At 48.1% G+C, this 72,089-nt stretch overlaps 1 protein-coding gene across 1 annotated transcript; it reads right to left on the bottom strand.

Moving 5' to 3' along the window:
- Nucleotides 1–18,216: 18,216 nt before the first annotated feature.
- DAND5 (DAN domain BMP antagonist family member 5) lies at nucleotides 18,217–23,536 on the bottom strand. Its single transcript, XM_069231960.1, has 2 exons — nucleotides 22,880–23,536; nucleotides 18,217–20,309 (listed from the first exon to the last, which is right to left on the bottom strand). Exons 1-2 carry the CDS (start codon nucleotides 23,402–23,404, stop codon nucleotides 20,031–20,033), a joined length of 804 nt encoding a protein of 267 aa, XP_069088061.1. The 5' UTR covers nucleotides 23,405–23,536; the 3' UTR covers nucleotides 18,217–20,030.
- Between the last annotated feature and the right edge of the window lie 48,553 nt (nucleotides 23,537–72,089).

The following is a 72,089-nucleotide window of genomic DNA, read 5'->3' on the forward strand; positions in this document are numbered from 1 at the left end:
GCATCTCCTTCGCCCCAGGCACCTCAGGCCCTGCCCCAGTTACCCCTGCTGCCCTCAATGAGGAGATCATTGACCTCCTCCAGACGCTCATTGTTGGGCAGTCTACCGTTTTGAATGCCATCCAGGGTGTAGAAAGGGAGGTGCACCGGAGCAATGCATACCTGGAGGGTATTCATTCGGGTCAGGCTGCCCATCAGCGATCGTTCAACGCTCTGGCCTCAGCACTGACGGCAGCCATTGTCCCTGTCTCCTGCCTCCCCCCTCCAATGTCCTCATCCCAGTCCCACTCCCCTGTTCCTCTGCCTATCCCAGCCACACCTACAGACCAGCCTGCACACACATCAACACCCAAGGGCAGCTCATCCAGACATAAGCACCACAGATCACACAAGCATTCACACATGCAACATCCACATGCAGACATGCCAACAGCCACTGCCTCCTCTGTGTCCCCCTCCTCCTCGTCTCCCTCCTCCCTCCCTGTGACGTCTCCACTCACACCTGCATGCACACCACCATCAAGCAGTACGTCCATCACCAGCACACCCACCAGAACACTCCGCACACGTGCAGTCACCACCCCCACTGCCATTTACACGTCCCCTGTGTCCTCTCCCAGTGTGTCTGTCACCCCCTCTTCCAAACCACACAAACGCAGGCAGCCACCCACCCAACAGCCATCCACCTCACGACAGCCTCCGTCACAAGCACCTGCATCCAAAGACACCACACTTGACTCTCCTACAACCACATCCTCTTCCTCCACTCCCATACCCACTGCACCTACCCTTCCCACTGCTCCTAAAAAGTTTTTCCTCTCCAAAATTAACCTCTTTGCATCACCTGACCCACCCCCTCCATCTCGTAAAAGTCCAAACAGCACCTCAGCCACCACAAGCCCTGCACCTACAAGGACCATAGTCCAGGGCTATTGGAGTCCACCAGCTTCTAGGGCAGCAACATCAGCCAGCAGCAAGGGGACAGCCAGCCCACCCCCTGGGAAAAAAACTAAAAAAGGGAAGGGCCGGCGCGAGAGGCCAGAGACATCAGCCCCCAAAGGCACTACCCTGGCACCGTCACCTGGCACATCCACAAAGGGAGGCAAGGGCCCCAGAGAATCGGCAAAGGAGGGCAAGGGCAGCAGGGCGGACAAGTCCGGCAGCAGGCGAGCTGCCCAGGAGGGCCCCACCAGCCCCATTTCGGGTGTGAAGGAGGACACCCACGGGCCCAGGACTCCAGCACCGGAGGGCCCCGCAAGCGAAAGGTCGTATGGCGACTGAGCGGAAAATATTGGCCCGATCTGGTTCCCTGGGAACACATGTCAAGCACCGCTGAACAGGGCCCCGCCGTGACAAGCACCGCTGAACAGGGCCCCGCCGTGACAAGCACCGCTGAACAGGGCCCCGCCGTGACAAGCACCGCTGAACCGGCCCCGCCGAGACAAGCACCGCCGAACTGGGCCCCGCCGTGACAAGCACCGCTGAACAGGGCCCCGCCGTGACAAGCACCGCCAAACTGGGCCCTTCAAGACAAGCACCGCTGAACAGGGCCCCACCGTGACAAGCATCGCTGAATAGGGCCCCGCCGTGACAAGCACCGCTGAACAGGGCCCCGCCGTGACAAGCACCGCTGAACAGGGCCCCGCCGTGACAAGCACCGCCAAACTGGGCCCCGCCGTGACAAGCACCGCCGAACAGGGCCCGCCGTGACAAGCACCGCCGAACTGGGCCCCGCCGTGACAAGCACCGCTGAACAGGGCCCGCCGTGACAAGCACCGCTCCGCTGGGCCCTTCCTATCAAGCACCGCTCTGCTGGGCCCTTCCTGTCAAGCACCGCTCCGCTGGGCCCTTCCTGTCAAGCACCGCTCCGCTGGGCCCTTCATCTCAAGCACCGCTCCGCTGGGCCCTTCCTGTCAAGCACCGCTCCGCTGGGCCCTTCATCTCAAGCACCGCTCCGCTGGGCCCTTCCTGTCAAGCACCGCTCCGCTGGGCCCTTCCTGTCAAGCACCGCTCTGCTGGGCCCTTCCTGTCAAGCACCGCTCCGCTGGGCCCTTCCTGTCAAGTACCGCTCCGCTGGGCCCTTCATCTCAAGCACCGCTCCGCTGGGCCCTTCCTGTCAAGCACCGCTCCGCTGGGCACCGCCGTCTCTGAACTGCTCCGCTGGGCCCTTCCTGTCAAGCACCGCTCCGCTGGGCCCTTCATCTCAAGCACCGCTGGCCCATTGGCAGGGCCGGATCTGTGTCGGCCAGGGCTTCACGAAGCACTCTGGGCACCATGCCTCCTCCAGAACCAGTGGAGTCTGTAATCCACTTGATGGACTGTGGCTTTGCACTCCCCAGGATGGTACAGTGGGCATGGAGGCCCCTCGTGGATCTGGCGTGTGGACTCAACAGGCTGAGGTGCCCCCCCTTCCCTTCCCCCTGAGGTGCCTGTAGTTTTACTATCTGATGCCCCTGCAGTGTTCTCTCCAATGGAATCGGGTCTCGTGTGTGGGCTTTGCCCATGTGTTTAGGCCCATTGGCCCACGAACAATGGATGATAGCTAATATGGGCCGGACTTTTGACCTATGTATATATTGTTCATGATGTAATATATTTTATTTATATATTTCATATTTCACTTAACTTCAATTATGCTATAATATACTTCATTTTTAATGATGATTTTATTTTGTCTTTGCATTCTTCAGGGGGGCTTGAGGGGTGTCACTCTGAGTTGTTGCTCTGCATTGATGTGTGTGTTGTAGTGGGTGAGGGTGGGGGTGGGTGTGTGGCGTATGTGTGTCCCCGTAATTTTTTGCCTCCCCCCTCCCCTGTGTCGTAGGTGCAGTACTCACCGTTGTCATCTGCGCCGGCGTTCGTGCTCCTGGTAGAGGAGCAGGAAGACAATGGCTGGGAGGATGTGTAGTTCTGGTTCCATGCTGTCCAGATTCCTCATGGAGTGTGTAGAGGTGAGCATTTTCCAGTTCGTAGTCTGTTTCCGCCGTGTTTTTATCGGCGGGGCTCCCGCCCCGGAAAAGGTGGCGGATTGGTGAGTTGTGATAGGGTGGGCGGTACATTGTCTGCCGCCTGTCTGTTGGCGGTGACCGCCGCGCTGCTTGTCTGTACCGCCGTGGCGGTCGGAGTGTAAAACTGGCGGGCTGTGTTGGCGGTTCCCGCCAGGGTCGGAATTCCATTTTTTTGGCCGCCTGCCTGTTTGCGGGTTGGCCGCCGCTTTTACACCGTCCGCCAGGGTTCAAATGACCCCCTATGTCCCCGAACCAAGCAACACAGATCATGGATGTAAAAGGACTTTTCATGGTGTGTACAACCCTCATATCCTTTTACTTAATTGCAGGTCACTCCCCAGACATAGTTCAGAAATGTTTATCCTCTTACATAATGAAAAAATGGATGCCATGTTTTTGACTGAAACTTGGCTAAGTGAGGATTTGTCTCCAGATATCGTCTTGTCCCTCCCTCAAGGGTATTCCATAACTAGGCTCAACAGTAAAGGCTAAAGGGGTGTCGAGAGAGGCTGGATTTCGCTAATGGAAGTAGATACATAAGAAATCTGGTCTGGTGATGATGTGAAAGGATGAATTTTGGAGTCCATGGACCAGAGGCAAAAAAAATTCCACTTAAGTTTGTATGTCTTGTTAGTGGTCTGTGCGCCAGGCATTCACAAAAATTTCTCTTCAGTTGGATGGAATATCTAGAATGACAAACTCAATGAATTAATGAGCCAGGCTGACAAATGAAGTGATGTGGGGTTGGGATGACAGACCTGGCCCAGGTTCATCTTCAGCAGTGTTAGTATTGGTTTCAGTTGAATGTTAGGTTGTTCAGAGAAAAGCAGGGGTTCTGTAAATCAAACCTGCCTGGGCCACTGGGGAGCAATGAAGAGAATGTAGCAAAGTTCTCTTTTCAGTTTCTTGAGAGACCTTGGGATCAACGGGAGCAGGGGTAAAGCGTAAGCATAGAACCCTGTCCATCTGATTGAAAACGCATTCCCCCATGATCCCTCCTGTGGATGTCAGCTTGCGACGAATTGGCATTTCCAGTTCTTGCTTGTTGCAAACAGGTCTTAGTTTGATTTGTCCCAACAATGAAAAAGGGTGTCCAGAGTTTGTTGGTTGATCTCCCATTCGTGGCAGGTGGTGTCAATCCTGCTCAATGAATCTGCGAGGACACTGGATATCCCTGGCACATGTTCCTTCTGAGCGTTATTCAGTGTCAGGGGTCCCAGTTCCATGCTTTTTGAGATAGCACTGGTGGGCTTGTTCCACTCTGCTTGTTAACGTAGTGCATGCTTGTGGTGTTGCTGGTACAGATGAGCACCAATGACTGTGCTATCCAGGCAGGAAAGGTTTCAGCGCCAAGGCGGTGGCCTTCAGCTACAGCAAGTTCATGTGCTCTGTTGGTTGCTGGACATTCCATTTACCTCTGATTGTCAGGATTGTCTTGGAGATGAGTGCCCCATTCTTCAAGAGACACATCAGTTGTTATTACATATTCAAGAATTTGTGCAAAAAAACAAAGACCATTTGACAGGTTGAATTTGTGCGCCCACAATAGCATGGCTTGAGTCATAGCTGTGGTAATTTGAAAGCTGTTGTAGAATGATCCTAGAGTCTGTTGTCATTGCTTGTCTAGCACCTTTTGAAGTGGTCTCATGTGAAGGTGGCAATTTGGTATGAGGGGAATGCAAAAGGACAGCATCCAGAGGAATGATTTGTAGAGTCTGACAGAAACTGACTTTTTTGTCGTTTGCCTCGGCGCTAGTTGTTGAATTTTTGTTTGCCTCTCCTGTGAGGTGAAGACTTTGGTTTGGATTTGTAGGAAAGTGCCTCTTTTGACATGGTCACTCCCGCCCCACACCCAGACACTTATTGCCTGGTTTCTGGTTGATTTGACTGCATTGGGTCGCTGCTAAACAGGTCCCCAGTGCCAGATCTTCAGTATTTAGGTGGCACCTGTGAACCCTAGAACTCAGATTCCTGTCAACTTCAAAAGAGCCCGAGAACACACAGAGAAGACTAAAGACATCAACTGATTTGGCCCCAGCCGTATTGGCCTGCCTGCAGCCCTCAAAGAACCTGCACCCAAATGATGACTTGTCCTGCGGCCCATTGACCTCCAAAGTCTTGGGAGGACTGCCTACCTTCGATAAAGACCAAGAACTCCTGTGGACAGCGGACCTGTCCAAAAGAAACCAACTTCAAAGAAGAAGGCGCGCCAAAGGCAAGCCCGTCTGCGCTCGTCCGTGCCAGAACAGGCCGGAGGGCCAGGGCCCTAACACCTTGCTCCAGAAGGAACAGGTATACCATCTCTGAACTTAAAAACTTCTCTGGCCCCCGGTGCACGCACACACTTATCCCTGGCATTTCCTATGCTTGTAGGTGTCCGCAGTGCAACTGGACGGCGCCTACACCACTTATGGTGGGAAAACAGAGAATCCGGATAGCCCGAGAGAAAGGGGGTAATAATTTAGAACATGCGTCTGGTGGAGACATAAGGGACTTTAGAGTTGAAGGCTCATTTGCCCTCATTAATGCCAGATCCCTCCCCAAACATAAATTTGAAATTTGGAATCATTTCCACCTTTAACATAGACTGTCTCTTCTTAACAGAAACTTGGGCAAGGCCAGACTCGGATCCTGACTTCATTGAGGCAGCTCCCATCGGCGTCTCCTTTTACAGGGTAGACAGGAACACGGGAAGAGGAGGAGGCCTGGCTAATTATCTGCAGGTCTGATCTCACCTGCACTTGGAATAGCGCAAGTTACTTGTCAGAGGTCTGTGAAACCATGTCTTTCAAGCTTCTTTATGGCAACTCCTTGGTCTCTGAGGGCTTGCTAATTTATCGCCCCCCTGGCCCACTCACTAAGTTCCTCTCTAAATGGACCTTCCAATTGGAACCCCTTATCATGGCCCCTAAAGCAATTATTTTAGGAGATTTTAATATTCATTTTGATGATACGAGCCGTTGGTCATTGAATTTCTCAACCTTATGGGGGCTTTGGATTGGGTCCTAAAGAATGGGTTGGCCACTCACAGAGCTGGCCATACCCGTCCCGAGGAGGAACTTAGGGCCAGATGTATCAAAGGGTTGTACCCATTCTGTGACTATGGGAAAATGCTTTAGTACTTATGGCCCTTAATCTCTCAACGACCCCCTTAGAGTGGACTGACCACTCGCTCCTGAAGTTCAAATTTTCAGTTAGGCAGCCACCTCCGACACCCATTCCCCCGAAAAAACTACTAAGACCCTGGAAAAGTATTAAGGCAGAACCCTTGGAAACGGCACTAATACAGAGCTGGAACGATCCGAAGGCATTTACTCTGCCTTTGCTTGCCAGGTTCAATCAGGGCATCGCGCTGGCAATGGACTCATTAGTGCCGGCGAGGGTTTCTGCTCCACGCACTAGGTAAAAACCCAGTCAACAGTGGTTCTCTCGGGACCTCAAAATTTTACAGAGGATTTACCAACAGAAGGAGCGCTGTTGGAAATTGAACCCTAGGGATAATGAGAGAGCGGATTTAAAACTAGCCCTAAACACTTACAAAGAAGCCTGTTTGGCAGCCAAATCGGATTATTTCACACTTAAAATTAGGGAGGCAGCTAACTCCTCTAGAGAGCTATTTAGGACCATTAATGCTCTCACTACTCCCTTAGGCACTTCTAAAGTAGAGAACTCCCAAGATTTCTGTAATAAAATCGCCAATTGTTTTGAATGTAAAATTCTTAACATTTACTCTAGTTTCATCTCGGATAAGGAACAGGTGAACTCTCCTCCCTGGACAGCTATGCCTCTGCTCCCTGAGGTGGCACCTAATGGGGCTTTAGATAAGCCTCATCTACTTTCTAGGTTTAAAATGCCATCTCAAGCGACCATTTGCAAGCTGCTTTTGGAGTGCAAATCAGGCTCTCCTTTGGATCCCTGTCCCCCCGCCATCCTTCATTTAGTACCGGAGCTGGTGGCATCCATGCTGGTCCCCATTTTTCAGGAGGTTCTTACGACTGGTTTATATCCTAAGGCATGCAAAGAAACCATTATTATTCCCTTAAAAAAGAAGGAAACGGGTAAACCTGATGATCTGACTAATTTACGCCCAATAGCCCTGCTCCCCTATGTGGCCAAAATTCTGGAAAAATGTATCAATAAAAAACTAGTTGATTTCCTGTTAGTCTCAGGAGGCCTAGACAGCTCGCAACATGGCTTTCGTAAATCCCATAGCACTGAATCAGCTCTCATCAGCTCAGATCCAATACTATATGCAGGCTGGTTGATGAAGGGCAGGGGGTCTTCTTGGTTCTATTAGATCTATCAGCAGCATTCGACACTATTGCCCCACACATCCTGCTAGAACGTTTACATCAGGCAGGCATTAGAGATCAAGCTCTCAAGCTGATTGAATCCTTTCTATCAGATAGATGAGCCTCGGTCAGCAGTGGTAATTTCAGATCCCCTGCCTACCTCCTGCCGTGCGGGGTCCCTCAGGGCTCCTCTCTCAGCCCAACACTATTTAACGTGTACGTGGCACCGTTGGCAGAACTAATCCGCTCCTTCGGCTTTATCCCAACTTCCTATGCAGATGATACTCAGATTATCATCCCGATAAACAAAGACATGGAGGAAGTGGCGACTCGCTTTAATGCTTGCATGACAGCAGTGAACAGCTGGATGAAGGCCAATTGGCTAAAATTGAATTGTGAAAAAACGGAGATCCTGTGCTTTGGGATCAAGAGGGAACACTGGTCCTCCATTTGGTGGCCCAAAGAGTGCGGCACTCTTCCTGTGCCAGGGTCCACCTCTAGGAACCTAGGTCTACTGGTCGACAATCAACTATCCTTTAAACCTCAGGTTAATCAGACAATCAAAACCTGCATGTGAACTTTGAAGAAATTAAAAAAAGTATTTCCTTTTATTCCACAGCCTTGTAGAATTACTGCCACTTTAGCTCTGGTCATTTCCAGACTGGACTACGGGAATGCGCTCCTGCTCAACCTGGATAAAGTATCACTGAATAAGCTGCAGTTGATGCAGAACACGGCTGCTAGGCTTCTACTGAAACTACCCCGTGCCGCCTCAGCTAAGAAGTGCCTTAAAAATCTACATTGGCTTCCGGTGGCCCAATGGATTTCTTTCAAGTCCCTCTGCATTACTCATAAGGCCGTCCATGAGATTGGACCTAAGGCACTAACCACTAAGCTGCAATGGTACAGACCTAAAAGGTTGTTGCGCTCTGTCACCGCCTATCAAATTCAAACTCCTCGTACCAAAAAGGCGAAGTGGGGCGATAGAGCGTTTACTATTGCAGCTGCCAAAATCTGGAACTCACTTCCACTGGATCTAAGGCAGGAACATAATTATCTGACATTTAGGAGACTGGTTAAGACCTGGCTCTTCCCGCGATAAGATTTGGAATCTCCCCTCTAGCGGACATAGCCTCACCCAGTTAGTGCTTCGATGCCCTCGGGCCGGAACGCGCTTTATTAATACTCAATACATACATACATACAAGTCTGCCTGAGGAACTGCGCAACTGCCGCTGGCACCACCTCTGCACCCGACGCCCATGGCCTGAGTCCAAGTAGCCCACCAGTCCTGTGAAGGTTCCCCAGCGCTTCTAAACAAGAGTCCACTGTGGGCTGACCCCTGTTGGACTTCACAGTGACGCCTGCAGCCTAAATCCGAGGACTCCTCCTGCCTGCGACCTGCCCGATAAGCTGTTTCTGATATCAAAAGACACTCCTGCTCTGGAGCCCCTGGGCCTTGGGGAGCTAGACCATTGGTGTTCCTATGACCCCCAGCATCTCTACTTACCTGGGCAGCTGTGGCTTTTCCCCACCCGAACTCCTGGTCAGAGCCTGTTTCTGAAACTGATCTCCTCCATTGGATAACATTGGGCCCCCGACGTTGTGTAGGTACTCTGCACTTGGCTGCCCCATGTGCCGCTGAGGGTGTAAGTTTGTTGCTACCTTGTGGCCCTCGAAGTGCTTACCACAAACCCAGGAGACCAACCTATGACATCTCTTTTACTTACCTGTGAGCAGTGCATCTTCATTCAACCCCCAGTCTCCTTTGGTTAACATTGGGTGCCGCTGTGGGTGCACTCTTGGTACTGATTTGAACCTTGCCTGGTGTTGACCTAAAACCCCAAGGACTGGATTAGTAAATTGTGTACTTACCTGCAAAACTACACTCTTGTTTTCTTCCCATAGGTTAACATTGAAGACTCTGAAAATTGCACTGTCGATTTTTTTAAACTGAAAAGTATTTTTAACTGAAAATCTACTTACTTTGTAACAAAGTTCTTTGGTTCAAAGAATAAATAAAAGTGACTGTTCTTTTTCTAAGTTGGTCTTGGATTTGTTCTTTGAGTGTGTGTCTCATTTACTCCCTCTGTGAGTACAACAAATGCCTAACGACTCCTTGGTAAGCCTAACTGCTCGCCTCCACTACCACAGTAGTGCATTAGACCTATCTATTTCTGCCTCTGCAACCCTTTGGGGATCCACTGGAATCTCTGCAAGGTGTACTTCATTTTAGTGCACCATATAAAGAGCCAGCTTCCTACAGGATTGTATCCAGCAGCGCTCCAAAAAAGGTTATGGTGGTTGTGGGTTTTAGATGCAATTGTAGGTTGTTCACTGTGAGACCTAGGCTGCGGAATAGAGATAGACAGGTTGCTGTATCCTTCACTGCCTGTTGATATTTGCATGCCTTTATCAGCCAGTCGCCCAGGTAAGGGAATACCTAAACTCCTGCCTGTCTGAGATAGGCTGCCACTGGAGCTAGCATCTTGGTGAAAATTTGCGGTGCTTACTTCAGACCGAACTGCAGAACCTTGAATTGGCAGTGGGTGCCAGCTACCCCGAATCATAGAAATTTATGTGGCTTCGGGTGGATGGGAACATGGAATTATGCATCCTGGAGATATAGGGGCATCATATGATCTGCTTGGATTGAGAAGATTCTCGACATCCTGAAGGGTCACCATGCAAAAGGACTGTTTCTTTAAGACTTTGTTGAGCTGTCAAAGATCTAAAATGGGGCACCAATCTCCTGTCTTTTTCTGGAGAAGGAAGAAGCAAGAGTAGAAACAGATTCCCCTCTGAGTCTTTGGAGCTATCTCTATTGCTCCTTTCTGCAGCATGGTTGAGACCTGCATTAACAGTTCTTTTAGGTGGGGGTGGTGTTCCTCTCGGTGGAACAATTGGTGGAGTTTTGGGAAATTACAGAGTATGTCCCTGGGCAATAACATTGAGCACCCAACTGTCAAATATTACTCTGGAGGTAATTGAAAATTCAGCCCCCAAATTGATTTGACGGTGTGTTGGGATAGTCAGCACCGCACAGAATTCACTGTTTCCTGGAAGCATCTCTGCCTCTGGAAGATAGTTTTCCCCAGGTTGAATGTTTATGTGCTGCTGACAGAGGTTGCCTATATGGTGATGGTGTTGTTGCGAGTATTGTTGTCGATACTGGCACTGGTAAAGCTGACATTGCTGCCTGTAATACTGTTATCCTCCTCTAAAAGAAGGAACCCCTCAGACTGTTTCTGGAACTTCAGAGTTCCAAGGGATTTGGCCGCCTCCGTGTCAGTCTTCATGGATTGAAGTGCATCATCCACCTGCCTTCTGAATAATGACTCACCTGTGTAGTATATATCCTGTATCTTTGTTTGAATCTCCAGGCGGAAGAAAGTGGCCTTCAGCCATCCCTGCCTTCTGAGGACAGCTGGGCGATGACACATCTATGGCACAATCTATTATTTCTGCCAAAATCCTTTCCCCTTCCTGGAAAATCTTCCGGGCCTCAAGTTTTGCTCCTTTGGAAAGAGGTCAATATAAGTGGTGATGTCCGACCTCATTTTACTGTTGTAACGACCAAGAATAGCTAGGGAGTTTGCCACTCTGATGGTCGTGGCTGCCATGGAAGAAAATCACTTCCCTATGCTGTCCAGCTGGCGGCCATCGCTGCCGGGTGGAGAGGAAAGAGGAGTAGACAGATTCTTTGAGCAACATTGGGATTCTTGTGAAATAACGGAATCTGGCTTAGGCTGTCCTATCAAACATGCCGGGGGATCGTCAGGCGCCTTATATTTTCCGTCCAACCTAGGGAGTACTGCTGAGACCGTTGATGGATTTTTTATCACTTTGTTGCCTTCCTCCCATATCAAGTCTACAATAGAGATTGCCTGGATAGACTTTTTGGTGGGTTCCTTAAAGTCACAAAGAAAACAGTCTGACTGTTTAGTGACTGTCAGTAGTTGAAACCTCTTGGCAGCTCGTTCCATAAGGTTATGAAAGCGATCAATGTCCTTTGGTGGTGAACCAACTGGCGGTCGCATGGCTGGGGATGGCATTTGGATGAGATAGTCATCCCATTTGTTGGAAACTGAAGAAGCACCTCTCATCTTACCTTCCTCCTTGTCTTCATCACTAGAAGGTACGTCTTCCACTGAAGTATTAGTTAGGGTAGCAGCCAGTGTTGGCAGTGGAGTTGCACGTTCAGTAAAGACTGGTGAAGAAAGCGCTACAGATGAGCGGGCTGGAGGAGATGATCTTCGCTTGGGTGTGTGTGGCAAAGATGCTGCAGTTCTTGGTTGAGGAAATCGTGGTAATAGTCTTGTAACATGTGTTTCAAGTTGTTTACAAGCGACACTGGCATCAGAATAGTAGGTTCATGTTGTTCCTGTTTGCCATAAGTGGAGTATCGGTCCTGGTGGCGACTAGAGTGCTCTGTAGGGTAATGCTTCTCAAAGTATGGTTGCTCTTTCTTGACCTCATCTTGGCACGGCATTGCAGCTCGAATGGGCTATGAGCCACACCAAATGGCCCTTCCTCCTCAGAATCTTTGTGATCATCTAAGAGATGAACGGGGAACAGGCGAAACATTACTTGGAGAAGTGTGAGACCGCAGAAGGGTCTCTTGGTGATTTCTGTTTGACTGTTATCAATGATAACAGTATAAATGAAGTTTTTGCTGAAGAGATGTGTTCTGGTGATGGTGTTGTAGAAAGTTTCCTCGTTGACTTCTCACTTCTCAACAGTTCCATTTGTCTACCTTGTGTGCGGTTCTCTCGTTGACGGTTCTCTCATCACCAGTTTCATCAACAGTGTCGTCGTCAACAAGTCTGTCGACAGATGGCGTTGCAGCAACGGGATGTCTTTCATCAACGGGTGCCTCGTGGACCTCTCTGTCGATGACTTTGTTGTTTTCATTGTTGCTGACAGGGCCGCTGTGGAGGGTGATGACACCATCTATGAGGCCTTCTATTTTGGAAGTATCCTAGTTGTTATGACTGTCGTTGACGAGAGAGACGATGACAAGAGAATCATGGGCGAGGCCACAGTGATAAACATCACTGTAGTCATCATTAAAGTAGAAGCTGCTGTCGACGAGGCGCTTCTCAACACTGATGTCGTTAATAAGAAAATTAATTGTGAAGTTGAGACTGCCAAACTTGATTTCGTCTAGGATGCCAATGATTTTGAAGGTTTTTTTACGTGAGCTTCTTTGGTGGAAGAAGAGGCTCAGAATGAACCTTTCTTGATGAAACTTTCTCTTTTTTATAGAGGTAGAAGGATGTTCCTCTTTCTTAGAATGCTCATGATTGTGTTCCTTCATTGCCTTATGTGGCGAACTTGGAGACCTTTTTTCAGCAGACCTTTCCCGTTTTCCGGATTTTCTAGTCTTTAAAGACCCATTACTGTCCTCTTCAGAGAGAGGGCAATCCTTAGATTTCAGCTTCTGGAGCCATGGCAAAATGTCCAGCCTCTCTATCCCTTAAAGTCTTTTGGGAAAAGGTACAGCAAATCTTGCAGTCTCTCACCTGGAGCTCAGGGTGAAGGCAGTAGATGCAGTCCTTATGTGGGTCATCTGAGTGGAGTTTCATTTTCCCACAGGTGCTGCAGGGTCTAAATAATCCTTTTTACTTGGTGCTGACGTGTTGATTTAGTCAGGATAATTGGAAATATATAGAATAAGATTGTTCTAAAGAGAAATCCTTTCAAATATTGAGGGGGAAAAAGCAGAAAATTGAGCAGAGTTAGACTTTGCATCATTTTTAATAACACTGATAAGCTATTAAAGTGAATGTTCTTTGCATTAACTTCAATGTAGTGTTTTCTGTACTTCTTTTCTATGGTACCGTGGGACTCCCTCTTCAACGACAGGAAAAGTTTCAAGCATTTGAATCTATGAAAGATCCAATATTGGAGATCCAGGTACTACTGCCAGATCACAGAAATGAAAAGGGCCTCATTTTTAGACTTTGGCTTTTAGGGTGTAGTGGGCTGTACAGTTAAGACTAACTCTTGGAGAATGGGGTGGGTTTAGTTAGCTTAAGTGTCATTCAAATAATTAGATCATCAAAGCACAGTATTTTGTTTATAACAAATGAATAATTTAGTAAGTATTAAATATCTATGCAATACTGCTCATTTTGGGTTCTTGCAGTAAATATGGTTCTACCACCCACCATATTCAGCCGGGGGAGAGGGAGTTCATAAACACAGGAAATCAAGGTTACAACTGCACATGAACTTAAGGTAGTATCAAGCCAAGCAGACAACCTGTTTTTATTTATTTCAATGATCTGTGTGTATCTTACTGTTCATTTTATCATTTCAAGTGTTCAGAACAACTGCCGGAGTTCTGATGCCTTTGCATTTTTGAGAAATTCAGGGTTTGTGGAGGCAGAGGGACAGCAATCAGCAGCGGGCAGTCCTTCAGTGATGCAGAGTAGGATGTGAGTGATGTCAGTTGAACTGCAGAGCTGTGGGTGTTCAGGCTTGTGCTGTGTGGCCGTCGCAGTGAATCACAAGTTACAGGGTGCAGAAGGAGGACAGTCATGCTGGTCTCAAAGACGGTTGTGGGAGTGAAGGGCACACAATGTCTTCTGTGCAACCTGCGGCCACTGCATTGGGGATGTGGGCTCTCACATACAACCTGGGGTTGAATCGTAAGGGCTCATGGTAGTAACAGGCTACCTCAAAGGGTCTCTCTTGGAGGGCCTTAACAAACTCCCTTTGCTGGTTTCAAAGGTTCGCAATGGTAATGGTAATGGGGAACTTATAAATTGCCTCTCACGGAGCCAACCCCGAGGCTCACACCTACTAGGTTTTGGGGCTGACAATAGTGATAGACAACCTCATCAGGTGCCTGGCATCAGGTCACATGCTGCCCTCACATTTCAACGTCTAGTGGTGCACAGTGGGGACAGGCCACTGTGCAGGCAAACCTTAAGTAGTGTCAGGAACCTGCACGAACGTTTAACTTCAGTTCGGGCTGGGCCATAGAGCTTGGCCTCTAGTGTAAGTTGGATTAAGGAGTGTAAAGAACTTCACAGCAGCACATGCACACTGGTTCTCCAGTCCTACCAGTCCAAAGCAGGGAGGTTTTAAGTACACAAAACAGCCTATTTTCTTTTCTGCAAAGTTCAAAAGCATGGATGTCATCCGAGTTTAAAGAATTAGTTGTAACCCATAAAAGATAGACAACACTGGATTCTGTCTTTGGTCTGTTTTTTCTTCTCTGCATGGGTGTGCAGAGGTTCAGCAAGTCAAAAGGAGAACAATTGCCAGGTACGAAAGCTAGCTTATATGGACCCTGGAGACAGCTGGCATACCCAGTGCCCAATCAAATTCTAAGTTTGCCCTGGACTTTTGGGGGGAACCAATCCTTGCAAAGTGCCTTCCTTCTTACAGATGGTCAGATCTTCTTAGACACAATCTGAGGTACAAATGTCACTTGGCTACATGTGGATTGCAGATAGATGGCCCCTGGCCCCAGCAAAAATCATAAGACCTCAATGTTGTGTGCTATGCAGATGACACTAAGCTGATATATGCCTTCAATCACCTAGACAACACTGTTACAGCCATTTTCCAGGGTTCCCTTTTGGCAGTAGCTGAGTGGATGCACAACAGCTACTTTTGCCTTAATTCTGACAAATCTGAGATTTTAATATTTGGTACATATTGCTCAATATACATGGCTAGAATCAGGCCTACTGAGTTTGGAAATCCTCTAGCCCCCAAAGCGTTGCAAAAAATCTGGGAGTAAAAATAGGCATGGCCCTTTCATACAAGCCCCTAGTCAAGTTTGCTGTTCTGTTTCTCTGTACTGAGATCACTGAGAAAGACTCTAAAATTTCTGCTAGAGAACACGCAGAAGGACATTGTCCATGCCCTTATTACATCAAGGCTGGACTATGCAAATGTCCTTCTTCTTGGCTCTTCTCAAGAGCTGATCAACAGATTATTACGGATACAGAATGCAGCAGCCCGATTGATTTTGAATATTCTAAAATGAAACCTGATTTGGGAGGGCTTGAAAGTCCTCCATTTGCTACTTACTAGCCAACAGATACAGTTTAAAGCCCTTATGTTCACTCATAGAGCAGTACTACAGACGGGCCCTGCCTATAATCAAGATAAGATCAAAAGGTACTGACACCTCAGAACACCACAACTGGCAATCCAAAATCTGCTGTGCATCCCTAGGGTTCACAGATCAAGAGCTGGTGGCCACTCCTCCTCCTTTCTAGCCTCCAAAGTGTGGAATTCTCTTCTGGAACAACTCACTCCGGAGTATCTCCTGAGAATCTGTCTTTAAGGTTGTCTTGAAGACATACCTCTTCAAAGAAATAAGACTCTGGTCTACCTTTCTCTCCTGAGGCCCCACTGTCCTTTCAGGGATTTTCAGTCTTCTTGTTTCTCTTTTATTGAACTTAGAGCAGGGACGCTATGGTTAGATTGCATCCATAGGGTTAGAGCAGCTGTCGCACTTTATAAAACCATATCATTCATTCATTCATTCACTTGGCATTGGGGCAGCAATCCAGTGTTTTCTATGAGGTGTGTTCCATTTGGCCAAGCCACCAGGCCAAAGTCTGTGTACTGGTATTGCTTTCTGACAGGTCTCATCTTGACCTGTTGTAAATAATTGTTACTTAAGTCACAGCATAAAATCTCCTTCCAGGGAATGCGTCCTGAAGCTAAGCAATGCACTTGACTTTATAAAGAATCCCATGGGGGTAGAATCTACAGTGTCCACACAAAGAACACACAGGAAAGGGGACTATCTCTGACTATCTCTTATCTTAAGGGATACCCTAAATCTTCAGGGGCACAATACCTACCGAAGACATTATGATGTGGGTATTACACCACACATGTGCCTCAGCAGTCACATGCAACATACACCACAGGGAAATTAGAGGATCCAGTTATAACCTACTACATACATTTGGGTAAGCAGAGCCTTTTAGAAATCCCCACAGTGAAATTCACATAAAAAAATAACTGCTAACAGTCAGGTGCTAATTACTGCAAGAGGTGTTATAGCACAAGTATGGGGACAATAATCATACACGTTAAAAGGAGTTCCTCTTCGGATCAACTCAAAGCACTACCAGAGTCTAGTACTCTGGTAACAAGCAACGCCATAATCATGTAGCGCATATCTCAGGAGACCCATAACACAAGTCTCCTGCACCAGAAGCCCTCTATGGTCTGTCAGAATATAAAAATGGGGAGCATTTTGTCTTGGGGACTTTATGTCAGGGACTTTCAACCCTGCAACTGGCATGGTTCAGCCTGAGATCTCTGAACTTAAGCTACTTATACTTAATAATAGGCAACTTGAGATTGCTAGACTATGTGAGCAACTCACACCTTATATGGGACAACTTGAGATCCCTGGTCCGTCCAAGTGAGTTATGCACACTTGACAAGACAGCTTGAGATCTTTAGACTGGCTATGCTATTGCCACTTAACATGGACACGCTTTAGGTTTCCGACAGATACTCAACCTTGTTCAATTAAACAATATTTCTTAATCATGAAGCCAAAAGGATATGGGTGAGCCCATAAGAGGTCAATAGAGCAGTACATAAGAGCAGAGTAGACCTGTAGCAAAATCAGACACAAGTCGACATTCATGTCTCTGATAAAACTATCAAGTAAAGGGTCTCTGTGCATGCCAGACCTATTCACAAACTGCATTTCGTAGTACATTTTGGTGGTATTACAATAGTACTACTAACATACTACAAAATTCTATTCAATAATATACTTGTGAAGAACTACACTTCGGCCTTTTCTACATTTTATGTACAGAGATCTCCACCACGACTGCAAAGATCTCCGCACACATAGGTATTCATTTTACGTAGTTGTAATGTGGGAGGAATTGGGAGAGTGCGTGGAAAGAGGGGTTAAAGGATGGCTAGATGGCTCGAAAGGGGTTTACAGAGGACTAAGGAGGGGTTAAGGCAGGGCCAGTGAAAGGTTTAGGGAGGACCTAAGCCCACCAACAATGGAGTAAGTCCATTGCTATAGTTACTGTAGTCAAAAAAAGACACAAAACAGTTGTAAACGTACTCCATCTCAGAGATGGAGTAGGCCCAGCACCATACAAGGCAAAGACTGGTATTACATCCTGCTATAGAAAATAATGGTATGTAAATCTAAAAAATGTTTTAATTTTATGTATCAGATCTAATTAAAGATGTAATTAAAATGTAAGTAAATACTATAGCAGATGTTTATTTTGTTTACATTTAAAACAAATATTTTTAATTAATTTACATTAATATTTAATAATAATAATGTATGTTTACTGATTTATTTTTTAAGTTTAGTAAACTTTTACACTTTTCGCTATCCTTTACCATAAGGAGATATCTGCTCCCGTGGCAGAGACCTCCCCCTATGTGTGAAAGTTACAGGTAGTAACTTTAGACTTGTAAATTAGGCTCCAATTCCTAAATTCAGAGGGGGTGGCATTCAAGCCTACACTGTTGAGTAACTTCACACCATTAAATGGCAAACAGGCAAAAGTAGTAAAGTCATTCAAAAGTGTAAGAGTAAGCTTACACGTGAATTGCTCTTGTATAATTTTGCCATTGTGAATAACCCACATTATGTTTCATTGAATAAGTGAATGAAGCAACTTCGGGTCTACTGTCTATAGGCGACACTGATAACGCTTCAAACTGGTCCCCCTTGTATTTAAGGCAGTGTCTTTCGCCTGGTTCAAAGTGCTCGCTCTTGGAAAAACAATACTTCATTCAGCATCATTATATCTGGACAATGTCACATTATGGGAAAGTATGCAAAAAGCTAAACAATAACTGGATACTGAAAAATAAAAAGCAATATAAAAGACACAGACAACAAAATATTTGCGTACACGTTTATTGACCACAATTCGGTCAGTCTGGATCAGGCCTACCGCTGAGAATGCAGTAGTTGTTACAAATATACAATATTTATTTATATGTAAAATTATATTAATCTCTCATTTACATTAAACAAGCACGTGAGGTCACAATTTTATACAAAAAGAAATCCTTAGTCATTAGGCAGGTGATGGAAGGATACAGAGGCAGTAGACAGGGCGAGTGCTTGGTTGGGTAATTGAGGATGCAATGAGCTGCACAAAGGATATTGTAGTGGCACATGCGAATACTATCACTTCACCCCTGAGACTCATAACCATCTGCAAGTCTGATTTGTACCATTGGTTGTCCAGCCATACACACATGGTCTGACGGCCATATGAAGCTAAAATCTGCGTGAATATATTTTACTAGGGGAGAATTATTTAACAAGGTACTAGACTCATAAAAACTCACAAGGGCAAAGTAGTTGAGGAGGCTGGCAGAAAAAGCGAGTTGGCTGCAGGTAAACATTTAATGGCACTGGCTGAGTTGTATATGGGGTATAGAAAGACAGAAATCGGGCTCTGCAGGTCAGGAACGAGATGCACGGACAAATGCCTTTGTGTATGTGCAATGGCGTTGCAAGAGTATCAGGAACCCTACTGCAAGTAAGAAAATCGGCCTTTGACCCCTAAATGGGAAGCAAAAGTAAACGGTGCAATGGATGCCATGCATCCCATGCACTGATGCCACTGCACCTGCCGCACTAATGATAGATATACCTTTGTGTGTGTGGTGTCGATAAAGAACATAAGTAAAGCCATCAGGGTGGAGCTGCACGAGCAGAACTCTGCCCTCCTGGTACCCCACCACAATGTCAGCATTATGTTGCAGATCAAGTAGGAAGTAAAAGTAGGAAATAAAAACAAGCCCTTGCCAGTTATCAAGAGATAGCCAGTTTGGAAGAAAACATACAACCCCATGTTCCCCTTCCGCACTGGGTGTTCCACCTCCCGGTCAGGAAGAGAATTGTCGGTGTTCTTGGGGACTCGAATCGAGACCCTGTGTCGGTAATGTACAGGTGTACCTAGTGCAGCCGTGTGTGCTCGTCCACATTGTGTGCTAAGAATCAGTTCCTCGTCAAGCGTCTTCCACCTGTGTTCTGCAGCACTTGGTTAACAGCCTGCAAAGTAGATAAGCTGGGGAAGGCAACCCCCTCTCCAGGTCGACTTCCCAAAACGAGGTACAGATTTGGCCACTTAGTGAGCTCTACTTTGATAACCAGGAAAATGCAAGATGTGTGTATGAAACCGAGAAAGCACCAGAACTAGTCTTTGAATCCCACAATTATTGTTTTAAATATTTGATATTCAGTTTTGTCTGCACTTGAGTGAATGTCTGAAGACGACAACGGAACGTTTGCATGCTCACATTCCCTGATGTAAAATATTTTCCCGCCCCTGCAAAAGGCTGTTCCTCGCGAGTGGAAAGTGCATTGTTGTGGAATGTGTATGGTTCGTTTTTAAGGTATGGCACAAAAATGATGGGGAAAGCGAGCATTTTTGCATTTATCTGCCAGGTCTGAGGAATAAGTCAATAACCCTCTTTCGAACGAATGAGCTGGTCGCTGCTGGGCAGCACACTGGAGAGCACTGTCAGTGGGACACACATAACTTAAAATATATTACAATGCGGCGGGCACTCAAGAGAGCTTCAGAGGAAGAGACAGTAAATACTACTACGTCAAAAAGGGTTTAAAACGTGTCAGTAGCACAGACGAGTGCTTGGAAGAACAGTTCCGACGTCCCGGTGGTTGCGCGGTCATCCAGCACAGCAGACAGTAGGTGGCGATGTCACAGCCCCACTTCTCAGCTCTGGAAGTTCAGGGTGCTCAGGTGGCGCAGGGCATCCGTCTCCCCCTGCGCCTCGCACTGGCACTCTTCCACCAGCGTCACCACCTCCTCCTGTCCCAGCACCTCATTCTCGCAGTGCAGGGGGACGGTGATTTTGCGGATGCGGCTGGGGGCGCAGCCTGAGCACGGCCGGGACGCGCCCGTCAGAGTGCCCGGGACGTAGAAGGAGCTGCACTGGCCAAAGCAGAATCGGTTTTGGATCTTGATGGGAGCACAGCTCTCTCTGGAGATAGTCTGTCAAGGGAAAAAGATACCAAAATGAAGTGAGCATGTGAGTCTGCGACTATATGGTAAACAGAGCTGGTGTGATAGTATCCTCTCAATCGTCTAAAATTCATACCCAAAGCTCTTTACATGGCACTTTTAGATCCAGATATTATAGGAGAATCAAACTCTCAAACAAGCATGGAAACTCAAATCTGTGACCCCAAAGTTCTCTTCGGAAACCAGAGTTGGCGGATTAACCATCTGATCTACCCCAGACCTGCAAAGATATCCCATGCACCCTATTAATTATGCTTTGGAGGTGTGCGGTGAAGAGTTACCTAAGATCCCCTTGCCACGCACTAGCTGTTGAACAGTTCTGTATGCTTCTTTACAATCTGGTTCTTTTTTGCTTTCACCACAAGTACAAGGCTGCACGTGTCGATATGCAAAGAAAAAGTAACACTAGATGAGCACCTCTCATCTGACTTGTATCTACTTGACATGGATAAGAAGGGTGAGCCACCGACGCCTATCAAGGCAGGACTTTAGATGGTTGACTGGATGGGCCCACATGGCCTTAGATCTGCTGCGGACTGAGAGAAATAATCACACTTGACATCTCGGGTTGGTTGGACGAGCTACTCACACCTAACGAGCGACGGTGTGAGATATGTGTACTGAGAGAGCTACTCACACTTACTTGAAAAGGAACCGGCTGCAATATCTGCTCGCACCTGACAGAGCACAGCCTGGCATACCCGGATTCAATGAGCTACTCACACCAGGCACAGCCTGACATCCACAGATGGAATCAGCTACACAGACTGACACAGGAAACCTTGAGATCAGTAAACGGAGTGAAGTATTTACACCTGATGTGAAATATCTTGGCGAATCTGGATTTGGAGAGTTACAAAAAAACAAACACGAGACAGCTTGAGATCCACAGACTGGTTGAGCTACTCAGGGGCATATTTAAGCAAACGCCACTTTCCCTGCACCCCTTATCTCCCCCTACTGCCACCATGTGTGCGCCATATCTAAGATACAGTGCACCATGGCGCAGTGTAGGGAACAATAGCGTTTTTATCTACGCTATTGATGAACTCTGCAGGAGTAGGGCCAATAGGGGCCCATTATAAATAATGGAAGCCTCTTTTTAACGCCTGCTCTGAGCAGGCATTGAGAGCGCCAAAAAAATGATGCAAGGAAATCTGTTAGATTTTCCTGTGCCATTTTTTCGGCCCCCCAAATGGGGGAATGCCCCCTTTGCATACATTATGCCTGGCGCAGGCACAATGTAGCACAAAGGGTTACAAAGTGGCACAATGCATGCAGTATGCCACTTTGTAAATATGGTGCAAAGACCTTGGCCTCGTTGGGCCACATTACCATTAAAAAAATGATGCCAATATGGCGCAAGGTGGCGCGAGGGGCTCATAAATATGCATCTCAGAGTCTCAGACACAATACAGGAGGGCCTCCATGTGTGAAAAGGGTGATTTACTCTTGCCTGATACATAGGGCCAGATTTAGAAGCAACTGGCACAGCACGGTGCAGTGCCAAAATCAACAGCACTGCGCTGCACCAGTTTTCAAACGCAGGGCTATGGGTATTGACAAGAGTACGGCGCAGCCCTGAGTTCCCCATGCGCTAGCGCTAAATTAAGCTGCCAACGCAGGCATCATACCCACCATAGTGCAAGGGTGTATGTGCTGAGGGGAGTGATTGTTTATGTGCAGGAAGGTGTCCTTTCCTGCACATAAACAATCTACAATGGCGATTTGGCACATCTATGTGTCCTGCAGAACCACAGATCCAAAGCAACTTTCATACAAATAAAAAGCATATGGGAGACAGACAGCCTTGAAGAATGAACACCGAAATACAGCAGAACTTGAAGGAAACTGAGGGAGGCAGAGAAGAGGGGCCCGCAGATACACATTAATTCACTTCACTTTTTTTGATAGGCTAGCTTTAAAACCGTTCCATACATTGACTGACAGGACAGAATCACTGATGGCCGGTTTGGGATGTGTTAGAAAATATGAAAACATAATAGCTTCTAGAAGGAAACGTGTAATCACGTGGCGACAGAACAGCTTGGTTATAACAGGAAAAAAGAAGTGGCAGGAGTAAGAGAAAAGAACTAGGGGCATAATAAAAATGGAGGCTTGTGTGTAAAGTAGGGTCTGCTTTAAAAAGCTCCAGGCCTTGCAGGATTTGGCAGGTCAGTAAACTTTTAGAGGCAACATTTGTAAAGAGTATTACAAAAAAGAAAACTACGGCCCAGGGTTTTCATTCAACAAGGGAGTGTAGCATAAAAGAACATCATAATTGGATTGATTAAATGAACAGAAGAAAAAAGATGAGAAAGTGGAGGTGGGTCAAATAATGGGAGACCTACTTAAAGAAAATGTTACAGGGCTTGACTGGAAAGGGAGATTTACAGAGGGTTGGGGTCAAAATGACTAAAAACAACAAAATAAGAGCAGGATATTCAGAGCAGTGGTAAAAAAGAATGAGCAGCAGAGGAGACGAATCCTGATATTTAAGTGCCGCAGCTACCGCTGGGCCCAGTGCTTATTTCACTCACCTGCGTGAAGGGTATGGCCTTGCAGGAGGATTTGGAGATGTCGCTTTGGGTAAGAGGGAGTACAGTCTGTGCACGGTTGCCTCTTTGGATCACCCGCCGCCACACATCCGGGGCATTTTTCTTCTCACTTTGCAGCTCTTCCACCTTTGCCGGGGAAAACAACCTCCCTATAGAACCCAGGACCTGGCCAGGTGCAGCTGCCCTGCTCGGGATAAGGAACGGTGACCGGAAGGCTGTACCTGGACCCGCTCGACGAAGGACAGAAGGCAGGCCCAACGATGGGGAGGGAAGGTCGGCCCTGGCCCTCCTGAAGAGCAGTGACTCTGCAAAGGCACCAGGTAGCACCTGCACCACGCGGACATTCCCCCGCACTGGCTCCACGTTCTCAGCTGCTGCTTCGATGTCCACACCCAAGCTAGATGTGGACGCTTCCTCTTCTTCATACTCAGGCCGTGGGATTCCAGGAAACCCCAGAACTGTGGGGTATGAGACCGCCAGAAGAACCACAGCTCGAAACATCAGCATCTTCTCTTCTATACAAAGTAAGAAACGTTTTCCAAAAAATCAGAAGCTGTCGAAAGCGCCAAACTAGCCTGCGTCGAAGTTTCAGCTTTATTTGATCGATAACATATAATTGTCCAAGGTTATGACCTGATAACCCTGCAGTCAGCTCTGCTCTGAGTGGGAAGCTACCCATATATATACTACGGAACTTCCATAGCTAATGTGAATGGGAGGGGCTGCTCAGGGTATTAGCACATCTTTAGCGATTGCCCGGCTTCTGAACAAGGGGTGTGAAAGACCCTAATTAAATCTACATTCCAAAGGCCAAAGGACAACAGCTGAAGTGGATGCTAATGTTGGCTGGAGGCTGGCGGGCTAGACTGGGATGTGTATTGGACCTGGCTGAGAAGAAAGGAGCTATTTTATGGGGCCCAAGTCAATGACTTGTGTACAAATCCCATGTTTGAAGAGTTATCTGAGCGGCGGCGCATCCTTGGCATTAAAGGAGCAGCGACTTTACAATGCAGGGCATCTTTAGTCTGCAACAGACACACACAGCTCTGTCAGCACTTTGGCATCAACCCTGTCCCGCTGACCCTAATATAAACTCCATACTGACAACCATAGACGGCTCTGTCAATGCACTTAAATTCCTTCTAGGAGCAACCAGTATCATCTGAAGAATCTTTGTGGCCCTGGGCCAGACAGTTTTTGGGGCCTCCGTTCAGAATAACTTTCTAAACGTTTTTTTCCTACATAAACCAAACAAACTAAAATGAAATCTTTAAACAATCTGAAGTTATAGTTAAAGGTTTTATTTACAAATTATCTACTACCTTCAAATTATTATAAGTAGCGAACCTCCTTACACACTCCTTTTAGCTCGCAAACGAGGCAGAATGATAACTTGCCGCTCTACCACGCACAGTGTTGTGACAAATGATGTAATTTGAGAAGTTACAAGTGTTGATATGAATGCAATGATGTCACATGCATAAGTGATGCAATATGCAGCTGAATAATCAGTGCTTGGAGAAGACATGAGTTATAGTTAATGCAGTGTGGTGAGTGAGGTGACAAGACTGTTTAGAGGTGCATGAGTTGTAGTAATTTGAAGGTGCTGTGTAAATTATAAATTGAAGTTATATACAATTTTTAATGTTTGTGTTTTTTAAGTTGGCTTTGTGTGGAAAGAATAAATAAAGTATTTCTAACTAATTATCCTAAACCTTTGTGTTTTCATTGTAAGTTATACAGTACAGTGAAGGAGTGTGTTGTAGAGTCTAGAGTGAAGTGGTGTACCTTGGAGTAGTGGAATAAGGTGGCGTATTGTGTCACAGAGTAGAGTAGAGTAATGTGGGGTCCACTGCCATACAAATATTTGCGCACAGAGTTGTATAGTGGGCTAGAGTATTGTAGAGCAGAATAGAGTTGAGTGTTTTACAGTGGCATGCAGTATAGTACAGTGTAGTACAATGTAGTTTAGGAGTATAGCCAAGAGTAAAGGTTTGAAGAATGGCATACAGTGTAGTATAGTGTTGCAAAGTGTGGGTGTATAGATTACTGTAGTGTGTGAAACAGTGGAGAAGCAAAGAGTGGATTGTTGTACAGCAGGGTAAAGTGAGCTAAAGTTTTGTACACTGGAGTAGAGTCAAATGGAGTGGTGTAACATAGTGTTAAGTAAAGTATAATAGAGTGCATTGGTGTGTCAGAGTGCAGTAGCATGGAGTGCAGTGTAGTGGTGTAGCGTAGGTAGTAAGCTGAAATAAACTGGAGTGGGGCTCGTACAGTAGAGTCGAGCGCTGTGTCAGAGCATAGAAAAGTGTTGCATAGTGGAATAGAATGTTATACAATGGAGTGTACAGGCACGGAGTTGAGTATAGATTTGGACTGTGAAATTTGCAGGGATAGAGTGGAGTAGAGGGGAGTAGAGCACCATAAACTATAGTAGCATTTTGTAGAGTGGAGTTATATAGAGTACAGGAGAGTGTTGTACAGTGGAGTGGCGTAAAGTGGATTACCGTAAAGTGGAGTAGCAGACAGTTGAACAGCATACAGTGGAATATCGTTCAGTGGAGTGGAGAAGAGTGGAGTGGCACAGAGTGGAAAAGTATATAGAGGAGTGGTGTACAACGGAGTGGCATAGAGTGGAGCAGAGTATTTTGGATTAGTGTTGAGTGGAGTGAGGCAGCATAGAGTGACGAAACTGTTATAAATTGGAGTGACATCTGATACTGTAAAGTGGAGTGTTGTGTCGTAGAGTGTTAGAAACTATCGTAGAGTAGAGTAAAGTGTTGTACAATAGAGTGTACGGGCATTGAATCAAGTATAAATTTGGACAGTAGAGTGTATGGGGATAGAGTGGAGTACAGTCTACTACAGTGGGCTAGAGTGTAGTAGAGTTTTGTAGAATGAGTTATATAGGGTGGTGCAGGGTACATCACAGTGGAGTAACGTACAGTGGAGTGGAGTGGTGTAGAGTGTAATTGCTTATAGTGTAGTGGCCTATAGTGGAGTGGTATAGAATGGAGTGGTGTAGAATGGAGTTGCGTAGAGTGTCGTAGCATACATTGGAATGGTGTACAGTGTAGTGACGACCAATGGATAACGTAGAATGGAGTGGTATACAGTGGAGTGGTGTAGAATAGAATACCATGCAGTAGAGTGGCGAACAATGAAGTTGTGTACAGTGTAATAGCGTACCGTGGAGTGTTGTATAGTGGAGTGACATAGACGTTGGTGGAGTACAGTGGAGTGGTGTAGAGTGGAATAGCATACAGTTGAGTGGCATCAAATGGAAAGTTGTAGAATGGAGTGGTATACACTGGAGTGGAGTAGAGTTGCGTACAATGTAGTGGAATACAGTGAAATAGCATACAATGAAGTGTTGTACACTGGAGTGGCATACAGTGGAATAGCACTGAGTGGTGTGCCGTACAGTGGAAAGGCATAGAGTGAAATAGCGTAGAGTGAAGTAGCGTATAGTGGAGTAGTGTACAGTGGAGTGGCGGACACTGTAGTGGGATAGAGTGGAGTTGCGTACAGTGTAATCGCATAGAGTGGATTGGCATATAGTGGAGTTGTGTACAGTGTAACAGAGTAGAATTGAGTGGCATAGCGTGTAATAGCGTACAGTGGAGCGGTGTACAGTAGAGAGTTGAAGACTGGAGTGATGTACCGTTGAGTAGAGTCGGGTAAAGTATAACAGCATACAGTGGAGTGGTGTAAATTGGAGTGGCGTCCAATGAAATAGCGTAGAACAAACGTGTTTAGAGTGGTGTGCCATACACTGCAGTGGTCTAGAGTGGAGTAGCATACAGTGGAAAGGCATACCGTGGAATTGCGTAGAGTGGAGTGGCATACAATGGAATTGCGTAGAGTGGAATAGTGTACAGTGGAGTACCGTCCAGGGAATGACAAACTGGAGTGGCTTAGAGTGGAGGCGCGTAGAGTGTAATGGGGTACAGTGAAGTTGCGTACAGTGTGATAGCTTAGAATGGAGTGCCGTAGAGTGGGGTCTTGTACTGTGGAGAGGAGTAGATTGACGTAGAGTGGCATAGAGTGGAATAGCATACCGGAATGTTGTACAGTGGTGTGGTATTGACTGGGGTGGCACTGAGTGGAGTAGTGTCCACTGGAGTAGTGTATATCAGAACACCATATAGTGGACTGGTGATTAGTGCAGTGGTGTACAGTGGAGTGTCGTACGAATGTATGTGAAATATAGCAGCAATGTAGATTACAGTGTGCAGAGTAACGCAATATAGTGAATTGTGCTGCCTTGCATTTCTCCAGGTTTACCAATCAACGCAGGACCATGCATGGTGGCCTTATGTTCATTAATAAGTTGGACTTAAGTATTGTATTGCTCATGGGATACCATGCGTCACGCAAAGGTACTGCAATACAATAATACAGCTGGGCCTTAGTTATAGTTTGGGCAACAGTATACAGTGGTAACGTTGCAATATACTGTTGTACATGGTGATGACAAACCAGTATATAACTGGGTAATAGCTGTGTTTAGAAAATGAAAAGGCAGCCATATTGTTTTTACTACTTTGTCAGTGTTCTGTGTTAAAGCCTTAGATATAGGTGAGTAGTAGATTTTATTTTAGTTCTCTACCTATTATCACTTTATTAAAGTGGTAATAGGTGGGGTAATTTATTTATATTTAGTTAAAATACTTTTAAATCAGTTTCAGAGTACTGTGCTAGTACCAGTAAGTACCACATTTTGATGGTATTCCGTAGATTTTTTGTTACATAATGAAATATGTAAAACATTGTAAATAGACGATATAACACTATATTTGTGAAATATAGGCCCTCACTACAACCCTGGAGGTCAAAGACAGCCAGGGCTGTTCCGTCGGAAGCAACGCCAACAGGCTGGCAGTGCATTCCTTGGGATTATACCGCCGCGGTCGCACCGCCGGGACCGGCGCGCCGTTCCTGGCGGTTTACCGCCACGTTGGTCCCGGCGGTTGTAATCCAGCGCTGCCCAGGGGATTACGAGTCCCCCTCCTGCCAACCTTTTCATGGCGGTAGGAACCGAAATGAAAAGGCTGGCGGAAAGGGGAGTCGCGGGGCCCATGGGGGGCCCTGCACTGCCCATGTCTTTAGCATGGGCAGTGCAGCGGCCCCCTGCCACGGCCCCATGGAGCTTTTCACTGTCTGCATAGCAGACAGTGAAAAGCGTGATGGGTGCAACTGCACTCGTCGCACCACCGCAACACCGCCGGCCCATTTGGAGCCGGCTCCCGTGTTGCAGCCGGCATTCCCGCTGGGCCCGCGGGCAGAAACTTGGTTTCCGCATGCCGGCCCAGCGGGGATCTAGTTATGGCCACCGTGGGAATGCGGCCACATTGGCGGCCGCACAACGGTTCCAACTTGGCGGGCAGCGATTGCCGCCCGCCCATGTTGTAATGAGGGCCACTGTGTATTACAATATTTTTTTTAATTTTCTGAGATATTTATTTTTTTCTATTTTTTTAAATTACTGCAGTACTTCCTAGGTAGTATCACAGTACTCTGTGACATTTACAAAAAATATATCGTATTGTATTGTAATAGTATTTATATAGCGCTTACTACCCCTGATGAGGCATCGAAGCGCTTTTCGGCGGGTAGCACACTACTTCGGAACCCAACAAGAATTAGTGATGGATTAGTATCGGGAAATATGAGTACAGTTTTAGTATTATTATGAGTTAATTTGAGCTGCGGACATGAGAGTTTGTTAGTTAGATTGACTGGAGTAATGGAGGGGTAGAGGAGGAAAGAATCTAGAAGTGTTAATTGGGAGTATATGGTAATAGGATTTAGGCTTGGGATGAGTAAAGGGGGATAGAGGAGGGAAGAGTCTGTGGAAGGGGTTAGGGAGATCATAGTAGCAGGGTGAGATAAATGAGGGCGATTTTAGTTGGGTTGTTTGGGAGGTCATGGTAGTAAATTGAGGTTTGGTGAGTTAGATGTGGAAGCAGAAGGAAGAGCTTAGGCAGAGTTATTGAGGAGATGAAAGTAGTAGAATAGATTTGGGATAAGTCAGAGTGGGAATGGAGGATAGATTGATAGAGACATGACATGATGATGGGTAGATAAGTGTGTTATAAGATGAGAGCAGGGATTCATAGATATCTAGTATAACAACCCACCCAGGAGCCATGCAATGATACACGATCATGCCAAGCACAGAACAACACACACACACACACATAAATATATATATATATATATATATATATATATATATATATATATATATATATACATATATATACATATACACACACACACACACACATCCATACACACACATATATGCACACATATATGTACATACAATACATATTTAGAACCATGGGTAAATATACTTAGTTAAAATGGTTTAAAGAGTGTGTGTATATTTTATTGTTATGACATAGTAGCGATACATATTTTCTAAAGAACTATACATAGCTAGAAATATACACATAATCAGAAAAAATATTTATCAACATAGGCATATGCAGTCCATAGTTGTTTGAATATGGTGGTTATGAAGGAAAGAGCAAACTCTTGAGTAGTTTTCGGAAGACAAGAAAGTTATCTGTGGCTCTTATAGTTGGGGGTAATGAATTCCATAGTTTGGCTGCTTGAACGGAGAAGGATGTACCACCTATAGTTTTTTTTTTTGTATGGTGGTGTTCTAAGGCGGGGTGCCAATCTTGAGCGGAGGTTTCTTTGTTGGATGTATTTGGTTATTTTGTTTCTGATAAAAAGCGGTCCTGTTCCATGTATAGCTTTGTGGGTGATACAAAGCAGCTTGAAAGTGCATCTTTTGGCAACGGGTAACCAGTGTAGTGCTCTCAAGGCAGGGGAGATGTGGGCTTGCGGCTTTACATGTAATAGTAGCCTGGCAGCGGAGTTCTGAATACGTTGTAGTTTTTTCATAATAGATGGAGATGATCCATGGTAGAGGCCATTGGCATAATCCAGTTTGGATAGTACAAGCGAGATAGTAGCTTGCACCTTGTGTGGAAATCCGAGGTGGGGGAAGATGTGTTGTAGAGTCTTCAAGGTGATGAAGCTTGTTCGTGCTAATTTGTCCACTTGGGCATTCATAGTTAACTTGTAATCCATGGTGATTCCAAGGTATTTAACTTCCTTGTATAATTGAGTAGGTGGTCCGAGATCGTCAGGCCAGATGCACAGAGGGTCATAACTTTTCCAGTCACCACATATGAGTATTTCTGTTTGGGAGGTACTTAGTTTGAGATGGCTCCAGGTCATCCACTGATGAACGGCTCTGAGGCAGCTGAAGACTTCTGAGTTTTCAATGTTTTTGGGGCATTCTAATTTAAGTAGTATTTGTGTGTCATATGCATAGTTGTAGCATGTGAGATGAAAATCATTGATCAGTTCTGGTAATGATATCATGTAGATGCTGAAAAGCAAAGGTGAGATGATTGATCCTTGGGGGACCCCTGCTTTTGTGAGGTAGGGTTTGGACGAGAAGGGGGGCGAGTAGATGAAATTAGATCTTTTTTGAAGATAGGAAGTAATCCAGACAAGAGCAGTCCCTTGTATGCCGGCTTCGTGGAGTCTTTGAATTAGGGTGTCATGGTCAACCGTATCAAAGGCAGCCGAGAGGTCCAAGAGAAGTAGTGCAGCAACTCCATTGCGTCGACTGTGTTTTTAAGATCATCCCAGATTGCTATGAGTGACAATTCAGTGCCTCTTCCTGGGCGGAATCCAGTTTGGAAGTCTGAAAGTATAGAAATGTCTTCAATGAATTGTGACATCTGGGCGAATGCTGCTCTCTCTCTATCAGTTTGCCCAGGAAAGGTCCATTTGTGATTGGTCTGTAGTTGTTGGGGTCCTGCGGGTCTAGGTTTGTTTTCTTTAATAATGGTCGTATGTATGCCTTTTTCAGGTCTACAGGAAAAGTTCCTGTAGTTAAAGAGTTTTTAATGATTCTTCTTACAGGTGTGGCAGCAGAAGTAGATTAAAGAATGTTCTTGAAGATGTGTGGTGGGCAAGGGTCAGAAGGGCAACTGGAAGGCTTGCTTTGACCAAATCCATAAATTCACATTGGGATATTTGTTTGAAGGACTGTAGAGGCTGGGTTAGTTTATTCTTAGAGGGTATTTTAGGAAATGGGTTGGTGCTGATGGTTTTCTTCTGTCTTAAATAGGAATCCAATGTGTCTGCCTTGGTTGTGTAGTGAGTTGCTAATTTGTTTGTGAAATCTTGAGTAGTGAGATGACTTCCTTCCATGCATGCAGGTTTTTGAAATTCATTGAGAATTTTATAAAATTCCTTGGTTGTAGATTTAGCATTTTGAATTCTGTCTGAGTAGTACCTTTTTTTTTAGCTTTTTTGATTGATGATTTGTATATTCTGTTAAGTTTATGTAGCTGCAGTTTGCCTTGACTTGTTGTTTGTTTTGAGCCAGGACCGCTGCAGCTTTCTGATTTGTTGCTTTATCTTTTTAAGTTCTGTGTTTCTCCAAGGTGTTGGTTTTCTTTTGTCGTGTTTAGTTTTTCTGAGTGGTATTAGGATATCAAAAGCTTCCTGTAGCCACTCATAAAGTTTTGGAACAGAATTAATTGTATCTAGATCTGTGTTGGCTGTTAGTTGTGTTTCTAAGTCATCCAAATTGAGTTTGCTCCATGGTCGATAGGTGCATGTCTGTAAGTAGTTGAGGGGGGGTGTTGATTTGTGGAGCTTTATGTCAGAAAGTTATCAAATGGTGGTCTGACCATGTGATTGGCGTGATCTTATGAATGGTAACTAGTTCAGACTTAGCAAAAATGACATCTAGGATGTGACCAGCGATGTTTGTGGGATTGTGTACAATCTGATGGAGGTTCAATGCGACTAGGCCAGTAGTGATAGCTTTTGGATGGGGCATATTGGGTTTGTCAAACCAAGGCCCATATTTATACTTTTTGACGCAAAACTGCACCGGCGCAGTTTTGAATCAAAAATATTACAGCCGGCTAACGCCATTTCTGTGCGCCGTGCAGGTGTCAAATTTATACTTTGACGCCCGGCGGCGCAAACCACAGATGTAAGTCATTTTTTTTGTACGCACACCGCAGCGTCAAGTCGTAAAGCAAAACGACGTTAACGCGGCGGAAATGACTGTGGGTCGATTTACGACACCGCACACCAGATATGCAGTGTTTTTTGACGCAATAGCGTCAAAATTCCCCACAAACACAGCCATTTCAGCAGAGGAGAGCCAAAATGGATCCCAGATGCCTGTACAGACCCCAGGAAGATGACAACAGACCAGGAACCAGTCAGGAGGACCCACACAAGACCCAGGACAGTTTTAAGAAGAAAAGAAAGTGGCGCTTTAGTGCAGAGGAACAGGAAATTCTGGTTAAGGAGGTAACGGAACACCAGCACCAACTGTTTGTCACCTCAAAGTTGCCAATCAGTAGGAGAGAGGCAATATGGCAACAAATTGTTGACAAGATTAACAGTGTGGCAGAAGTAATCAGAACAGTCATCGAGTGCAAGAAACGCTGGCTTGACTGCAAGCGCAGGACCAAGGAAAAGATGGCCAGGAACAGGAAGGCAGCACTGGAGGTGGGAGTCCAGCACACCAGGAGGCCCTGGACCACATGGAGGAGATGGTCGTAGCCATCATCCCTGAGGAGATCGTCACAGGGATTCAAGGACAGGACAGCGCAGACTACCAGGAGACAATGCACATGCAGGGTAAATCGCATGGGGGATTAAAATGCACTAATGTCAACTGTAAGCGGGGCGGATACCGACCACAAAATGCATGGAAGTCATTATATACATGGAGTGGCATGGGTAAAGGGGTATGGCATGGGGGCATGGCCTGCACAGAGAGAAGCTGGGGCACACCATTACAGTACAGCAACAACAGTCCCATGGGGGCATGCTGCCATGCCAACGATGAAGCAAAGGTAAAGCCACGCCAGGCGGGAAGGGCACAAGGTCAAACTGACATCCCATCACACGTCAGCCACATACCTCCTACATTAACTAGGGCCCAATTAACAACCTCTAGCCATACCAACAACTGGAATGTAACAGTGACAACAGTTGCCAATACCCCGTCCGCTGTGTGTGCTGGACAAGTAACCAATGGCAGTAATGTCCCCATGGATCATACACACCTAAATCAGTGGGTTGAAGATGACAACTTCAACAATCCCCTGAAACAAGACAAAGGCTCCAGTTCCGTCAAATGCGAATGCACATAGTTGCTGCAAACATCAGCCAATGTCATCAACAGTAGGAGCTACATAGCTCTAAGGACACACCCATGCTGCATATGCCAGTGTCCATCCTGTGCCTGGGTCACAATGCAACATCCCAAATGTCATACTGCTCAGACAACAGCATTGAGGGGCAGGACACATTTAACTGGTCACTGACATACACCTGCACAGTCAGAGGAGGAAATAGGACACTGCTACGACTATCAGGGCAATCCAATCACTACACATTCCCCAACATCAGCTGTACACATTACCAATGCTAACATCCATATCGGGCCATAACAATGCTATGCATAGGATGCGCTACATGTCAACTACATATAAGTGGATGTGAAAGATCAGAGACTGGGGCAGGTCCAGATTGTTAAGTGTGCTGATAGTGCCATCAGAGCACCCACAGCCAGTGAAAGGCCTCACCATGAGAATGAATGTAGACGGAGGCTTGAGTAGCACAAGAAGGTGGCAATTCACTATGTGGCCTAAAACAACACTAGAGTACATGATGCCGACAAGTCTAATAATTTAATACACTACATGTGACATGCAGGTGGGCCATAGGCCTGGGAGAATGTCCATCTGAAAGACTGGAGCAATGAACAGGAAATAGGATCACAATGTGAATTCATCACAAGGCAGGCATGCCACATCGCCAATGCCACAACACAGACACACTAATTGTACCCTATTTCATTGCAGAGAATGATGGATCTCCTGCGGATATGCCTTTTCAGGACTACCCTGATGACATGGATGACGAGCTGACAAACATCACCCAGCAGACCATCCAAGATGTCCTTGAAACCCTCCAGACCCCACCTTCAGTCACAAGGAGGAGCTCAGAGCAAGCAGCCATCACAGAGGACCCACCCACAACACCAATTGTAAGACCTTCAGCTCCAATACAGCTGAGGACTCAGACGACACAGGCACCAGCTTTGAGAGAACTGTAGTTGGAGTACAGCGGGAGCTGGCCAAGGAGGTGCAGGTGGGGATGCAAACTATGGCAGCCAGCCTAGAGGGGGTGCGTTCGTGCATGATGTCATCTGCAGATCAGGCAGCAGCCATGCAAGCCCTAACATCATCCTGCAAAGACTACAACAAACTGTCAAGGAATTCACCACTGCAGTAAGGGAGTTGCCACAACACCTCGCACCCCAAACCTTCCACTGCATGCACGAATGCAATCATGACCCCCTCAGGGCCGACCTGGCTGCCTACCATCGTGATGTGGCAGCTATTCTTAAGAATCAGCAGATCCTCTTTGCAGCAGTACTGCCCTTAAGACCTTCACAAGTAGCAGCGACCGGGATGTCTGACTCCACGTCTTCTAACACTGAGGTGTGTGCTGCCCCTTCACAACCACCACCACCAAGAACAGAGGAGGCAACACACACATTAGAAGAAGAAGACATGGAACAGATCACCTTCACACGGAAAAGTACCCGGAAGCACTAGTCCCTGCCACATGGCCAACTAATACCAAAGTCCAGCGCTTTGTAACATGCCAGTCTTACAACAACTGTAGTCAATGACTGTTCTGCAAACCACTGTTTATCTTTTCATACTGCCCAATGATTGTCTCTCACTTACTCATTGGCAAATCCTGTCCCTCTGCACTCTCTGACACATTACCCCAGCATGTCAAATGCATTTTCCTTTACCACTTGTATAGGATCACAATGGAAGATGTCACTATAATGGACTCACAATCATGGACAATGTGCATATAGCACTACAGCACCTTTCAATAAATAGCACTTACACAACCACTTTGTCTCTGTGTAATGTGACACATCAACTGTGCAGTAGATAACTGAAATGTGCCTCCTGTCAAATTACGTAGCTTGTCAATACAACTGTCCTGAAATTATGTAGTCAGATATATTTGCACAGTGGCCTGGAATGCATCATACGCTGCCCTTCCTGAGGGTAATATCTGATGAAAAGAGAAAACATACACCATCATGCTGTGTTGGACAGCATAATGGTTCCTCAAGGGATATCTAAGTCATCAAATAGTGGCAGCAAAATGTTGTCACCATGCAATACTAACACATATAACAGTGCCCACAAATCTAGGCAAACACTCAAAAAACTGCATGAATGAAGGTGTCTGAGTTTCCATCCAAATAAGTAATTCTGCTGAACAGTGTCACAAATGATGTCTGTGAGTCATGAAGATGATACTACAAGAGTGCTTACGACCACTCACCTTATAAAGGTTTCCTTGAACATCACACTGCAGTCAGACCTAAAACAGTTCCCCCAATATCAAATCTGGAAGCACTGTTTGTGACTTTGAAAACATACTTATTGAAAAAAACACGTTGGGATCCATATTAACTGTGATTGGTGGTTGCAATGAATGGTGAAATTAAATCCCACTCATGGAACAAGACAAATGATTGGGACCAGCGCATCATACCTTGCTATGTGTTCAACACACAGAAGTCCATCACACATCACAGCAAACACAACACATAACAGACATATCAACACTTACTGGAGTTGTTGAGTCCTCAAATGAAGCCACCTAGCCCACTGTGTAGGGTGCCGGTCCACCTGTAAGGCATGGAAGGAAGAAATGTGCTAAAAATCTGTGCACTGACCAACAATTACAAAGACAAAAACTATGTGTAAGATGACATAAGTAAGTAAAGCCACTCAGACATGATGATACTGCATCCGATATAGCACAGCTAACATGTACACAGCATGGGTCTCCTGTGACAATTACACACATATATGCACACATGCAGTGGCCCTAACTATCGTGTGGTGGCAAACATGCTCCGTCATTAGTGAGCAGACATAATAATGGCGTGTATTCGTCTCATCATGTGCATCCAAGAGAGACATTTAAAGCCTGGTTACTTGAGGATTGCATTACCAGTCAAACAGCCTATGTGGCCATGACACATTTATGACATATAGGTACAATGTACAGAGGAGCAGGGACTTTTGTAAGCCCTTATGTTGTTACAGTTTCTTCATTTGATGTGGCCCAGCTATGGTGATTTGCACCAACCATAGAGATATGAACCCATGTGCAAACCTTTGGCCTGCCATCCCTAAACGAAAGGTGGAACACCAAACACCAGTGTAAGATGTTAGCTAAGGGCACCTTACACCTTTTCCCTATGTTTCCAAATCCAGATCTGGCATGTATTCAAAATGATGAATGACCACAATAATCCCTAACGTTCATAGAACTTCCAAAAACGCTTTCCTTACACACTCACCAGACACACATGAGACATATGTCTGGGCCACATTGCTATCATCAATTGACGTGAAGCCAGCACTCAATTTCTGCATCATGTAGTGTTTAGAAAGTCAGTCTAGCTATTGCGTCAACAAAGGTTGCCAATATTTTTTAAATTCTATACTTCACTGCCAAATGTGACCTATATAGGCATGATTGGCTCCTAATTTGTGTTGCTGTCTGACACAAAGGCGGCACTAAATTATATTAAGCAAAAGAATTCTGTAAGTTTGCAGAGCACGTGCTTCCTGACAGCTAGCAATTGTGGTCCTTCACATAGTCCATCAATGACCCTGTCTGTTTCCGAAGCATTCCACACAGTCAGCAACTTAGCCAGCAGATATTGTACAAATCATCTGATGTCACTACAGAGCTTTTAATTGTGCACATTTACATGTTTTGTACTCACCAACAGGGCCACCAATCACTACTCCCAGGTGGTCCATCAGATCTTGCTCCCTGGTGATGAGGTCAGCCCAGCGGTGCTTCAGCTGGTGGCCATTCCTCTGGCTCCCAGTGATTCAGGACCTTTCCCCACTGGATTTGTCGCGCCTCGGTGTCATACCCCTGTATCACCCTGCCTCGATCATCAGTGGGAAGAAATGGCACACCAGCCATATAAACCCCCCAAGCTCCTCCTCACCCATTCTGCCAAGACGTGGCCTACCCAACATCTTAGCACCGAAAAGGGGAATAGGGGATAAAGCAGAACAAAGGAGAAGAGGGGGAAGTAGAAGTACAAAAAAGTAAACTTAACAACTAAAAGAGCCCAACTATCCCCAAACTAGCACTACCCAGAACAGACTCCCACAAACATACAATACAATATAATACTGGACAACTGTACACAAAATACACTCAGACAGTATACAACAACAATATTTATTTCACAAACTAACAAGTAATGGAGCACACAGGAGACAAAAGCACAAATTCACTGGACAAAACTCAGAACACAGCCACACAGTCTAGAAGAATCACAGACTGCAAAGTGAAAGTGAAAGTACACCCACTGTACATAATCTGTAAACAGGATATCCTATTACATCACTTCCTGCATAAAATGGCCGCCGTTTTTTCCTTATGCGTCATATTTTTTCACGCATACAGAATGTGCGTCATTGTTTTCGACGCACAGGAGTAAAAATTAGGCCGCATCCATATATTTGTAAATAGTCTTAACACTTAACCAATTTTCAGGCCATTATGCATCATTTTTCGGGCATAAGCGTCGTTTTTTGACACTCGTGCATCATTTTTTGACGCGTCTGCGTCAAAATTTCAGGGCATGAACTGGTTTTGGGTATTTTTTCCATTTTAATGTTATGTTACATTTGTGACACAACTGAAATAGGCTGATTGCACCCACTTTGGTGTTGATGGTGTATGTTCACATGTGAGACATCATACTGCTGCGGATCATGACCCGCTACTTCCTTAACAGGATTTTCATGCTTGGCTGATGCACTAGATAGCCATATGTGTAGCCTACATATATGTATTGCACAATTTGGGCATGTTTGGCATCAGGAGAGGATAGCAAGGTGACGCACATGAGTGCAATACCTCAATGCCTATGGCTCAATGTGTGTGCATTGGCTACTAATGTATTTGTCGACTCAGTGTGTGTGCATCACAAGATGCATTATTGCAAATATGCTTGTATGAATGTGAAGTCAATGTGTCCAAACCTTAGATGCAAGTCATTGTGGAAATGAGAGAGGACATGTGCTAGTCATACATGTAGCAACATCTGTTGTGTGCACTTCCAAGATTTTGGGTAACGTAGACACCACAAATGACAAAGCATGCACCGGATAGATGGCCAACGCTTGTTCATGTAAATGGCCCACAAGTTGGCCATCCAATGTCATAGAATTTTGGTAACTGCTTCCTAGGCACTTTTTGGTGAACCCACAGTGAGTCAGGCACATGCACAGACAAAGTGGGTTCCATGTTATTGGCACAGACAGCCAAAGGTGAACCACAAATGTAATATGACGCCACAGTTGTGGTCCTATGACTGAGCCACAACTCTCCAGTGGCAGTGGTGGACCAGCAGACGAGGCTGCACGTGTCCACATATTTCCAGTGATCAATTGCACAGAGGTGTCTTGTTCATGTGTGTGGTCCAATGTTGATCCTGTATATTTTTAGCGGTGTATGTTGTTACAGTTACGTCCAGGTCTCATCATGAGTCAGTGGCAGCTATTCCTGTATCTACTGAGTAACCTTTGGAGATCAATGTGAGTAAAGTGGATGAGGACATGAGAACCTACATGGGGATGGTCCCACCCTGTCACTGAAGACGTGTAATGAGACTGTCAACAGGGCAACCTTGGTGTGCTGAGTGAGATAATGTCTCCGGAGTCATGTTCCGGCAGGTGTCATTACAACATTTGTACACAGGTTGGCCTGTGAAGTTCCCACTGCATCTGGGAACATCATAGCCTCTGTGTTGATTAATGTAGCAGCTATTCAGCATGCACTGCCCATCAATATGTTGTGAGCAATGTGATTCAGCGTGTGAACTGTCAGGGTCCTAATATGAGTGGACTTTGCAGGCACATTATCAGAGGTAGCTGGTTCTGCTGGAGGCACCATACCCAATCCCTGCATACGGCCCTGGTACACTGTCACACTTTGTCGTTCATCCATACATGAGGCCCAGACAAGGGATGGGCCATGATTTTGGTATTCAAAGACAATTTTACTAATATTTTACATTTAAAAAGCAGATGATGCTATACAATGTATTTGGGTATGCATTGATGAAGCACATGACAAAATACCCTCTGAGGAATGAGAGATTTGCTAACGCAAGTGTGGTACATATGTAGCCACAAGGAACCTTTAGGGTAACGCACAGACAGGTGCCAGTCAGGCTCACAGGATGCAGGGTCAATCTGGATCCAGCAATTTCACAAGGTACATAATCAGTGGTCTGACTAAGACTGGTCGGAGGAAGACAGTTGACATGGAAAACTGTGTATGTCCTGTGTTTTTGAAGGTGATACAATGCATAACGGTGTATTTGACAAAATGGAAACTTCTATGCTGTTCCAGGCATCAGCAGGGGCAGTGCATGTTCAAATGGGTGTTGTGCATGGAGGTGATCACAGGTGTGTGCTGCATCAGTTTCTCACAAGTCCTGTATGTGAGATTAGAATTCAAATGGCCAACAGTACCTTTCACACGGGAAGCAATCTACAGGTGCTAACAGTGCTTAGAAACTACAAGCCACATCCATGCAGTCAGATGCACTATGACAATGGCATAACATAGGAAAGGGTGTAGCACACAGGATCAGTATTGTTTGTCTGTGTGTGTAGAGGAGGGAATATCGGGGTACACATATTACCATTCCAGGGACCTCTTCAGACAGGTGGGTTGTGACCAGGAGCATGGGTGTGTCAGGAGTTAGGAAATGGGCTGACATGTACATGGAATGTCATGTGCGCAATGCTTGTCATAGGTGTGCACTTGTGCTGTCTATGTTCTGCTTATATGGAACTCTAGTCACAGATAGTTCTTGCAAAGATCGGTGCAGTTGGACTTACTGCTGTCAGGGGTCTGGTCATACATTCCTGTTACCAATGCAATAGCACATCAACTGCCTCATGTATGAGGCTTGTTTTCCCCTTATTGAGTGATGGTGTCTTATTTGTGTGCCATATGCTGCGAGGAACTATGTTGCCAACATGTATGTGTGAATATGTCATTTACAGTGTGTGTATGTGACTGTTGCATGATACGCATCACAATTGCTCTGGGATTTTCTGTGTCCTGATCGGTATATCAGCAATGCTTCATGAGGCTACACTCTTATTCTGATAGTTAGAGATAAAGGTGAGCTAAAATGATTAGCCAGACCATGATATGGTGATTATTATCAGTGTTTATTTACATTAGTTAATACAGTGGTGATGGTGATTAGTTTTAAAATAAATTGTGCACGATATGTTGGTGCCTACGCACTCCAGCAGCCGTGTTTTGTTGTCCCCCCTCATGTTGCAGGCCACCATCCTCCTCTTCCTCCTCTTCAGGCATGTGTGGCTCTGGTTCCAAGAGGGGAATGTTCCTTCTTATGCACATGTTGTGAAGGATGGCACATGTTAGAATGATCTTACAGACCATTTCAGGGGAATATAGGAGGCTACCACCAGTGATGTTGAGGCACCTGAATCTCGACTTGAGGATGCTGAAGGTCCTTTCGACTATGCTGCGTGTCCTCCTATGTGCGTCATTGTAGGCACGCTCTGCTGCAGTGCTTGGGTTGCCAGATGGTGTCATTATCCATGGCTGGATCAATACCCCTGATCAGCTGAAAAAGAAAATGAATGGGATCATGTTGATGTAGCTTGCCCCATTGAAATCAGCTTGCATGGCAGTAGTTGTCTTGTGTTGTCTGTGACTCTTTTGTATTATAGTGTTCCTTCTTAGGCTTGTAGGATGTAACGTCTGCATTGTGTTGTTTCCTTGGCTGAACGAGTGTTTGGCTGCTGACCGGTTGTCAGCAGTATGGTTTGGGATTTGCAGTACAGTGTGCACTCCCTAGCTTTGTGACTTGTGATACAGGTCTCCCTGTGTCTTCACTGGGGGTGAGATGATAGTTCCATACACAGATTAATTTTGACAGTGTTGTTAACACGTTCACATCAATGTACCCTGGACATCCCATACCTTTAGACTTATGCAGTGGATTAATTTAAACATCAGTGAGACGCTTACATTTTGCAAGGTGACAATTAGGCAAACTACTCCAAACGTTGTGATCATTGTCGTCTTAACATTAGACTGTACACTAATTTCAGATGTGTGACAGGTTCAATGCAGACCTATGAAACATGGCGAGTAATGTCACAACCTCAGTTTGTTCCTGTCCACATGTTGCTGTCGTGGTGTATGTGTTGTGTGTCCTAGAGGGTTGCTGTGCAGTGTGTATATAAGTAGGTTTCTGTACTTACCAACAAGTAGTCCATTTCCATACCGTCCATCCTGGAAGTGCTGATAGATGGTAGAGTGACGGAAGGTGAATGAGTCATGGACACTTCCAAGATATTTTAACACGAAGTTGGTGATCAGTCCTTGGTGATCAACAATGGCCTGCACATTGATGGAATGTGTGTGCTTCCTGTTGTGGTAGAGGTGTTTAGTTGCAGCAGGTGGCACAAGGCGTACATGTGTGCAGTCGATGGCACCAAGGACGTGTGTGAAGCCACTAATGAGGTAAAACCCCTGTTTTGTCTCCTGCTGCTTCTGCAGTGTGTTTGGGAAGCGGATGTGGCGAGGTGTGAGTCCAATGATGGCATCCAGTACTTTGGGCAAAAAGGCAGAAAATGATGGCTGTGATATTCTGGCAACCAGGGCACCAGTTGTTTGAAAAGAGCCACTTGCCAGCATGTGAAGTACAGCTAGCAGCTTGGTTTCTGTTGGGATGGTGCGGGGTGTCATCAAGGTGGGTGCCAACTGTGGCTCTATGTTTCGCAGCAGCTGATGAATGGTCTGCCAGTTCAACCTGTACCTCTGGATGATGTCATGTTCCCTGAGGCCATGAAGGGTTGTTCTGGTGCAGAATATCCTCTCCTGCCTTCTGCACTGCCTTAGGGGTCCCTGCTGGTGTTGTGGTAGCTGCTGTTGTTGTTGCTGGGCTCTGAGTCTACGTGCACGCTGGATGAGAAGCACCTCCATGTCTTCCTTTTGCTGCTCTGCTGTTGCTTCTGTGTGTTCTGATTAAATACAGGTGTGTTTGCCCCATTTTAATGCCTGCCCTGACCCAGGCGTTAATGTTTGACGCAAATCGGGCTGTGCGTCATTTTCCAGCTCCACCTCCTGGCCGTGCAGGATTTTTGCCTGGAAGCATAAATACGACGCTTGGTCATTTAAGTCATTTTTTGGACTGGAACGCCTACCTTGCATATGATTAACGCAAGGCGGGTTGCCACATCCAAAAAATGAAGCACAAAATGTTTGACGCACATTCAGCGCAGACAGAGATAAATATGCCCCCAAATGTTTAGATCCCCAAGAATTCATAGGTTGGAGTATAGTGTAATAAGGTTTGAGACTGTATCTAGAAAAATATCTGGGAATGTTGAGTTGTTAGGTGGAGGTCTATAAAGGATGAGAAAGTTACAGGAGGAAGTTGGAGAAGGGTGGCATCTGGTGAGGAGGGCTTCACAACCTTGTATGGAAATGTTGTCTGTTTTACTGAGGTTTATTTCCTGTTTGAATATAATAGTTAGTCCACCTCCTCTCTTGCTTATACGATTTTGTGTGATAGTCCAGAGGAATGTCTTCGTGGAACACTGGGGCCATGTCATCTCCCAACCAAGTTTCTGTTAAGAATAGTAAGTCAGGTTGTGTGTCTGTGAGCAGGTCGTAGATGTGGTGCTTTTTTTTTTTTAGAGTGATCGAGCATTTATGAGCTGGCAGTTTAGAAAAGGTGTGTTAGTGGTAGTATTGTTTTGTTTAGGATAAGGGTAAGTAGTATAATATGAGCATGAAGCAGGAGTGTTGTTAGTTTTGATAACTGTGTGAGGTTCACAGTAGTCTTGCTTTTCAATATAGTGTTCCTCTTCCAGTAGGTTAAGGATGCATTTTGTTGGGTCTGTGTGTGTGGGGGGTGGACTTGGTAGCTGAGAGAGACATGAAGAGTGTACCGTTTTTTATAGGGTAGTCTTATTATGTAATAGACAAGGGGATGCAAGGTTGTTAAGAGTGGCATGTTGTTTATTTTGTTTGCGTCTGTTTAGTGTGGATGGAGTATGGGTTAGGGGTGGTGGAGGAGCATGTGGATCATGATTTAAGGCTCTAAATTGTGCAATGGAGGAGAGGCGAGTGAATGAAAGTTGATGGGTCGGGGTGCTTGTGGTAGGTGTTTGGGAAGAGTGAGAAAGTAGGGGTAAAGATAGGATGGGACTTATATTCTTTGTGTAGTCCTGAGGGTGGGAGTGGGTGTGACGATAAGCATAATGAAAGTTTGTGTTGATTTGATGTGCTGATGTGTGTGGTCTGTATTGTTTCTGTGGAATAGTGAGAGGGGATATTGATGTAGTTGTTTTTGGTGAGGGATTTGTATGTGAGTTAGTGCTGATGAGTGGAATTAGAGTGTTAGAGGGGGTGTTGATGTGTTTTGGAGATAAATGTATGAGGTGTGTAAGAGGGGATGGATGTGTGTCAGGGGAGTTAGTGTTAGTTGTGATGACTGGAAGAGGTAATATGTGTGGTGGAGTGAAGTGTGGGGATTGTATGGTTGTGTATAATTGGTGAAGAGAGGGGAAGGGATTTTGTCGATGGTGTGTTGGAAGGCTGGGTTTGGGCATTGTTATGATGAAAGGTGGTCTTTGTGGAGCAAACAGAGGATAGTGTTGTTGGTTAGTATGAACAGGGAGTGTGTATCTGGAAGGCTGAGAGAAATGTATAGTGTGGTTTAGTGTTGTGTGGGTGATGGCAGGTTGTGTTAGTGGGAGTGGACAGAGTAGTCTTTGTTGTGAGAATGCAGGTGTTTGACTGTTGTAGTTGTGGAGGATATGTGTATATGTATTGTATAACGGGTATTGTGTTGGGAGATGGGACATTGCAATCTGTCTGCGATCAGTTTGTGATGCATGAGTTGGATGTCTTTGCAGTAATGTGTTTGCATGTTGACGGATGTGTGGGGACCGTATTCATTCCTGGTCATTAGAGAATTGGGCAGCATTTCTGGCCCTAGTCCCTACTTGTCTGGAACAGGCCCAAAGAGGCAACTGTTCTTGTCCTCTCCGCCCTTAGCCTCGACGCCCGGGCTGACATGCCCTGAGTCCTAGGCTTAAATAGCCCTACTGGCCATTAGGACCCTGGTCCTAACCCTAACTAATCTGATTTGTAACCCCGATTCAAACAACTAATGGGAGAACCAGCCCTAGTCACCATTCATACCCCTAATCCTGACCACCAATCACAGCCCCAGCCCTAGAACCAGCAACCAATCAGATTCCCAACCCTATCCACCAATCACAGCCCTAGAACCAACAACCAATCAGAATCTCAGCCCTATCCACCAATCACAGCCCCAGCCCTGGAACCAGCAACCAATGGAAATACCAGGCCCCAACAACCTATCACAACAACATATGCAACAACCAAGGGGAACTTATTTAAGGAGCAAGTTAACTGAAGTCCAGTCCCTGTGGCCAGGGAGGAGGCAACTGCCGCTCCACCCAGAATCTCCCCGAACACAGACAGGCTGAATCCACACCCCCAAACCAGCAGAGTCCACCCTCCAGGCAAGGGAGCGATTGTTCAAAAACAGACATTGGAACACTGCTTGTCGCGCCCTCTGAAATGTGGCCTCTTCAAGGCAAAAAACAGGGGGAGCAGACAGTTTCCAAACACAATCCAAATCAGAGATTTGACCAAACAGTCTCCCAAAACACATTCTGCAAGACGCATGCAGCCTCCCCACCCAGAAAAGTGGGGGGGTCATGAAGCCACGCGCCACAAACCAGAAAGGCAACCCGCACAGTCACGGCAAACAAAAAAAAAAAGACCAAAAAACACCACTCCAAAAGGTCAAGCTGCCTGAAACACAGAGAGCCCACAGCAAAACAGGCAAGGGTAGCTGAAAAAAACACCCCCGAACAAACAATACCATCCACCCAGAAAAGTCTGGGGGCTCCCCACCCAGGCCCCCCAGCAATCCTTAAACACTGGGCTGCACTAGGACACACGGAAGACGCTGAGGCTCACAAAATGGAGGTAACACCTGTACACACATACCACCTGCCCTGTGTACCCCAGACACATGTAACACCAGTGCAGCACATACCACCTGCCCTGTGTACTCCGGACACATGTAACACCAGTGCAGCACATACCATCTGCCCTGTATCCCTCAGTCACCTCTATCCCCCAGTACATACACCTCTACCCCCCAGTACACACATACCACCTGCCCTGTGAGCACCACGCCCACTCCTGCCCCCATCCCCGCTTCAGATCCACCCCCACCCCTCTCTGGGGGGGCTCACTGGGCGCCGCAACTCCCACACATTGATGCAGCTCTTGCCGAGCTGCGCCCCCAGCAGATGCTCCCCGCCCAGCAGCGCCAGGGCCCGGGGCCCCCGAGCCCACCCCGCGGAAGGAGCCGAGGGTGTGGCTCAGAGGGGCGCTAAACTGCACTGCCACAGGGGGGTTTATCCTAGGAACATGGAAGTAGGAGCTGGTGAGAGTTGCCCAAATCATAGGGGTACTTCTCTGCAGAGAGCGGAGCACATGCTTTTCGAGAGTAAGGAGGTTACATTCAATGTAAAACGGTATAGGAGTTGAGAATTCAGACGTCACATTTAGATCCTCCTCCCAGCCTTTCATTCAACAAATATCTATTGTAGATTGGACCAACGTGGGGTACCCCTCTCCACCGCACCAAACACCAGGGGCCATATTTAAACTTTTTGACGCACAACTGCGCCAACGCAGTTGTGCGCCAACATTTTTACCGCTGGCTAACGCCATTCCAACGCGCCATGCGGGCGCCTTATTAATGGAATGACGTTAGCCGGTGCTGCAGACTGGTGTGCGTAAAAAAAAATGACTCACACCAGGCAGCGCCGGCGTATGGGAAAATGGGGGTTGTGCGTCAAAAAATGGTGCAAGTCAGGTCTGAGGCAAAATTCAGGCCTCAAACCGGATTTGGGCCATTTTTTTTTACGCCCACCTCCATTGACATGACTCCTGTCTTAGCAAAGACAGGAGTCATGCCCTCTTGCCCAATGGCCATGCCCAGGGGACTTATGTCCCCTGGGCATGGTCATTGGGCAAAGTGGCATGTAGGGGGGCCCAAATCAGGCCCCCCTATGCCACAAAAAAAATCAGAAAAAAATACTTACCCGAACTTACCTTTACTTCCCTGGGATGGGTCCCTCCATTCTTGGGCGTCCTCCTGGGGTGAGCAAGGGTGGCAGGGGGTGTCCCTGGGGGCAGGGGAGGGCACCTCTGGGCTCCTTCCGAGCCCACAGGTCCCTTAACGCCTGCCCTGACCCAGGCGTTAAAAAACGGCGCACATCAGGCTGTGCGCCGTTTTTTAATGCCCACCCCCTCCTGTGCGTCAAAATGACGCCAGAGTATAAATAAGGGGCACAGGCCTTAAAGTCATTTTTTGGAAGGGAATGCCTACCTTGCATTTAATTAACGCAAGGCTGGTTCCCCCTTCCAAAAAATGACGCACATGGTGGAATTTTGACGCCCGCGGGGTCGGACGTCAAAGTATAAATATGGGGCAGGGTTTGCGCCGTTTGTGCGTCAAAAATTTTGACGCACATTTGGCGCAAACAGAGTATAAATATGCCCCCAGGTTCCCTAACAGGTACTCACGTTCCGCACTTCTGCCCACGTCATCCCAGCCAGACCACTCATGTACTTGAATATTAACTTTAGTTCTGGCCTACAGAGGACTAAACACTACCAGTAGCAAGAACCACATGCTACAGTGACAAAAGCAGCTATACAGACAGCCGACTTAGTTATGTAGGTGCTGACATCACTGCAGATAAATGCACACAGAACTGATATGTTAAACTATGCTGTAGTCTAGAGTGTTGTTCCCAGGACTTAGACGTAGAAGTTGAGGCACTGTAACTAGATAGCCAAAAAACTTCAACAAGTTTCACAGCAGCCAAAAGAAGTTGTAGCTTCTGCCTTTGCTAGGTACAGAAGAACGTTGATTGTCAGGGGTGCTGACTAGAGCCGCAAGTCCACAAACTGAACCCAAGTTGCCCTGAATATGTATCCTTACGATGTTCCAACAACCCTACATTCTACACACCTCATCAGGGTCAGCCAGCTTGAACTCCCATCCATCGCCAGTCCAGCTGATAAACGATTGGCAAGTCGTGTCCGTCAACAACTAAAAAAAAAAACGCCATAGCTGAATAGGCCTGCTTCCGGAGAATCCCGCGATATATGAAAACTTACAATTATATTTCCCTACCTATTACCACTTTACAAAAGTATGAATAGGTATGGAAAAATATAAAACCTAATACTTTCCTATATCTAAGTTGCTAAGGCCCTAAGCCAGAACACTGGCAAAATGGCAAAATGTCCTTAAACAACTTGGCTACCTAAAACCTTTGTAAAAGCAGTCATTAGCCAATCAGATACTAACTTATCATAGCCATGTACCACAATAGTTTCACTAAGTTTGAATACCTTATAACTTAAAAAATACTTTTCTGACCCTGCATGTCTAGAGGACTATACAGTTGTCTACTGAGCTGACGGCTTGGCATTGATGATTCACACACAAGCCTTTCCTGAAAGGCTCATGCTCACAACTCATTTCCCTTAGAAGCCTCATTGAATATTTAACTGTGAATAGGCCTGTGGCCTTTCCATCAGTGGCTCAAGCGTCTCCTGAGCAAAATATTTCTATCCTGATGCTGACCTTTGTCTAAGACACTATGGCCCTCATTCTGACCCTGGCGGTCGGTGATAAAGCGGCGGCCAAGCCGCCAACAGGCCGGCGGTCTAAAATATGCAATTCTGACCCTGGCGGGAACCGCCAACACAGCCCGCCAACTTAACACTCCGACCGCCACAGCGGTACAAACAAACAGCGCGGCGGTTCCCGCCAACAGCCCGGCGGCAGACAATGTACCGCCCACCCTATTACGACCCACCAATCTGCCACCTTTTCCGGGGCGGGAGCACCGCCGATAAGAACACGGCGGAAACAGACTACGAACGGGAAAACGCTCACCTCTACGCACTCCACGCGAGATTCCGGCAGTATGGAGCCAGAGTTGCAGGTCATTCCCGCACTCCTATTCCTGCTCATATACCAGGAGCACGCCCGGCGGCGCGGAAGACATCGGTGAGTACTGCACCTACGACACAGGGGAGGGAAAAGATTACCGGCACACACCCACCCACCCACACCCACTACAACACACACATCAATGCATTCCCACAGATCACTGTCACAACCCACAAACCACCCCCCTCCGAAATAATGCAAAGACCAAAAGAAGAGATCATAAACGGGCAGATATATTGAAATATGTACACCAGTAATCCCAATAAATAAATAAACTATGTACAAAATATATACAGCTACTAAATGTAGTCCAACCACTGTCCGTGGATCACAGGGGTCCTGTGCAAAGGGGCAAGGCCCAGTCCCACGACAAGAACTCCACGGAGAGAACACTGCAGGGGCATCAGAAAGAAAATAGGACAGGCACCTCAGGGGGAAGTGAAGGGGGGGCACCTCAGCCACTTGAGTACACGACGCCAGATCCACGAGGGGACTCCATGACCACTGGCCCATCCTGGGAGAGCAAAGCCACAGTCCAAACAGTCCATACAGTGGGTGGCCTGCCCACTGGGCCATCCTGGGGAGAGCAAAGCCACAGTCCAAACAGTCCATACAGTGGGTGGCCTGCCCACTGGGCCATCCGGGGGAGAGCAAAGCCACAGTCCAAACAGTCCATACAGTGGGTGGCCTGCCCACTGGGCCATCCTGGGGAGAGCAAAGCCACAGTCCAAACAGTCCATACAGTGGGTGGCCTGCCCACTGGGCCATCCTGGGGAGAGCAAAGCCACAGTCCATACAGTCCATACAGTGGGTGGCCTGCCCACTGGGCCATCCTGGGGAGAGCAAAGCCACAGTCCATACAGTCCATAACAGACCCCACTGCCACTGGAGGAGGCAAGTTGGCAAGAGGACATCCTGCAGCCCTGCCCGAGATAGATCCTGCCCTGCCACGTCTGCCAAAGGGCCAGCGGTTCTTGCCCTGAAGGGCCCAGTTCAGCGGTTCTTGAGACGGCGGGGCCCAGTTCAGCGCTCCTTGCCTTGAAGGGCCCAGTTCAGCGCTCCTTGCCTTGTAGGGCCCAGTTCAGCGGTCCTTGCCCTGAAGGGCCCAGTTCAGCGGTTCTTGAGACGGCGGGGCCCAGTTCAGCGCTCCTTGCCTTGAAGGGCCCAGTTCAGCGGTTCTTGAGACGGCGGGGCCCAGCGGAGCGGTGCGTGAGACGGCGGGGCCCAGCGGAGCGGTGCTTGAGACGGCGGGGCCCAGTTCAGCGGTTCTTGCCCTGAAGGGCCCAGTTCAGCGGTTCTTGCCCTGAAGGGCCCAGTTCAGCGGTTCTTGAGACGGCGGGGCCCAGTTCAGCGGTTCTTGCCCTGAAGGGCCCAGTTCAGCGGTTCTTGAGACGGCGGGGCCCAGTTCAGCGGTTCTTTGCCTGAAGGGCCCAGTTCAGCGGTTCTTGCCCTGAAGGGCCCAGTTCAGCGGTTCTTGAGACGGCGGGGCCCAGTTCAGCGGTTCTTGAGACGGCGGGGCCCAGTTCAGCGCTCCTTGCCTTGAAGGGCCCAGTGCAGCGGTTCTTGAGACGGCGGGGCCCAGCGGAGCGGTGCGTGAGACGGCGGGGCCCAGCGGAGCGGTGCTTGAGACGGCGGGGCCCAGTTCAGCGGTTCTTGAGACGGCGGACGGTCTATGTCCAACTGCTAATTGCCTGGTGGTGCCCTCCTGGGCAGCGGGGATGGTGCTCCTTCACTGCCCACCTGGGCTGTGGGTGGTGGGGCCCTCCTGGCCAGCTGGGCTGGGTCCTCCCTGGGCAGCGGCTATGGGGGTGGTGGGCTCTCCCGGGGCAGCTGTGCCGGTTCCTCCCGGGGCAGCGGCTATGGGGGTTGTGGGCTCCTCCTGGGCAGCAGGCCTGCTGCCTGACCTCTCCGACTTGCTGCCCTTGCCCTCCTTAGTCGTGGGCCTGTGGCCCTTTCCTCCCTTTGGAGCTGTGGCTGGTGACTGTCTCTGGGTGGTGTCCGGGGGGGATGTAGAAGGCGGGCTCCTGCGGCGACCCTTCCGCCTTCTGCTCCTCTTCCCAGGGGGTGGGCTGGCTGTCCCCTTGCTGCTGGGCGAAGATCCAGACATGCGGGCTGGCGGGCTCCAATACCCCTGCACCCTTGTCAAGGGGGCTGCAGGGCTGGTGGTGGCTGAGGTGCTCTTCTTACCCCGACGAGAAGGAGGGGGGGGCTCAGGGTCAGGAAAGAAGTTAGTAGTGGCGAGGAAGAGCTTCTTGGGACATTGGAGAGTGGTAGGTACAGTGGGAATGGGAGTGGAGGGAGAGGATGTGGTTGTAGGTGAGTCACGTTTGCTGTCTTTGGGTGCAGGTGCAGGAGGGATAGGCTGTCGTGAGGTGGATGGCTGTTGGGTGGGTGGGTGGCTGCGTTTGTGTGGTGTGGAAGAGGGGGTGACAGACACAGTGGGAGAGGACACAGGGGACGTGTAAATGGCAGTGGGGGTGGTGACTGCACGTGTGCGGACTGGAGTGGAGGGTGTGCTGGTGATGGAAACACTGGCTGATGGTGAGGTGAATGGAGGTGTGAGTGTAGACGTCACAGGGAGGGAGGAGGGAGACGAGGAGGTGGGGGTCACAGAGGTGGTAGTGACTGTTGGCATGTCTGCATCGGAATGTTGCGTGTGTGAATGTCTGCGTGATCTGTGGTGCTTATGTTTGGATGAGCTTCTCTTGGGTGTTGAGGTGTGTGCAGGCTGGTCTGATGGTGTGGGTGGGACAGGCAGAGGAACAGGAGACTGGGAGGAGGGAGTTAGTAGAGGCAGGCAGGAGACAGGGACAATGGCTGCCGTCAGTGCTGAGGCCAGAGCCTGGAACGATCGCTGATGGGCAGCCTGACCCGAATGAATGCCCTCCAGGTACGCATTGCTGCGATGAACCTCCCTCTCCACCCCCTGGATGGCATTCAAAAGGGTAGTCTGCCCAACAATGAGCGTCCTCACGAGGTCAATGAGCTCCGCACTGAGGGCAGCGGGGGTAACAGGGGCAGGGCCTGAGGTGCCTGGGGCGAAGGAGATGCCCGGCTTCCTGGCAGAGCGGGCACGGGGCGAACGCTGAGGGGCTGCTGGGAGGGCGGAGATGGTGCGCTGGGTGGCGGCTGTACCTGTAATGGCGGGGGGCACGGATGGTGCCACCCCCGCAAGGGAGCCCCCTTCCGAGGACGTGTCCGTGTCGCTGCAGGGTCCAGTCGTCCCCGTCGTGGAGCTCCCCTCGCCCTCCGTCTCACTGGTCCAGTCTGACTCTGTGGCATGGCCCTCCTGGGCCATGTGAGATGCAGCTTCCTCCTGCCCCGATGCCACTTCTCCTCCGCCTGATGATGCTGATGCACACAAGCACAGAAAGACAAACAAAAAGGGGGGGGGAGAGAGAAATAAAGGGATATTGAGTACATGGATCTCCGGTACAGTTAGCGGACATGACAGACACAGATGCCCCCTGCACTAAGTTGCGCACTTGGGGTCCGCTACGCATTCCGTGGAACATGCCCTACACGCCTAGAGTTGACAACTGCACCCATGGATGACACGGCCAAGGGATGGCTGTACTGACAAACTACTGAGGGTGGTGGCTGGGGACACAGGGGCTTACGGGGGTGCCCAGCCTACAGATATCGCCCTGGCCTAGGGGGACCCCCAGCCCTCCTCCCCCACCCAGACACCTCCACTGCGCGACAACAGAGTAGATAATGCTTGTACTCACCCCCTTGTGTCTGCTGTGCTGCCCTCACGCGCCCATCCAATTCAGGGTAGGCCACCGCCAGGATCCGGAACATCAGGGGGCTCAGTTGAAGGCAGGCACCCCGCCTACGTTGGGAGGCCATCCCCAGCAGAGACTCGGCGGTCTTCTTGGTCCCGCGGCGGATGTCCTCCCACCTCTTGCGGCAGTGGGTGCCCCGTCGATGGTGGACCCCCAGGGTCCGGACTTCCTTGGCGATGGCACGCCAAATCCCGATCTTCTCATGGGCGCGGACCTATGTGACACGTACAGGGAGGGAGAAATACCACGTTCAAGTTTCTCAGCATTTTCCTTTCCAGTGGCCCAACGCCCCCCATCCCCGCCAGGCCCCCCGCCAGGCCCAACATGCCCCCATCCCCTCCATGCCCCCCGCCAGGCCCAACATGCCCCCCATCCCCGCCAGGCCCCCCGCCAGGCCCAACATGCCCCCCATCCCCGCCAGGCCCCCCGCCATGCCCCCCGCCAGGCCCAACATGCCCCCATCCCCGCCAGGCCCCCCGCCATGCCCCCCGCCAGGCCCAACATGCCCCCCATCCCCGCCATGCCCCCCGCCAGGCCCAACATGCCCCCCATCCCCGCCATGCCCCCCGCCAGGCCCAACATGCCCCCCATCCCCGCCAGGCCCCCCGCCATGCCCCCCGCCAGGCCCCCAAGCCAGCCAGTGGCCCCAAATCCATATTGAATTAAACTCACTTGTTGGTCTGGAGGACCGTAGAGTAGGGCATACTGGGGGAGGACCCCATCCACAAGTTTCTCCAACTCCTCTCCAGTGAAGGCAGGGGCCCTTTCCCCAGCCGCAGCAGCCATTGTCCCTTCCAGACCGAGGTCACAGCAACACTTGCAGTATAGGTCCTCTCCTGTGAAAGTTCAAGTCGCAAGTGGATAAGTAGATAGAAAATGGCGGTGACGTCCGCGGCGGTGCGTACCGCGGCGGTGCGTCCCGCCACCGCCGGCGCCCTTCGCCATTGGCTCCTGAAACCCATAGGCTTCAATGTTAACCAATGCGGCTTTGCGCCGCGGTCTTCGCCCGCCGCCCGCCGCGGTGTGCCACGCCAGCGCATTGACCTCACATCCCATTGTCACACTTCACAGGTCAGGCAGCCGCCATTTCCAGGGCCCACATGGCTCAATTTCAACAGCGTCACACAGGCCTAGGCCTTGCATAGCCACTCAGACACGCCATTCACTGCATAGAGAATCGTTTACTGTGCTAGCTGTGAGTACGTACCTGTGGGTTGCTTGACTGTGTGCTCCATGTTGTCCTTCCTAGGCACCGTCCGCTGGGTTGGGCGAGGAGACGGATGAATCCTCCCGTGTACCGACCGCTGGTGGACCTGTCGACAATGGAAGAACGCCACATTATCCTGACCTACCGTCTTAACCGTGCCACTATCCATGAACTGTGTGCCCAGCTGGAGCCCGACCTGATGTCCCCCATCCGCCAACCCACAGGGATTCCCCCTCTGGTGCAGGTCATGTCAGTACTCCATTTCTTGGCAAGTGGGTCATTTCAGACAACCGTGGGAATTGCTTCTGGGATGTCTCAGCCCATGTTTTCGAAGGTGTTATCCAGAGTGTTGTCTGCCCTGATGAAATCCGTGAGGAGCTACATCATTTTCCCTGAGGTGGGCGAATTGGCTACAGTTAAGGGTGATTTCTACGCCCTTGGACATATTCCCAACGTAATTGGTGCCATTGATGGGACCCATGTGGCTTTGGTTCCCCCAAGAGACAGGGAACAGGTGTACAGGAACAGAAAAAATTACCATTCAATGAACATCCAGGTGGTGTGTTTGGCTGACCAGTACATCTCGCATGTAAATGCCAAATTCCCAGGGTCAGTGCATGACGCCTACATCCTCAGGAATAGCAGCGTCCCTTACGTGATGGAACAGCTACAGAGACACCGTGTATGGCTAGTGGGGGACTCTGGGTACCCCAACCTGTCGTGGCTACTGACCCCAGTAAGGAATCCCCGGACCAGGGCAGAGGAACGGTACAATGAGGCCCATGGGCGTACTAGGAGGGTGATCGAACGCACCTTTGGCCTCCTAAAGGCCAGGTTTCGCTGCCTGCATATGACAGGTGGATCCCTAATGTACTCACCTAAGAAGGTGTGTCACATCATCGTGGCCTGCTGCATGCTTCACAACCTGGCTTTGCGCCGCCAGGTGCCTTTCCTGCAGGAGGATGGTCGAGACGGTGGTGTTGTGGCAGCGGTGGAACCTGAGGAGAGTGACGAGGAGGAAGACGACGGGGCTGAAACAGACAACAGGGACAGAATCATTGAACAGTACTTCCAATAGGACACAGGTAACATTTCAAAGATAATTTTGTAAATGTTAACTACTCTCCAGCATCTCTGCTGCCTGTCTATTTCCCCCAGTGTATGATGACTGAGTTTTGGCTTTTCCCTCCCTATTTCAGATCTGGGGTCCCCACTACGAGTCCTGTGCTTCGTTTCCCCATGGACTACAGCTTTGTGGCAGCTGTTTGTTGACTTCACCATGTACAAGGACATATTTGCACTGTCATGTCAATTACAATCTATTGAAATCACAGCCAGACTCCAGATATTTTGGTGCAAAATAGGTGTTTATTTAAGTGCTCAAAATGGGATGGGTGGTTTCAAGTGGGTGGGGGCTATGGTGAAGGAATGTCCATGGCAGAGTCCAGAGTAACAGTCACACAGGTGCATTGTCCAGAGGCCTGTGGAGAGATGGAGCATGGGCAGTTCAAGGATGGACAGGGTGACAATGTGGGACAGTGGGATGACATCAGGTGGTATCCGTTGCTGGCGGGGGTCTTGACATCCTACTCTGTCTTCTTGCGAGATCTCAGGGCCCTCTTGCGGGATGGTTCTTCTCCTGCAGGAGGTGGGGGTCTGGTGGGCTGCTGCTGTGCGGGGGCCTCCTGTCCACTAGCGCCGGCGGAGGTGGTTGGCTGTTCTTGGTCCAGGCTAGTGGCAGGGGCCCTTGGGTGTTGTTCAGTGTCCGCCCTGTTGTTGACGAGGTCCTGCAGCAGCCCTACCATGGTAACCAGGGTGGTGTTGATGGCTCTGATGTCCTCCCTGTACCCCCGATAGTGTTCCTCCTGCAGCACCTGGATCTCCTGGAACCGGGCCAGTACCGTCGCCATCGTCTCCTGGGAGCGGTTGTATGCTCCCATGATGGTGGTGAGGACCTCGTGGAGAGTGGGTTCCCTGGGCCTCTCCTCCCCCCCCTGTCGCACAGCTGCCCTCCGAGTTCCCCTGTTTCCCTGGGCCTCTGCCCCCTGGCCGGTGTGCCCACTACCACTGCCCCCAGGTCCCTGTTGTTGTTGGGGTGGTGGGTTATCCTGGGTGCCCTGTAGTGGTAGACACACCGCAGATTGACGCGCCCTGGAGACAGAGGCATGGGCCCGCTGGGTGGGAGCTGTGCTGGTGTTCCCAGAGGGGTTTGGGTCTGTAGTGCCCTGGGCCTGTGTGAGGGGAACCGACTGTCCAGAGGTCCCCGATGGTCCGGGCTGGTCATCGGTGTCCAGGTCGACAGAGCTGCTGTCATCGCTGACGGCCTCTTGGGTGGGGGGTGTGGAGAATTCTGGCCCCTCCGCCGCGGTGTGTTGACGGTCGGGTCCTGCAGGGGTATAGAGGTATGGTTATAGTTTCAATGTGTGGCATATGGGTGTATCTGTGGGTTCTCGTGTCCCCAAGTGCTGGCATTCGTGTGTGGGGGCTTTGGTGAGGGTGGCTTGTGGGGGGGATGTGTATATGCATTGGGCATGCTTTGGTGATGGGTGTCCATGCTTAGTGGACGCATGCAGGCCTAGGTTTTGGGATGTGTGGGTTGTGATGGTGAGACATTGGCGGGGAATAGGTGTGCTGGGGGTGGGGGTGAGGATGGTGGTGGGGGTGAGGATGGTGGTGGGGGTGAGGGTGGGGATGACGATGGGGGTGGGGGTGAGGGTGGGGTTCGAGGATGGGGGTGAGGTTTGGGGTCTGATTTGGCATGCAGGTGGGGGGGAAGCAGTATTGAAGCTTCAACTTACCAGTATCCATTCCTCCGCCGACTCCTGCGAGGCCGTCAGGATGCAGGATGTTCAAGACTTCCTCCTCCCATGATGTGAATTGTGGGGGTTGAGGTGGGGGTCCTCCGCCAGTCTTCTGCACGGCGATGTTGTGCCTGGATACCATGGAACGCACCTTCCCCCGTAGGTCGTTCCATCGCTTCCTGATGTCTTCCCGATTTCTGGGGTGCTGTCCCACTGCGTTCACCCTGTCGACAATCCTCTGCCATAGTTCCGTCCTCCGGGCAATGCTGGTGTATTGTATCTGTGTGCCGAACAGCTGGGGCTCTACCCGAACGATTTCCTCCACCATGACCCTGAGTTCTTCGTCTGTGAAGCGGGGTTGTCTTTGGGGTGCCATGGGGTGGTGTGTATGATGTGTGGGGTGGAGTATGTGTATTTAAGTGAGTTGAGTGTGGTGGTGTGTGTTGTTTTGTGTGTGGATAGTGTGTGGGTGATGGTGTTGAGTGGCTGTGGCTGTTATTTTTTGGAAGCTGGTGTCTCGCTCTTGCCTTCTTGACGAATTTTTTAGCGTAGGGGTTTGTGGGTGATGTGGGTGTGTGTTTTATATTGTATTGTGTGTGTGGGAGTGGTGTGTGTATGTGTATCAGGTGTGTGGGATTCAAATCGTCCAATGTGGCTGAGTTTTGTTCGTTTGTGTGTATTCTGACCGCGGCGGTGTGTCCCGCCAATGGAATACCGCGTTTGAATGACCGCCGCGTGGATTCGTGGGTCGTAATGGGATGGGCGTATTTCTGTTGGCGTGACGGTGGAGGTTTGGTCACCTCCACCTTTCCGCCGACCGCTGGTCTGGCGGTCTGTTGTGGCGGTCGGATTGTTGGAGGTTTGCCTTCTGCGGGTCAGAATGACCGTGGCGGGTTTCCGCGACCGCGGCGGGATTATGGAGGATTTCTGACTGACGGTAGGCGCCTTTTACCGCCGAGGTCAGAATGACCCCCTATCTTCTGTGGGTTGAAACAGTGACAATTTTTTGCAGTGGACTGTTTTTTAAGTTGGATTATGGATTTCCACAATCCTAGTTTGAGAGTTGTTTATTCCATCTACATGTCTTTATCAGCCACCTGTATATTTTTGCATTTTCTGTAGCACTTTTGCACTATTTATTCACTTAGGGTTCGTAAGTATGGGTTTGTGGCTCGCAATTTGCGAGTCGCAAAACCAGATGCAGGATGGTGTCCCTGACACCATCTGCGAATTAGAAGGGGGTCGCAAAGACCCACCTCATAAATATCAATGAGGTGGGTCGCAATTTGCGACCCCCTTCCGATTTGCAGCAATCAAAGGGATGGTGGCCAGCTGGAGACAGCAGACCACCATGTCTGTGACTGCTTTTTGATAAAGCAGTTTTTTATTTTTTTTATTGCAGCCCGTTTTCCTTAAAGGAAAACGAGTTGCAATAGACACGAAAAAATTAAACGTTTTTGAAAAAAAAGTTTTTAGAGCCATTCACAAAGGGTAAGGGGTCCCCTGGGGACCCCTTCCCTTTTGCGAATGGGTTAGCACCCATTTGAAATGGGTGCTAACTGCGAATTGCTTTGTGACCGCATTGGCGGTCACATAGCAATTCTACAACGCAATTCAAATCACAAATAGGAAGGGGAACACCCCTTCCTATTTGCGAGTCGCATTCCCATTTTGCGAGTCGGTAACTTGGTTACTGACTCGCAAAATCGGAATGAGCATCGCGATGTGCGTTTTGCATGGCGCAAACAGCGGAATTCGCTGTTTGCACCATGCAAAACGCTTCCTACATCTGGCCCTTGATCACTTGCACTGTGCTGATACACTTTTGGGAACACCTGTTATATATTTGTTTTTCAGAACTTAAATATGTTCTTGGTGTGTTTTAGTCATTTTTCTAAATTATTTTGTTTAAGCACATTCTTGTAATCAATAAATTTGTCTAAGTGAACCTTTCTTCTGAAGGTTTGTGTATTAATACTGACGTGGAAGTCTAGGGTTATACTTCCCCCTTCAGGACCATTTGTGTTTTTGGCAATCAAACTTTCGTAAAGGCAGTCATTGTCAAATCAGACACTGACTTGTTATTGCCATGTACTGCAGGAGATTCACTAAGGTTAAATAGCTTATAACTTAAAAAATACTTTCCCTACTTACCTGCAGTATGGAACAAAATGATCTGCACATCATATTGTATACTCCATTTTGGGACCTTCCTTTTTATCTTTGCACCATGTAGCGGTGGGCGTAGTGGCAAGGACATATAAGACAACTTGGGTTCAGGTGATGTGAAAGATGGGTTTTTATTGTTAATATGTCAGTCCTTCCTATCAGTCCATGGGTCTCTCTCTCTCTCTCGCAGAGATTATAATACTTTCTTTCTTCTTCTCTCTTCAGGTCTTTTGTGTCCAACCGAAGGTCTTGTGGTGGAGTGGTGCCGTCAGGGAAACCGGAAAAGGAAAGAAGTGTGTTCTTCAGTCGTTTTAGTATGGTGGGAGGGTCTAGAGAGAGTGCAGTGAGGTGATAGGGAAGGAGGTGTATAGAAAGTGGGGGGTAACCAAATAGTGCAATCACCTTTGTGGGGTAGATCCCTCTAACAGGCATTTCACACTCACACCACCCGTGTAAGAAAGCTAAGTGTGGGTTTTAGTGGAAGGGTCACTAAGAGAATAGTTCTCTTCCTAATAGTCTAAGTCCCAAAAAAAACACAATAGAACCAAAAACCCAACAATCAAGGAAATATTTTCTCTGTTAGCCTTTTCACCCTTACTTCCTTTGATTCCCTTCCCTTCCTCCCTCTCCCTCCTTTTGTCCGTTTTCACCTCTCACTCCCTCCTCCATCCCCACCAAGGCTTTTATCCCGCTTTGTAAGCAGTACTGTACCTGCTTGAGCCATGCCCCTCTATGGACGTGGCGGATTCTTCTCTTTTCTGGGCCTCCTTGTCTGTCGTCAGGGTTTTCTCCTGAAGTCTGCTGTTCTGGCCGTCGCGTTTCCTCATGCTTCCTTTCTCCGTGTCCCTTTTCTGCTTCTGCGTTTTCGCCGTCTTCTTCTCCTCGCTGCCGAGGACGTTCAGCATTTTTAACTACGGGAATCCAGATATCCGGATTTCCGATATCCTCGCCTTCCGGTTCCTCCCCAACGGTGACACTTGGCGGGGTTGGCCATGAGGCCAGCAGAATATAACAACCGGAATATTTGATCTAAGTGGTTAAGATGGTGTAGGAAGTTGGCTCTCTATGTACTATTTCAAAGTAAGAAATAGCATGCACAGAGTCCAAGGGTTCCCCTTAGAGGTAAGATAGTGGCAAAAAGAGATAATTCTAATGCTCTATTTTGTAGTAGTGTGGTCGAGCAGTAGGCTTATCAGAGGGTAGTGTTAAGCATTTGTTGTACACACACAGGCAATAAATGAGGAACAGACACTCAAAGACAATTCCAGGCCAATAGGTTTTTGTATAGAAAAATATCTTTTTTTTTAGTTTATTTTAAGAACCGCAGGTTCAAGATTTACAAGTAATACTTCAAATGAAAGGTATTTCACTTAGGTACTTTAGGAACTTTGAATTAGCAAAATAGCATGTACAGTTTTCACAAAAATGGCAATTAGCTATTTTAAAACTAGACAGTGCAAATTTCAACAGTTCCTGGGGGAGGAAAGTGTTTGTTAGTTTTGCAGGTAAGTAAACCACCTACAGGGTTCAAAGTTGGGTCCAAGGTAGCCCACGGTTGGGGGTTCAGGGCAACCCCAAAGTTACCACACCAGCAGCTCAGGGCCGGTCAGGTGCAGAGGTCAAAGTGGTGCCCAAAACGCTTCAATGGAGAAGGGGGTGCCCCGGTTCCAGTCTGCCAGCAGGTAAGTACCCGCATCTTCGGAGGGCAGACCAGGGGGGTTTTGTAGGGCACCGGGGGGGACACAAGTCATCACAAAAAGTACACCCTCAGCGGCACAGGGGCGGCAGGGTGCAGGGTGCAAACAGGTGTTGGATTTGCAATGGAGTTCAATAGGAGACCCAGGGGTCTCTTCAGCAAAGCAGGCAGGCAAGGGGGGGGTCTCCTCTGGGTAGCCACCCCCTGGGCAAGGGAGAGGGCCACCTGGGGGTCGCTTCTGCACTGGAGGTCGGATCCTTCAGGTCCTGGGGGCTGCGGGTGCAGTGTCTTTACCAGGCGTCGGGTTCTTGGAAGCAGGCAGTCGCGGTCAGGGGGAGCCTCTGGATTCCCTCTGCAGGCGTCGCTGGGGGGGCTCAGGGGGGTCAATTCTGGCTGCTCACAGGGTTGCAGTCGCCGGGAGTCCTCCCTGTAGTGTTGTTTCTCCACAGGTCGAGCCGGGGGCGTTGGGTGCAGAGAGCAAAGTCTCACGCTTCCGGCAGGAAACGTGTGGTCTTTAAAAGTTGCTTCTTTGTTGAAAAGATGTTTCTTCTTTGGAGCAGAGCCGCTGTCCTCTGGAGTTCTTGGTCCTTTTATATGCAGGGTAGTCCTCTGAGGCTTCAGAGGACGCTGGACCCTGTGTGCAGTTTTTCTTGAAGTGGGGAGACAGGCCGGTAGAGCTGGGGCCAAAGCAGTAGGTGTCTCCGTCTTCTCTGCAGGGCTTTCAGGTCAGCAGTCCTTCTTCATCTTAGGTTGCAGGAATCTATCTTGCTAGGTTCTGGGAGCCCCTAAATACTCAATTTAGGGGTGTGTTTAGGTCTGGGGGGTTAGTAGCCAATGGCTACTAGGCCTGAGGGTGGCTACACCCTCTTTGTGCCTCCTCCCTGAGGCGAGGGGGCACATCCCTAATTCTATTGGGGGAATCCTCCATCTGCAAGATGGAGGATTTCTAAAAGTCAGAGTCACCTCAGCTCAGGACACCTTAGGGGCTGTCCTGACTGACCAGTGACTCCTCCTTGTTTTTCTCATTATCTGCTCCGGCCTTGCCGCCAAATGTGGGTGCGTGGCCGGCGGGCATCTCCACTAGCTGGAGGGCCCTGGGGTGCTGTAACAAAGGGGGTGAGCCTTTGAGGCTCACCGCCAGGAGTTACAGTTCCTGCAGGGGGAGATGAGAAGCACCTCCACCCAGTACAGGCTTAGTTACTAGCCACAAAGTGACAAAGGCACTCTCCCCATGTGGCCAGCAACATGTCTGGTGTGTGGCAGGCTGGTAAAACTAGTCAGCCCACACTGGAAGTTGGGTATGTTTTCAGGGGGCATCTCTAAGATGCCCTCTGGGGTGTATTTCACAATAAAATGTACACTGGCATCAGTGTGCATTTATTGTGCTGAGAAGTTTGATACCAAACTTCCCAGTTTTCAGTGTAGCCAATATGGTGCTGTGGAGTTCGTGTGTGACAGACTCCCAGACCATATACTCTTATGGCTACTCTGCACTTACAATGTCTAAGGGTTTGCTTAGATACTGTAGGGGCATAGTTCTCATGCACCTATGCCCTCACCTATGGTATAGTGCACCCTGCCTTAGGGCTGTAAGGCCTGCTAGAGGGGTGACTTATCTATGCTATAGGCAGTGTGAGGTTGGCATTTCACCCTGAGGGGAGTGCCATGTCGACTTAGTAATTTTCTCCCCACCAGCACACACAAGCTGGCAAGCAGTGTGTCTGTGCTGAGTGAGGGGTCTCCAGGGTGGCATAAGACATGTTGCAGCCCTTTGAGACCTTCCCTGGCATCAGGGCCCTTGGTACCAGAGGTACCAGTTACAAGGGACTTACCTGGATGCCAGGGTGTGCCAATTGTGGAAACAAAGGTACATGTTAGGGAAAGAACACTGGTGCTGGGGCCTGGTTAGCAGGCCTCAGCACACTTTCAAATCATAACTTGGCATCAGCAAAGGCAAAAAGTCAGGGGGTAACCATGCCAAGGACGCATTTCCTTACAGATGGTCTTCCCAAGATTCGCTGTAGACTACTATATCGTCTAAATAAGCTCTGGCGTATTTATAGTGAGGTCTCAAGAGTTGGTCCATTAATCTTTGGAAGGTAGAGGGAGCGCCATGCAACCCAAAGGGAAGCACAGTGAAATGGTATAGCCCTGAGGGTGTAGAAAAGGCTGTCTTTTCTCAATCTGCCGGAGCCAAGGGTATTTGCCAATATCCCTTGGTCAGATTTAGGGTTGACAGGTATTGGGCTTTACCCAATCTTTCTAACAACTCATCAACCCGAGGGATGGGGTAGGTATCAAATTGAGATATTGTGTTTAGCTGCCGAAAATCAATACAGAAGCAAACTGAGCCATCTGGTTTTGGGGCTATTTCAATTGGAGAACACCAGGGGCTGAAGGACGGTTCAATAAGCCCCATTTATAGCATTTTCACTACGTCCTGCTCTACTAGATTTTTCCGGGCTTCTGGGATACGATTTTGGCGGAGGCGTACGATCTGGTCCCCTGGGGTTCTAATATAGTGCTGTGTCAGTGAGGTCCTTCCGGGTTTGGAGGAAAAGAATCTTGCATGCCGGTTGAGGCGAGTGTTGAGTTGTTGTTGTTGCTCTTCTTGTAGGGCTGGACTGACTTGAGATCAGTTCAGCTCCGAATCTGGAGTAGTGAGGCACAGTTCTATTTCTAATGGTTTTTTAGGGGTTACCAGAAACCCCGTAGATACCGGAGGAAGGGAGGTAGCTGGCTCTTCCCATTTTTTTAACAAGTTAATGTGGTAAATCTGTGTCTTTCTTGGCTCTTAGGATATCTCAATCAGGTAAGTGACAGGGGTTATTGACTTCACTATTTTATACAGGCCTTGCCATTTAGCTAACAATTTATTATCTGAGCTCGGGAGTAAAAGAATAACTTTATCACCTGGTTGTAATTGTCACAATTTTGTACCCAGATGATAGTACCGTTTTTGTTTTCCTTGTGCCCTTTCCATTTGTAAACGGACGTCTTCCCAGACAGTTTGTAACTGGGCTTTGAGTTGTTGAGTATACTCTAGTATGGGTTCCCCCCCTCTTCTTCTTACTCCCATAGTTCGGCAGCCATATCTAGAAGGATTCAGGGTTGGCGTCCAAAGACCAATTCGAAGGGACTATGGCCCGTGGACACTTGTCGTGGGATCTCATCGCGTAGAGGACGAGAGTTAATTTCTTATCCTAATCTCGCCCCGACTCTGAGACGGTCTTTCTCAATAGGGACTTCAGGGTGCAGTTTTACCTCTCAACGAGGCCGTCAGTTTATAGATGATATACTGAGGTTTTGAGCTGTCTTCCTCCCAAGATTTGGCAGATTTGTGCCATTAGGTTCGACATGATGGAGTCTCTTGGTCGGTCAGGATTTTATTTGGGAACCCCACCCTGGAAAAGAAACCAATCATAGCAGGAGCCACATTCTTAGTTGTCATACTGGAGAGGGGTATGGCTTTGGGATATCTTGTTGCGTAATCTACAAGGACTAGTATATAAATATACCCTTTTGTTGATGGAAGGAGGGGTCCTACCAAATCCATTCTCACCCTCAAAAAGGGTATTTCGATAATAGGCAATGGCTGTAACGGTGCTTTCTTTTGAGGTCCTGGGTCTACCATTTGACATTTAGTGCATTGCATACAAAAACGGCGCATTTGGGCATATACTCCTGGCCAGTAAAATCTGCGTAATAGATATTCCTCAGTCTTATCTCTACCATAGTGTCCCCCTCCCGGTTGTCTGTGAGCGAGATGCAGTACTTGGACTCGGTATGGCTACGGCACCACTAGTTGCCGTTTCTCATGGTTGTTGTGATTAGTGATTCAGTACAGGACACCTTTTTGTATTAAAAAATAAGGACCCACCTCACCCCTGGTCTCTGTTTTAGCTGCTTCCCAAGCATGCTGGAGGGAGGAGTCCTCCCGTTAGCTACTACAGAATTGAGATAGGGAGGGAATGGTTATATTATGCACTTTTCTTGGTTATTCCTTCTCTTCCCTCACGAAATACAGTTTTTTTGTTTCTCTTTTCTCTCTCTTACTAGGTTCATATCGTAATGTTCCTGCCTCTATCGGGGTCTCCGAAAAAGGGGCCTCTCCCCACCATGACTCCAGATGATTCTTTTTCTCTATGCTCTGTAGTAGGTCGGTGAAGTGTATATAGTCTGTACCCACAATACATTCCTCCACCAGATGGTCAATAACACCCATATTTAACAAATCCTGTTTCCCTTCCCACTCGAGGAGAATGGAGACCAAGGGATAGTCCTTCAGTTCTCCATGTATGCAGCAGATGGAGACTAGTTTCTCGGGTGTTTGGACGCTGGGAAAAATTAGGTTGGGCCTTATAACAGACAGGTGAAACCCAGAGTCCACTAAGGCCCTGATTGTCTGGCCATTAACCGTTATCTCCCGAGTATAGCTAGAGCTGTCTTTCCCTGTATATAAGACACGTCCCCGGGTCCTCCTGATCTCCATTGGTTCATCCCTTTCCTCTTTGTGGGGGCATAGCTGGGCTATATGGCCCCACTCTCCGCAACTATAGCATTGAGGTTGTTGCATAGGATGCTTTTCAGCAGTCTGGGGAAGGAGAACTTCTTCGATATTCTTTCGGATAGCAGATCGGTATGGTATTCCCGGGGGTCGATTAGTGGAACTCGTCGACTTGGAAGGCCCTGCTTTAAACTCGGTTGATCGATGATACGCACAAGCCAGGTCATTGGCCATATTGGTGTTAACATTGGGATGTTGTCGGATCCAATTGTGGGTAACAGTAGGGAGGACCTCTAGATACTGTTCAAGGAGAATAGTCTTTATGATGTCTTCCGTTCAGTCCCAATCGGACCTAACCATTTAAGCCCTAAATCTTTCACTCTATAATATAATGTCTGGGGGTCTATCGAATGTGACCACTTTGTCTTCCTGAACCGTAGTCGGTAATGTTCTGAATCATGTCCCACGTGTTCTAGTATGCTCTTCTTTATGTCTTTGTACGGGGTGGTTCCGTATGGGTTAGCGGCCTGATAGGCGGCCTCTAGTGTACCCGTTAGTAATGGAGCCACATATTGACCCCATCGTTCTTCGGGCCATGTGGCAGAGGAAGCCCAAAGTTTGTGAAAAACGCGTTGGGATCTTCCCCCTCCTGATATTTTTGGAAGACAGAACTTGGGACGTTAGGGTGAACTCTGCTGGTGGCTATCGTACCTGTCAATTTTTGCAGGGCCATCTCAAGTACCAACTGATTATTCGCAATAATAGTGGCTTGGCTCTTCAGAGCATTTTGGAGTGCTTCCCTGTCGGCTTTGGCCTCTCTTTGTTGAGCTTCCCAAACTACTTGAAGGTGGCGTTGTCCTTCTGCCAGTTGTTGGATCATGTCTTCAATGGTTGGTTTCACCTCCATGGTGTTCAGCTTTTGAGTATTTCCTTCTATAATCAGCCGCTACTTCGTATCCCACTTCTGACACCACTGTAGCGGTGGGCGTAGTGGCAAGGACATATAAGACAACTCACGTTTAGGTGCTGTGTAAGATGGGTTTTTATTGTTAATATGTCAGTCCATCCTACTAGTCCACGGGTCTCTCTCTCTCTCTCTCTCTCTCCCAGAGATTATAATACTTTCTTTCCTCTTCTCTCTTTAGGTCTTTTGAGTCCAACCCAAGGTCTCGTGGTGGAGTGGTGCCATCGGGCAAACCGGAAAAGGAAAGAAGGTAAGGTAAGTCTTAACTCTGGGGTGTGTTCTTCAGTCGTTTTAGTATGGTGAGAGGGTCTAGAGAAAGTGCGGTGAGGTGATAGGGAAGGAGGTTTATAGAACGGGGGGTAACCAAATAGTGCAATCACCTTTGTGGGGTAGATCCCGCTAACAGGCATTTCACACTCACAAAGCCCGTGTCAGAAAGTTACGTGTGGGTATTAGTGGAAGGGTCACTGAGAGAATAATTATTTTCCTAATATTCTAAGTCCCCCCAAAAAACACAATAGAAACAAAAAACCAACAATCAAGGAAATATTTTCTCTGTTAGCCTTTTCACCCTTACTTCCTTTGATTCCCTTCCCTTCCTCCCTCTCCCTCCTTTTGTCCCTTTTCACCTCTCACTCCCTCCTCCCTCCCCATCAAGGCTTTTATCCCACTTTGTAAGCGGGACCGTACCTGCTTGAGCCACGCCCCTCCAGGGACGTGACGGAGTCTTCTCGTTTCTGGGCATCCTTGCCCATCGTCTCCTTTCTCCTGAAGTCTGCTGTTCTGGCCGTCGGGTTTCCTCATGCTCCCGTTCTCCGCATCCCTTTTCTGCTTCCATGTTTTCGCCATCTTCTTCTCCTCGCTGCCGTGGACGTTCGGCATTTTTATCTACGGGAATCCGGATATCTGGATTCTTGATGTCCTCTCCTTCCGGGTTCCTTCCCAGCGGTGGCCCCGGGGAACCGGTCTGCCTGGAGGCCTCCATTGGAGGTAGCCGGGCATTCCGACGCCCGGCTGCACACCCACTCAAAGATTCAGCATAAAAATTTACATCATCACAAAATGTAGAAAATGCTACAGGTTTAGAAAGTTTTGTACTGATTCGTTTTACAGGTGGAAAGATATCAAGGAGCAAAAGCCAAGGAGTTCCTACCTCTAGTAATCCTAACTAAAACTACAGAGTAGCAATCAGATTTATTGTATTTTTAATTTTTATCTTTTGTATTTGTTATGTGTTTGTTTAATGGTTTACATAATCATGTGACTATAATGTGTCTTTTAGCAGTTTGTGTAGTGATTCTAAAACTTTACATATACAGTCTAGTTTATTATTTGGGCCTCCCTGCTACTCTCAGAAGGATTTTGCTACATATGAAACCTAAAATGAATAAAAGGCAATCATTGTTGTTATAAAAATAGAGTTTAATTGTTTCCTATTGCCCTATGATAATGTCCTCTATATAGTAGTTTGAGTAGCTCACTGCTAGGCTACTTTTCCAGGAGTGCATAAGGATGATGGTTTTTGTTGGCCTATCGGACACAGTTTTATTTTGTGAGCCAGAGAGCATGCAAATAAAACTTATATAGATTAAAATGTATTCTATTTTTAACGTGTTGTGTAGCCTTTTGGTATCCACACCGCATATCTCTAAGGTGGCCTATCAAGTTCCTAAGGACAGAGGAAGGGTCCTTGAATGGGTCAAGAACCTTGCATTCTGGGATAGCCTGATGCCACACATCACAGGAACTTCGTCATTAGGTAGGAGTGGACCCAATAGCCCATTAGCTAGTGACACCGTGGTCCCCTCAGGGAACTTTCCTGTGATAAATATTGCACTCCTGGCACCCTGACCCTCAGATCACTCTGCAATCAGAGACAGGACTGAAGAAGGACTGCCCAGCCCCAACCTACAACAGTGATTCCATTCTGGAGGTTAAGTCCAAAACTGCACTGTGTTCATAAGAGCTCAAATGAAACAGGGCATCTGAGAAGGCGTCAGGTGTGCCCTTTGGCACATTGACAGTGAACTCCAGTGAGTGCAGGAGGTCTGCCATAGTCTGGAGGTGAGAGACAACTGTCTGTGACGAGCCCAACTTCAATAGCCAGTCATCGAGATACGGAAAGACTGGCATGCCTGATCTCTGCAGATGAACTGAAACCACTACCATAGCTTTGGTGAACATGGTAGGGACAAAGGTAAGACACAAAGGGGAGCACGGTGAGATGAAAGTGCTTGTGGCTTACCATGAACCGCAGATAAGATCTGTGGGTAGGAAGGACGAGGATGTGGAAGTACACATCCTGCAAGTCCAACGCTACCATCCATTCTATTCTTCCGGAACTAGGTGTGAGAAAGTAGCCTCTTTCTAGCCTTGTTACCCCCAATTTTGGCCAGTTTGTGAGTATATGTCAGGGTGTTTTCACTGTCTCACTGGGATCCTGCTAGCCAGGGCCCAGTGCTCATAGTGAAAACCCTATGTTGTCAGTTTGTTTTTTATGTGTCACTGGGACCCTGCTAGCCAGGACCCCAGTGCTCATAAGTTTGTGGCTTATATGTATGTGTTCCCTGTGTGATGCCTAACTGTCTCACTGAGGCTCTGCTAACCAGAACCTCAGTGGCTATGCTCTCTCTGCTTTCCAAATTGTCACTAACAGGCTAGTGACAAATTTCACCAATTCACATTGGCATACTGGAACACCCTTATAATTCCCTAGTATATGGTACTGAGGTACCCAGGGTATTGGGGTTCCAGGAGATCCCTATGGGCTGCAGCATTTCTTTTGCCACCCATAGGGAGCTCTGCCAATTCTTACACAGGCCTGCCACTGCAGACTGAGTGAAATAACGTCCACGTTATTTCACAGCCATTTACCACTGCACTTAAGTAACTTATAAGTCACCTATATGTCTAACCTTTATCTGGTAAAGATTGGGTGTTAAGGGCCATATGTAGCAAAGAGATTGCGAGTCGCAAATGGCGAAAATCGCCGTTTGCGAGGCGCAAATGCCTCTTTGCTATGTAGAAATGCATTTTGCGAGTCGGATCCGACTCGCAAAATGCATTTCCGACTCGCAAATAGGAAGGGGTGTTCCCTTCCTATTTGCGGCTCGCAATGCTATGCAATTCCATTTGCGACCGCGAAAGCGGTCGCAAATGGAATCGCAGTTACCATTCACTTGAAGTGGATGGTAACCCAGTCGCAAACGGGAAGGGGTTGCCATGGGACCCCTTCCCCTTTGTGACTGGACATAAAAATATTTTTTCAGAGCAGGCAGTGGTCCAAGGGACTACTACCTGCCCTGAAAAAATCAGAAACAAAAGGTTTCGGTTTTGTTTTCTAAGTGCAGCTCGTTTTCCTTTAAGGAAAATGGGCTACACTTTGAAAAAAAATAACTGTTTTATTTAAAAGCAGTCACGGACATGGGGGTCTGCTGTCTCCAGCAGGCCACCATCCCCGTGAGGGCCCAGACTCGCTATGGGGTCGCAAATTGCGACCCACCTCATTAATATTAATGAGGTGGGTCTTTGCGACCCCACAGCGAGTCGCAGAAGGTGTCTGAGACACCTTTCTGCATTTGGTTTTGCGAGTTGCAATTTGCGAGTCGCTATGACTCGCAAATTGCAAGTCGCAAAACCATACTTACCTACATCTGGCCCTAAGTTACTTAGTGTGTGGGCACCCTGGCACTAGCCAAGGTGCCCCCACATCGTTCAGGGCAAATTCCCCGGACTTTGTGGGTGCGGGTACACCATTTCACACGTGCACTATACATAGGTCACTACCTATGTATAGTGTCACAATGGTAACTCCGAACATGGCCATGTAACATGTCTAAGATCATGGAATTGTCACCCCAATGCCATTCTGGCATTGGGGAGACAATTCCATGATCCCCCGAGTCTCTAGCATAGACCCGGGTACTGCCAAACTACCTTTCCCGGGGTTTCACTGCAGCTGCTGCCAACCCCTCAGACAGGTTTCTGCCTTCCTGGGCTCCAGCCAGGCCTGGCCCAGGAAGGCAGAACAAAGGACTTCCTCAGAGAGAGGGTGTTACACCATCTCCCTTTGGAAAAAGGTGTCAGGGCTGGGGAGGAGTAGCCTCCCCCAGCCTCTGGAAATGCTTTGATGGGCACAGATGGTGCCCATCTCTGCCTGAGCCAGTCTACACCGTTTCAGGGATCCCCCAGGCCTGCTCTGGTGCGAAACTGGACAAAGGAAAGGGGAGTGACCATTCCCCTGACAATACCTTGACAGGTAAACTGTCACCTGTGTCCACATCATGAGTACACCGAGTTGTCAGACTTGCTTAAGTAAGTTAAGACAGTTTTACTGTACTGATGTTTTAAAGTAGAAGTGAGTACAACTCCTTTCACTGAGCTACCTTTGCCATTGGTAGACATCGGATCTGCAAGAGGTTCACTTTCCTCTTCCTCTCCATCATCTGTCATCATGAGCATTGTGATGTCTTCTCTCTCATGAAACAACTTGAGCCTGTTCACATGTATCACCCTTTCAGGATTTATTGGGGTACCCAAATCCATCCAAGATAGAGAAACGCACAGTCTATTTATCCTGGAGTGCCCTGGGTGCTACAGAGTCTAACACCCAAACCGCTGTCCTGCCTGGTCTTCTACCAGGGAAGACTTTTGGTCATACCAGTGCTTGACAAGCTTCTGGCTGGCCTCCAAGTTTTTGTTTGCCTTCATCAACTACTCTGCCATTTGGGAGCAAAGGCCTTGTACAAAATCCAGGATGTCCTATTTAGGCTCCTTGAGAGGTCTCCTCCCAACCTTCTCTCGCCAAACTTAAAGGAGCTCCGACAGAGTATCCGAAGAGTAGTTCAAAAGGGCTGAACCCTGCCCCTTCTGAGGAACCTATGTGTAGGCAAACAACAGGCATGTGGGAGGGAGGTGGTGCCGGGGACATTGGCACTGTACCAGCCCTGAGGAAGGTCGAGGTGGCTCAACAAGCATCAGTCCGAATCTGCCCATGGATCCAAGGGGTCCCAATAGCACTTGGGGAAAACATGCAGACATAAAACCTGTAAGGACCCCTCCTAACTCTGTGGGGCCCAAGAGCATGCTAAAGGGGATGGGTCGCCCAAATAGGAGGTACATGGCCACATTAAACTCATGTAGTTGGGCAAGGGTCGCTATGGCTCTAGAAAACTCAGGGAGGCACAGAGACAGCCCATGCACAGGCACAACAGCAGAGTCGAGCCTAGAATGCCAACATTCCCTCGTCTCGCCGGATGACTTGGATGGGGCAAAGATGAGAGTTCTTCAACTTCTTGTTTTTCTTCTGTTTTGTGGGACTTACCTCAATGTCTGGATGACTTCGACTGAGGCAAAGATCGATGGCCCCGCGACAGATCCCGGGACCTTCCTCTCGACCGGGATCGAAACCGTCATGTCATCACATGTCAAAGGCAAGAAGCTTGAGGGAGCGCTCCTTCCAGGCCTTGAGGTGCATGCAGCAATAACTGATGCAGGTCTTGTCGTACCACCCACACCTACTGTTTGAAAGAGAGTTTTCAAAGGAGAGGACAGTCCATGCACTCATCCTACTATGCACACTCATCATCTGAAAGAGAGGTCTCAAAGGAGGGGTCAGTTGTTCCCCATACAAACAACTTCATACACCCGTCATCTGAAAAAAAAGGTCTCAAAGGAAGGGCCAGCCCATTCACACACCCTACTGCACAAACATGCCATCTGAGAGAGACATCTTGAAGGAGAGGACAGCCATCCTCACACCCTACTAAGCACATTTGTCATGTGATAAAGAGGTCTCAAATGAGAGGCCAGCCCTCACTACTACGTGCAACGGTCATCCAAGAGAAGGGTCTCAGCCAGGAGCGGCTTGCGGCGCATTTAAGGGATGGGGCGGCACGTGGCGGGGAGGACAAAGTTAATTTAATAATATAAAAACCACTTACCTGAATCTCGCCACAGCCGCCGCCACCGGGCCACTCCTCTTGCCTTCACTGAAGCCCCAGGCACAGGCTCCCAGCCTGCTCTGTGGCCAATCTAAACAGCAGCGTTCGGATTGGTCAGAGCACCAAACCAGGGCTTTCCCAGGCAGATTGGGAGCCTGTGCCTGCTCTTTCCAAATCAGCAACATGGTGCCAGGTTGGAGAGAGCCTAGTGTGCATGTGTGTTTGGCTGGCACTCCCCCTCATTCCCTGTCAACGCCCTTGGCCCGCCCCTTTTACAAGAAAACGATAATAAACATAGTTTATTATTGTTTTCTTGTAAAAGGTTTGCAGCTGCTGCTCTCGCAGGGGCGACACTCCTCAGCCTTAGTGGAGGAGATGCACCTGGTCTCAGTGGAGAGGCTAGTCCCTCCACACACCCTACTATCCATCCCTGTCATCTGTGAGAGAGGTTTGAAAGGAAAGGGAAGTCCCTCCTAACACTCTAGTATACACAGCCATTATGGAAGAGAGGGTTGTCATTGGAGCTGGTAGTCCCTTCCATATACAATTATTTCCCTACAATACTGTTACGATCTCACAAGAGTCTTGCAAGAGTCGAATGCAAGGTTCAGGGAGTGAAGCTTGCTGTATGAGGCTTGTTCGATCTCACAAGTGTCTTGCTCAGATTGTCGTTGATGCTTTGGAGGAGTGGGAAGCCGTTTTGAGTTGTGCTCAGCAGAAGTGACTTAATTCAGATCTGAAAGAGAGTGGTGTTTTCAGCTTCATTTAAGAAACAGCTCCAAGTTCAGGTATTTAATAATAGATTTTAGGAACTTTGT

The sequence above is a fragment of the Pleurodeles waltl genome, chromosome 4_2, assembly GCF_031143425.1.
Source record: "Pleurodeles waltl isolate 20211129_DDA chromosome 4_2, aPleWal1.hap1.20221129, whole genome shotgun sequence".
Lineage (NCBI taxonomy): Eukaryota > Metazoa > Chordata > Amphibia > Caudata > Salamandridae > Pleurodeles > Pleurodeles waltl.

What these genes read in the sequence shown, in the direction of transcription:
- DAND5 (XM_069231960.1), bottom strand. Translation starts at nt 23,404, where the DNA reads ATGCTGATGTTTCGAGCTGTGGTTCTTCTGGCGGTCTCATACCCCACA. An exon ending in AGGCCATACCCTTCACGCAG is followed by an intron (nt 20,310 to 22,879) that starts GTGAGTGAAATA and finishes TTCCCTTGACAG; the next exon opens with ACTATCTCCAGAGAGAGCTG.